We start from the raw sequence: 72,089 nt of genomic DNA, 5'->3' as shown, positions 1-72,089 counted from the left end.
TTCTCCACCGCAATCTCATACCCATGTTGAACTAGCTCTAGCATCTTCGGGTTGGGAAAACCCGATACACTGACGACATCTCCAAACATCCCCCAGGATGAATTTCTACCACATACATAAATCCTTGATCAAAATCAAACTGGAAATCCAAGATTCCATCCTTGCATTCCTTCCGAGCCTTTTAGCTCTACACCCACGGAAATTTCTTCCGTGACCTCAGCAAACATCCAACCCGGATGTGATTCCATACCACAGCCGCAAACACACTGCTCATCTGTAACGCCCGTGTTTCCAGGCTAGGCATTAATATTGACATAATGGTCTAGGTTAACCTTTGTAACTCGTTTAGAAGAAATGAAAAGGAGTTATGTGAATTATGTGTTTTATGCTTAATTATTAGGGTTTAATTAATTAAAAATAAAAATAAGCGTCAAAATTAAAGTGTGAGATAAGCCCGATATATTTACATAAAGTTGTAGTGGTCGAAACAAGGATTTTGGGGATATAAAGAATGCCGAAATCCGAGTTATAACGAAGAAGTTATGACCTGTCGAAGTTTTGCGACAAAACCGGCACGGTGCCGAATGTCGTAAAAAGTGAGTTTTCGATAAACTACTTTTTAGCCTTAGTGATCTAAACAAAAGTCGTAGTATTCGTTAAACCGAGAAGTTCGATAAAAAGAACGCCCAAAACTAACTTCGTATGAGGAAATTATGATTTTTCGAAGTTTCAGCTTAGCAGTAGACAGCTAAAAACTCGAATTTTAGATCGAGCAATTTTTAGCCGACACAACCTAAACGAGAATTGAAGGTCTCGTCATTAGGAGCACAACGGTAAAAAGTCTGATGAAAACGGGCGTCGTATGAAGAAGTTATGAATTTTTAACGGATTTCCTGTCCCGGTCTGTTAAAAATAATAATATAAAATGTGAAGTCAAAATTAGCCAACGAAGTCTAAACGGAAGTTGTAGAGCGTAATTTTAGCTACGCGTGCATATAAAGAACATAAAAAACAGAGCTCGTATGCGAAAGTTATGGATATTAGAAATTTTGGCGTGAAAATCGAGAAAATTCGCATAGTCACGAGTTGCCACGTCATCCTCGCTGAAAAAGTGCCACGTGTCCTGCTGAGTCACCGAAGCTGCTGAGTCATGCGAAGCCACATGTCGGATTCTGATTTGACCGAAGGGAGGTCCAATCCGAGGCTCGCATATGGACCGAACCTCGCACCTAGCTCCGAGCCTCGCACGTGTAATACGACTCCGCGGTCCAATCAGCGAGTGCCACCGAGACCTTCGCGCATGTTGACCACCTGCGCATCGGACACACGCCTCGGTCCACTTAGAAGCTGCCAGCGAGCCCTCGCATGCGCACACCATATGCGAGCCATGTGCGAGCCACCCCCCTGCGAAGCCTCTCAGCCGTCGGATCAGAAGACTCTCAGCCCTTGGATTAGAAGCTTCCCCCTATAAATAGAAGGTTGCGAGGCTTCTCGGATATTTTTAAGAAATTGCCATATGTAACCCCTAAACCCATATTTTCTTCATCTTAACATTCCGCGAAGCCCCGGTATCGATTGTAAAGCCCGGAATACTCCACGAAGTGCCCGAGAAGCCCGTAAAATTTATCTTTTCGGTTTCGATGCCCGCCTTTTGCAAAGCCCGGTTTCTCAATAAAACTCCCGGTTTTATTAGAAACGATCGTTTTAGGAAACAAATTGCTGCCCGATTATCATCAAATTAAGTGAGTGTATAGTCACTTTCATTTTACACATAGATATGAAGTATTTACCTTATAATACGTGTTATGTGTAAATATATTAATTGTTTATTTGAGGTGACTGTTGAGTTGACGTTTTATACAAGTTTTAAACTGTATAAGTATTTTTATCTACAAATATGTTGGGTAGAACATGGGTAGATAGTGATGTGTGATAAAATAAAATTTGAGGAGAGGCCTCGATGAGTTTTGAGATCAAGTCATCTAGCGGAGTTTGGATGACGACCACGGACGTTCTAGACGGTCCAGTGGGAAACATTAGTAGGTCCGCAACCTGTAGGTGTTAATGAACTTGGGTGTTCATTCGTTGTACTCCATCCCCCTCATGGTTGCCTTTAGGACATGTATGGCTGAGGAAACCCCTTAGCAGTAGTGTCCATCCCGATGATATTCTTTAGGCTAGGTCCCTTGTGAAAAGTGTTTAGGGACATAAAGTAAGGATAACGGGAACGGGTAATCAGGGTTATTGTTGATTGATGAACTTAGTAAGTTTATTATTATTGTGGGTTGAAAACCCTATATGCTCACCAGGCTCCCAAGCCTGACCCACTCAGCTTTTTATGTTACAGGAAGTGGACCCCGAGCATAGTCGGAGGACGACGAGAGATTTTTGGATTATAGGCCAGTAGTTGTAAATAACTATTGAAAGGCTTATAATGTCTTGTTTATGCTTTTGATCTGTATCAGAACATGACATCCCGAGGTTTTGATATGAAATGAAACTATACATTTCTTAAAGAAAGTTTTGATAAACTATTATCATGTTTTGTTTTGGGAACAAATTCCGCAACATCATTTAAAAATATTTCTCTGATTTTATTATAAAAAGCATAAATTAAATCGGTCTTTTTTGGCCGAGAAATTAGGGGATGTCACAGTTGGTATCAGAGCATTAGTTTAAGCGAACTAAGAAATTGTAGGATTTCTAGACTTAAACTTAGAATGCTAAGTGATGATTGTGAGATGAGTATCTACCATATTTTAGACATGAGCACTAGTTTATTTTAGGAAAGATGCCTAAAAATGCCCTTATGTGCCATTATTTGTTCGGATCTATGGTCTGTTGCCGACCGGATCTGGAAACCTTATGTGTGTAGGATTCTAACCGTACGATTACGAGATTAGAACTAACATGTAAATGTTTCGGAGGGATAAGGGAAATTAAATACCTATCGAGGGTAAAGACCTAAATTCGCCTTATTCGGTATATAGATTGTAATGGCAAGAACTCGTAGTGGAGTTGCAAATGCAAACGGAAACATGGATCAAGAGCCTCAACCTCAAGTAGTTGAGCAAGTACCCATTGTAGGAGCTGCACCTGAGCCAATGACGATGGTTGGGGTACAAGCAATGATCCAGATGATGTTATATCGCCAGATGGAGGAGACAAGGCGATTACGACAACAACATAGGGAAGAGACTATGATGCCTGTTGAGCAGCCCGTATTGAATGAAGGGCAATCAGTAGGAGGGAACTATAGTGGGACTTTTGGTCAAGCCAACCCACCGATAGTTAGACAGGACAACCAGGATGGAGGAATTGATGGACGCGGGTGCAAATACAAAGATTTCATGGCATCTAAGCCGCCGTGTCTATCTGGGAGTCCGACACCGGTGGAAGTCATGAATTGGATCTCCGAAATGGAGACGATGTTTGATAGTTGCGAGTGCAGCAACAAACAAAAGACCGCACTTGAAATTCCTCTATTAAGGTCCGGTGTGTTGAACTGGTGGAAGTTACTAGCTAATTCGATGCCCAAGGGAGAAGCTAGTAAGATGTCTTGGGAAGACTTTGTACTACAACTAAAACTACAATACTGCTCTGAGCAGGATCTTCTGGAAATTAATAATGAGTTCCAGAATTTAAAGAAGGGAAAGATGAGCGTTACTGAATACGCTGCTAGTTTTACTGAAGAGATGAAGCTTGTTCCTTACCTAGTTCCAACTGAACTCTCTAAGATCAACAAGTTCGCCCTCGGATTACCAGCGGACTTTGGTCCAATGGTTAAGCAAGCAACCACTTTGAAAGCCGCCATCTGGGTTGCTAAGAACGTTGAGGTTCAGATCAGAGAGAAGGGTCTGGAGAGGGCAGAAGTTGGTGAAAAGAGAAAATTTGAAGGAACTTCAGGTTCCAGCAAGAGAAGCAAATTTTCTAAGTTTAAGAAGTTTGGAGGAGGAGGAGGTGAAGTGAAGTGGTGTGAGAAGTGAAAGAAAAAGCACTCAGGGAAATGTAGTGAGGAGGTGACTTGCTTCAAATGTGGAAAGACTGGGCATTATGCCAACGTGTGTCCATCCGAAAAGAGGGTATGTTTTGAGTGCCATGAAGAAGGGCATGTTTTTAAAGACTGTCCGAAGAGGAAGGATGCTGCAAAGCCCAATCTACCACCAAAGTCGAAGGTGAGAGCCTTTCAGATGACACTTGAGGCTGCAAAAGAAGAAGATCAAGTTATAAAGTAGTAATGTGAATAGTAACAAGTGGTTAGGCCTATTAGAGGCATAGTATAGGGTAAACTTGAACCTTTGTGTAAGCGTTTCAAGGAAATAATATAAACCCTGGTTTTGTCATATGATGAATTGAATGACTATGTGAAATTCTTGTATGGCGATTTGGAAAACTGCGAGAAAATACTTGGGACGAGTATGAGTAGGTGCGAATGGTAGTAGAGGCCTATACTACCGGAAGCACATGACTCGTACTTGGATCAGGGAAAGTCACAAGGTTACCAAGGAGCTATTATTTGATTCCGTCTTGTTCTAGTCTTGTAACGCCCCGTCTTTGGTATGTTGCTTCCGTGGCATTTATTTAGAAGTTTTCAAGAGGGACTCGGCGAGTCTATAGCCCGACTCGTCGAGTAGGGGCGGGAATTCGAGCACGTGTTAGTCGGCGACTCGGCGAGTCCATATTCGGGACTCGGCGAGTCTGCCTTCCAGGAGGAAACCCTAAATCCCCGGGTTGCTCACTATTTAAGCAATGTTATGTGCCCCAAACTCGCCTCCTTCACCCTCAGAGAGCTGTGAGAAAACCCTAATCCATCCCTTGATTGTTTAAAGTGTTTTTGTGTGGATTTTGAAGGCTTGAAGAAGAAGAAGAAGAAGAAGAAAGGAACAAAGAGAAGAGGTGTAGAGCAAAGATCCAAGGGCAAAATCAGAGTTCATTGAGGTATTTCTCGGATTCCTTATGTTTTATGCTTTAGACCTCCATTAGAACACTTCTAGGGCTAGTTTGATGCATTTTCCAAACCTTATAGTTGTATGGATGCCTTAATAGGTCGAGATATCCCTAGATCTGTTCATTTAGGAGTTATAGAGCCCGGATCTATTGCCTTTTTGAAGATGCTTTGCATAAGAACCCTAGATCTAGCCTTTATTATGCTTTTTGAGCCTTATTATCTTCTTGGACGCTTATGGGCACGTAAAGATAGAATCTTTACGTGCTAATCGAACTAAGGAAGCCCAGATCTATAAGTTTTAGACGCTGGATTCAAGCAGAATCGAGTTTAGAGTAGCTGCATGGATGTGACTCAACGAGTCGGAAGAACGACTCGGCGAGTCAAGTCGCGAGTCCCGTTTTTCCCCTTTTTAGTGTTTTCGAGTGGGAGCCTGTGAGTAGTAGAGTGGACTCAGTGAGTTGGAGGGCAGACTCAGTAATGGAGGGACTCGACGAGTTGTTCATACAACTCGGCGAGTCCAAGGCAATCTTCTTAGCTCAAGAACAACTCGTCGAGTTGTTCATATGACTCGGCGAGTCGGATGCAGATTGTCTAAGTTCTTGGATCGAGAGGGTACTCGTCGAGTCGATGCCATACTCGACGAGTAGCCACGAGTAGGGTTGAGAAGTGAGACTAGAGACTCGGCGAGTTGGCGGCCCAACTCGGCGAGTCAGGTCAACTGTGGGTTGACTTTGACCGGGAGAGTTGACTTTGACCAAGGGTAAAAGAGTCATTTTACCCCAGTGCAGTGATTAGCATTTGATTGAGTGTGTTTATGGATTTGTAGCCGGGGAGATACCGGAGCAGCAGCAGTTAGCTTCCAGAGCCATACACGCAGCAGCCAGTTCACGAGGTGAGTTTCCTTCCAGTAGGAACGGGTCTACGGCCACAATGTCGGCCCGTTTAGTTAGCAGTAGTTCCGGACTTTAGTCCGATGCAGTAGTTAGAGTGCTTGATGTCTTTGTGATTCAAGCATGTTTGTGTTATGTGTTCCGAACTCTGTTCCGATGCAGTATGCAGTATATGTGTTTATATTAGTTGATATGTGTTATGCTATGCTATGATCAGCCAGTTCCGGACTTCGGTCTGATGCAGTCAGTTCCGGACTTCGGTCCGATGCAGCTAGTTCCGGACTTCGGTCCGATGCAGTCAGTTCCGGACTTCGGTCCGATGCAGCTAGTTCCGGACTTCGGTCCGATGCAGTCAGTTTCGGACTTCGGTCCGATGCAGTTAGTTCCGGACTTCGGTCCGATGCAGTCAGTTCCGGACTTCGGTCCGATGCAGCTAGTTCCGGACTTCGGTCTGATGCAGTGGGCAAGGCCCAGTATGTGCTTTATATGTATTGTATGGTATGTGGTAGTCTGGGGGAGCTCACTAAGCTTCGTGCTTACAGTTTCAGTTTTGGTTTCAGGTACTTCCGCAAGCAAAGGGAAGAGCTCGGGATGATGGCATCGCACACACCACAGCTTCAGTTTTTGTCCTGGGAGTTGATTCAGTTTCTTGATATGTTTTGGATACAGTTGTGATACAGTTTTCTTTCTCTCAGTATTTTATCATGGTTTTGAAACACGCAACGTATGATTTTGTTATGTGATACTTGGTTTCATGTTTTTGTTATGATAAAAATTGAAATTTTCGGGTCGTATTTTTGGGTCGTTTCAAGTCTGTTGTTACCATCATTTCGGTAATGACTAAGAAGATGATTGTTATTCCGACATGAGAGGTCATATTGAATCGAGTCCGACTAAGATGAGTATGTTACGTGGTTCAGAGAACCAAGTTCGATGTAGCATTTGACTTAAGCCAGAAGATTGAAGTAAAAAGATGATTAAAGCGATCAACAGAAGTATCGCACTCATTGTTAAAGAAGTTGATATTTAGGAATAATACATGTTGAGTTGTGATTGTATCACATTAGAACATGAAGGAAGGTGTAGTTTGTTCCGAAAATTGTCCCAAAGAGATCTGAGTCTAAGTAGTGCAATATACAATGAGAGATCATTAGAACATGACCCAGTGGTCTATTACAATAAACGAAGGAAAGTATTTATTCCAAGAAAAAGAAGGACTCCTCAATAAGAATTTATTCTGTAACTCGAAGGTTACGATTGAAAGTCCTATGGAGATCTGAAGCTTTTTAGGATTAGCTGGATATTATCACTGAATTATCCAAGGCTTTTCTTCGATCGCGACTCCATTGACAGCTTTGACCCACAAAGGAGTTGTCTATACTTGGAATGAGAAGCATAGGAAGCTTTGAGAAGTTAAAGAAGACGTCGTGTGAAGCACCTACTCTCTCGTCGCCTGACGGAGTTGATGACTTCACAGTTTAAAGTGATGCCTCTGGAGTTGGGTTAGGTTATGTTCTGACCAAAAGGGATAAAGTGATAGTGTGTGCATTGAGGCAATTGAAGGAGAATGAAAAGAACTACCCCACTCACGATTTGGAGTTGGCAGCGGTAGTATTTGCCTTAAAGATATGGAGGCATTATCTTTATGGTACTAAATGCAAACTTTTCACTGATCATAAGAGTCTCCAATATCTCTTTAATCAGAAGGAATTGAACATGAGGCAACGACACTGGCTAGAGTTACTCAAGGACTACGACTGTGAGATACTTTACCACCCTGGTAAAGCAAATGTTGTTGCTGATACTCTCAGTCGGAAGGTAAACCTTGAAAAGAAAAGGCCAAGAGCATTGAGAATTGAAGTTGTCTCGACAATTGTGGAAAGTATAAAGAAATCTCAAGAGGAAGCTTTGGAGAAAAATGACCGAAAGGAAGAACGTTTGGGCAAAACGTTAGTGTTCGGTACAAACAACCATGGGTTGAAGGTATTCCAAGATAGGATTTGGGTACCAAAGACGGACGGAGTAAGAGATCTTCTGATGGAAGAAGCTCACAAGACGATGTACTCGATTCATCCCGGTAGTACAAAAATGTATAGGGATTTAAAGCCCTATTATTGGTGGCCGACGATGAAGCTCGATGTTGCTAAGTATGTGGCCGAGTGTGTAACTTGTGCTAGGGTTAAGGAAAAACATCAGAAACCGTATGGGAGTTTAGAACCTTTACCCGTACCCATGGGTAAATGGGAAGACATCACCGTGGATTTTGTGACTAAACTGCCCAGAACAAGGAACGGTCACGACATGATTTGGGTGGTCATTGATCGCTTCACTAAGAGTGCGCATTTTATAGCAGCCAAAGAGAAATGGTCTATGGATAAACTTACGAATTCTTATGTGAAGGAAATTGTGAGGCTTCACGGTGTTCCGCTAACGATTGTATCCGATCGTGATAGCCGTTTTACCTCGAGATTTTGGAGGAGTCTACAAGAGGAATTGGGTACCAAGTTGTGTTTGAGTACAACTTACCATCCGCAAACCGATGGTCGGAGAAAATGAACGATTCAAACGTTGGAGGATATGCTGAGAGCATGTACCCTAGAATTTTAAGGTAACTGAGATGAACACTTACCTTTAGTAGAATTCTCCTATAATAATAGTTTCCACTCAAGCATCAAGATGGTACCTTATCACGCTTTGCATGGGAAAAAGTTTCGGATGCCATCATGTTGGCTGGAAGCTGAGGAAAAGCAGTTTATGGGACTTGAAATAGTCCATTAGATTGCTGAAAAGTTGTAAGTGATTAGGGAAAAAGTTGTTAGCTGCTCAAAAGAGCTATGCTGACAAGAAAAGACAATCGATATCATTCGAAGTTGGAGATTCGATTTCACTTAAAGTCTCGTCGTGTAAGGGACTTATAAGATTTGGTAGAAGGGGAAAGTTGAGTCCAAGGTTTACTGGACCATTTAAAGTTCTTCAGAGAATCCGGAATCGAGCTTACAAGCTAGAATTATCGGAAGAACTAGAGAGTGTTCATAACACCTTTCATGTGTGTTATTTGAGAAAGTTCACGGGAGGTGTGCCCAACATAATTCCCATTTCTGAATTAAGGTTGGGCGAGAACATGAGGTTAATTGGAGAACCTGAGGCAATCGTTAACCGTAAGACTAAGAAGTTGTAACGTAAGATAGTCGATTTAGTGCCTGTACGTTGGAAACATATAAATAGGCCAGATCCCACCTGGGAAACGGAGAGTGACATAGTAAGTCGCTACCCGTAGTTGTTTGTCGTTGTGTGATTCCGGGGACGGAATCATCCTAAGGGAGAGAGAGTTGTAACGCCCGTGTTTCCAGGCTAGGCATTAATATTGACATAATGTTCTAGGTTAACCTTTATAACTCATTTCGAAGAAATGAAAAGGAGTTATGTGAATTTTTTGTGAATTATGTGTTTTATGCTTAATTATTAGGGTTTAATTAATTAAAAATAAAAATAAGCGTCAAAATTAAAGTGTGAGATAAGCCCGATATATTTACATAAAGTTGTAGTGGTCGAAACAAGGATTTCGGGAATATAAAGAATGCCGAAATCCGAGTTATAACCAAGAAGTTATGACCTGTCGAAGTTTCGCGACAAAACCGGCACGGTGCCGAATGTCGTAAAAAGTGAGTTTTCGATAAACTACTTTTTAGCCTTAGTGATCTAAATGAAAGTCGTAGTATTCGTTAAACCGAGAAGTTCGATAAAAAAGAACGCCCAAAACTGACTTCGTATGAGGAAGTTATGATTTTTCGAAGTTTCAGCTTAACAGTAGACAACTAAAAACTCGAATTTTAGATCGAGCAATTTTTAGCCGACACAACCTAAACGAGAATTGAAGGTCTCGTCATTAGGAGCACAAAGGTAAAAAGTCTGACGAAAACGGACGTCGGATGAAGAAGTTATGAATTTTTAACGGATTTCCTGTCTCGGTCTGTTAAAAATAATAATATAAAATTTAAAATCAAAATTAGCCGACGAAGTCTAAACGGAAGTTGTAGAGCGTAATTTTAGCTACGCGTTCATATAAAGAACGTAAAAAACGGAGCTTGTATGCGAAAGTTGTGGATTTTAGAAGTTTTGGCGCGAAAATCAAGAAAATTCGCATAGTCACGAGTTGCCACGTCATCCTCGCTGAAAAAGTGCCACGTGTCCTGCTGAGTCACCAAGCTGCTGAGTTACCGAAGCTGCTGAGTCATGCGAAGCCACGTGTCGGATTCTGATTTGACCGAAGGGAGGTCCAATCCGAGGCTCGCATATGGACCCAACCCCGCACCTAGCTCCGAGCCTCGCACGTGTAATACGACTCCGCGGTCCAATCAGCGAGTGCCACCGAGACCTTCGCACATGCTGACCACCTGCGCATCGGACACACGCCTCGGTCCACTTAGAAGCTGCCAGCGAGCCCTCGCATGCGCAGACCATATGCGAGCCACCCCCTTGCAAAGCCTCTCAGCCGTCGGATCAGAAGACTCTCAGCCCTTGGATCAGAAGCTTCCCCCTATAAATAGAAGGCTGCGAGCCTTCTCGGATATTTTTAAGAAATTGTCATATTTAACCCCTAAACCCATATTTTCTTCATCTTAACATTCCGCGAAGCCCCGGTATCGATTGTAAAGCCCGGAATACTCCACGAAGTGCCCGAGAAGCCCGGAAAATTTATCTTTTCGGTTTCGAAGTCGGACTTTTGCAAAGCCCGGTTTCTCAATAAAACTCTCGGTTTTATTAGAAACGATCGTTTTAGGAAACGAATTGCTGCCCGATTATCATCAAATTAAGTGAGTGTATAGTCACTTTCATTTTACACATATATATGAAGTATTTACCTTATAATACGTGCTATGTGTAAATATATTAATTGTTTATTTGAGGTGACTGTTGAGTTGACATTTTATACAAGTTTTAAACTGTATAAGTATTTTTATCTACAAATATGTTGGGTAGAACATGGGTAGATAGTGATGTGTGATAAAATAAAATTTGAGGAGAGGCCTCGATGAGTTTTGAGATCAAGTCATCTAGCGGAGTTTGGATGACGACCACGGACGTTCTAGACAGTCCAGTGGGAAACATTAGCAGGTCCGCAACCTGTAGATGTTAATGAACTTGGGTGTTCATTCGTTGTACTCCATCCCCCTCATGGTTGCCTTTAGGACATGTATAGCTGAGGAAACCCCTTAGCAGTAGTGTCCATCCCGATGATATTCTTTAGGCTAGGTCCCTTGTGAAAAGTGTTTAGGGACATAAAGTAAGGATAACGGGAACGGGTAATCAGGGTTATTGTTGATTGATGAACTTAGTAAGTTTATTATTATTGTGGGTTGAAAACCCTATATGCTCACCAGGCTCCCAAGCCTGACCCACTCAGCTTTTTATGTTACAGGAAGTGGACCCCGAGCATAGTCGGAGGACGACGAGAGATTTTTGGATTATAGGCCAGTAGTTGTAAATAACTGTTGAAAGGCTTATAATGTCTTGTTTATGCTTTTGATCTGTATCGGAACATGACATCCCGAGGTTTTGATATGAAATGAAACTATACATTTCTTAAAGAAAGTTTTGATAAACTATTATCATGTTTTGTTTTGGGAACAAATTCCGCAACATCTTTTAAAAAGATTTCTCTGATTTTATTATAAAAAGCATAAATTAAATTGGTCTTTTCTGGCCGAGAAATTAAGGGATGTCACATCATCAACCATGATTGGAACACCCCAATCATAACTCTGCACTACTGCTTTCACTTCTGTGAACTTACACTCCCTCTCGGAGGTACATTACTTTCCCTTTCTTACCAAGGAAATCCACTTGGCCGCCTTGTCACTACAACAAGTGCCACGGTGCTCACCCCAATACTACACCATTCTCTTATAGCGTAACCGCTATCCCATGCACCACACATGCTCTGGATCCACTCACAAGGACTCTCAAGTTCATGCTCTACCTTCCACTCACCATGATTAATACCCGGGGCTAGACCTTCTGACGCTAACACGTCGCGACATACTCAATCCATTTCCTCGTACCGATCTATCAACACATGCACAGTCTTCAGCATGACTGGACCGCCTTACCAGGCCTTCAGCTAATCTGGTCCACTCTCAGAACCTTCAGCAGGTCTGGACCACCCTCCAGGGCCTTCAGCTTGACTGGACCGTTCTCTGAGCCTTCGGCCTGACTAGTACGCCCATCGGCCTTCAGTCTATCCGGGCCGCTCAACCAGCATCCAACATCCCGAATTATCCCTCTAGGAAAACTCTCCCATGCACATTGTTCTAGCCCTCTAGGGGTTCCGAAATCTATCTCCACCCTACATATTCGATCCCGGCCCGATCCCAGGCCTTCCACAATCAATCACCCTTGGTCTGTATCCCGCCCCGCATGCCTACCACTTACTCATACCAGCCTACACTCTTGGCTGACAGAACCACTGCAGAATCCCAAGCAGCTAAACAACCTCTCATGCTCATCGATCTTCCGGAGAATTTTCCAATTCTCCCCCACTTAGGGCACTGACTATCAACCACTGGTCGCCATCACTGACCTCCATTATCAACCCTACACAACACAATTCCTTACACGCGATCTGGTCCCCACTAGAACGAGCAACCTTCACAAAATCATATATCAACACCAATCATCTCGACTCGAAAGAAACCCGACCTTCAGCAACCACTCCTCAGACTGCAGATGATACCCGACATTCAGACCAGAAGCTAAATTCCCACTAATAACCCTCATGAATGATAACCAACGAAATTCCCAACACCAAACCCTTAACCATACCATAACCCTCAAGGAACAACGAATACAATACCAGAAACCACACAACGAGACTAGCAGATATACAATACTCCAAAATAATCACAAATTAACAAGACATCTAGGAAGAAACATACCCGCAGCTGCATCCGGCACTGCCCTGACCTCCTCTGCTGTAAGCTAAAAAGCACGACCCTGAGCCCTTGGGGGCTCCGCTCCACCCTGACCTCCACCTGTAATCCTCAAAGTGGCCGGTGCTGGAGCCTGCACCGGTCCTGCAGCAAGTTGTGGACAGTTGACCCTCAAGTGTCCAACCTGATGACAATGATAACAAATCCTCAAATCCCGACCCGAGGCTGCCTGCCGACAATCCCTCGCATAGTGCCCCTCCTTTCCGCACTTGCGGCATGCACCACCGGACCTACAAACCCCGGTGTGACCCTTCCAACACTTCCCACAAGTGTGGCTGCTCTGATCTCCCAATCTAGAATCAACGGTCTTGGACCGTTTCGGCGCCGGCTGCGACTGCACCGGAGCCTGCCTCTGCTCTCTCAACTGCAACTCAATCTCCAACTCACGCCGCCTGGCGGCCTCCTGCAACTCCAACAAGGTCTCGCACCTCTGCGTAGACACAAACTGCCTGATATCCCTCTTGAGCATACTCAGATATCGGGACATCTGAGCCTGCTCTGAAGCGAACTCCGGGAAAAACATTGCCCTCTCAGTGATCATCCTGGTGATCTCCGTCACCGACTCCGAATCCTGCTCAACTCCAGGAACTCCTGAGCCAACCTCTCTCTCTCTCAACCCGCGGCACATAACGAGTGCTAAACATCTCCCGGGACTGATCCCATGAAACCGCAGCCCTCTGCGCATCCGAATACGACCCCGTGGTCAATCTCCACCAATCCTTCGCTCCGAGCCTTAACAGGTTCAGAACACACCTCACCCTCTGATCAGTAGGGCATGAACACGTGAAGAAACACCCCTCCACGTCCGACAACCATCTCATAGCAACAATCGGGTCCTGAACCCCGTCGAAGGTAGGAGGCTTCGTATTATCGAAGTCTCGATACTGAAAACCCCGACCAGCTCCTCCCCCTGCCGCTGCTACAGCCGCTGTATCCATCGCGGCAGCCGTCTCTGCGAGAGCCGCATAGCGCTCATCAAAATACTCAACCATGGCGGTCTTGATCGACCCAAACAGTTCCGGCAACTCAGCCCAGAACAACGCAGCAACCTCATCATGCAGGATCTCACGAATCCTCGCATCCAACTCGCACGTGCTCATCTGACCAATAACCTCGGGCGATACTGACCCGCCCTGACCTCCCTCTCCTGCTCCCGATCCTGACCTGGATCCGCTCCCAACCTGCCTCGTAACCACCATACTGAAAAACACCACAAAATCTCAGATACTTCCCACAAACCCGGGAACCAACTCCCAACCCAACCCTTGAGGTCATGGTTTCTTTGATATGCGTATGGGTCCTGTGCTTTCAGTAGTACGGGCCCATACTACCTTCCACACCTACCCATATTTGTATCAATTATACCACAACACCCTAGTGAAGAACATACATAACAAGCACTCAACCCTCACTCCTAGAGGAACACTGGAAATCTCCCACAAAGGAAACCCTAGGATAACAGTCATCATAAATCAGGCAACATTATCATGAAATCCTGAAGATCCCTAGCCTAGTACTAGCATGTTGTTCTATCAAAGCTCAGAAACAAATATCATGTATGGTATTTTGGGGTTACTTACTGGCTCCGGCTGATCGTACCTCCGCGTCCTCCTTTACTCATTTTGAAAACCATTTTAAATTCTCTTTTGAAAACCCTCCTCGATTTGAGATTGGATTCACACGAATGTTCCTCCAATTCACTCAAACCAAGGCTCTGATACCAACTTGTAACGACCATAAAATTCCAACCAATTTAAACTTTTCAAAAACAACCCGATTTCATAAAATTATTACAAAAAGGTTTTCAATACAATTATTTCAGAGTCTTCCCAGAATCACATCACAAAACATAATCATGAGGAGCGGTACGATCACACCTTTGCCTTGCCACGGTCTCCTGAAGAACCTGAAAAACATTAAACCACAACTGTAAGCTCGAAAGCTTAGTGAGATATCCCCAAAATACCAACCACATATACCATACACGCATAACATGCCATAACATAACAGAACACAGAACAGCCATGCACTTCGGGTCTACTGGGTGACTGTTCCGCCGTACCGGCCTTCAGTCCACCTGGTCCACCCTCTGAGTCTAACCACATACATCGAGTCTACAGTGTGATTGGTCCGTCTGCACCGGGACTTCAATCCACCTGGTCTACTCCCTGAGTCTACAGTATGACTGGTCCGCCCGCACTAGGCCTTCAGTCGGCCTGTTCCACTCTCCGAGCCTCGGCACGTCTGGTCCGCCCTCTTGGGGCCTATAGCCTATCCAGACCGCTCGCAAGGCCTTCGGGATAACCGGTCCGCCCTGGGTATGTTTGCCTACAGCACAAAGCAGGTCCCGCCTCAACCCAACCTCAGTCCAACAACCATGTGCACATAAACATTCAAACATATAACAATTCGCATCCAATCAAACCGATCTAACAAATCACAACGCATAACATCATCCTAACCAGGATACCGACCTAACCGGTCACTAGCATAGCATCATCCTATATACCAGGATTCCGACCTTAACCAAGTCTCTAACATATACCATCCTAACTACCAGGATGTAACATAGCAAATCAATAACATAACAACGATACCCGGATCACAATCCGATAAAGGGTCGGCCTTGGTGTCGTAGACCCTGTCGATATAGTGAGGATAACTCACCTCGCAACTGTCGACTGAACAGATAACCCAAGCTGCTCCAACCACTGATACGATCTCCAACACTGGCCAACACCAAAACACTGAACTCAAAACAAAAGCCAACAATTACCAAAATGCCCTTGGAAATCAACTGGTCAACCCTTGGTCAAAGTCAAAGTCAACCCCTGACTGACTCTACTCGCCGAGTCAACCCGATGACTCGCCGAGTCCCCATGCACAGAACTTCCCCAATCCACGACTCAACTCGCCGAGTCACCCCGAGACTCGCCGAGTCCAACAACTCTGAGTCCTTTCACACTCGACTCACCGAGTCATTCCTTGACTCACCGATTCACAACTCAACCAGAAGAAAGGTTAGGACCTCACGACCAGACTCGCTGAGCCCAAGAACAGACTCGTCGAGTGCAAGGCAATCTGCAACCAACTCGCCGAGTTGTTCTTCCAACTCGTCGAGTTCCAGCCTATCTTCAAGCAACTCGCCGAGTACACCCTTGTGACTCGCCGAGTATCCCTAGATCTGAAACCATACAGGAGCTTTCCAAGCCATGCAGAAGCTCTAAACCATAGATCTAATCTTCCACAAGCCATCCATCATGTAAAGTGGCAAACTTTACGTGGATCCAAAGAGATCTAGGCATTTTACCCTCTCACACTTACACTTTTAGCCCTTCAACTCTACTCTTAAGCTTGGGGTGGGGCATTTTATTTTCCTTTTATATTTTTTTCCATGCATTTTTAATTAGGTAGCATAACATTTTAGATTTAAGCTAATTTTCATTCATTTTTTTTTAAAATCCAAAAAAAATTTATTTTTTCTTTTTCACCTTTTATATTTTTGCATAACATTTAGCTTAGGCATTAACATTCATGCATTTTTGTTGTCTGTTTATTCTCACCCCTGGATGCCATGGAATAGGTTCACAGTTATTGTATCATTATTGGTCCAGGATCTTGTTGTTATCTCACCCATCGAACCGGGACCATTAGCTGCAGTTTGGGATCTCATACTTGGGATCAGATGCTGGTAGCTTAAAGGGGTAAGTGATCATGGACAGGTAGTTTTCATGAAGAATTATGCATACAATACTAATGACTGTAGGATATACTATAGCAATGGATGTCTTAGCCTTTCGGTCACTACCGTCGAGAGGATCACACTTGATCATGTTTGAACCGTTAGGATGAAGCACTAGTGCTTGTCCCCGAGTAGAATCCATATCCGGTCTCTTTACATCACCATATCTTTTTGCGATTTTCTTAGGATTTTGGAGAAGTCTTTTAGTCTGCATGTGGACATTTTCATTATTTAACAAAAAAAAAAAAAAATTCACAAATTTGAAAAGGAGCTTACATTATATCTTTATGCTCCACACATGGTCATTTTCTCGCTTAGACCATTCAGATTATATTACTACTCTTTCGGTTCCACTTACACACTTTAGGAACCAAATTTTGAGTCAAAGGGTTGTTATTACATTACCTTCAAGTATGTGTTATCATATTGATACCTCCAAAAAAAAAACAAAAACAAAAAAATAATAGAAAAAAAATACAAAAAAATAAAAATAAAAATCCAAGCGGCGATTATCTTAGATGGGCGACCGGTTCAATTATTGAACAAATTTTCCAATATTTTGGTCACCCAACGTTTGATATTAATGTATTTAGGTATGTTTTATTGTATATAGATCGAGTTGTTTTTCGCAAATTGGTGATGTTAGGGAGACTGTCGAGTCAGATACTACGGGAGGTTTGGGCCAACACCAAGTGATCCGATTCCTACAACGGTGCCCGAGCGATTAAACCTAGTTACACATGAGAGAAACCGGCAAACGTGAGATCAGAGTGTACATTTAAAGAAGAGCTCCACCCGAGCCCATCCAGCTGCTTTCTCCCTACTACAGATATTCTTCATTGTATGCATGTTCCATTGAGGCTACGACTGCTCATCCCTCCTTACTCACCTAAAGGAGTTGTCCTGGCTATGGTTTATGGTACCATTGTCATCGGATGAAAAATTCCTGAGGTAATAGCAAGATCAATTCTAACCATGTTGACTAACGGTGATCAGGTTCTGCGGCTCTATCCATTCTTTTTATTTTCTCTAGGATAGTTCATCCCGAGTTCATTTTAGTCTTGTCTTACTTGAGGACAAGTAAGGTTTAAGCTTGGGGTGATTTGATAGTTAGTTTTGTTTACTTCTTTTTATAGTTTATTTTAGCATATTTCATTCATAATTTAGATAATTTCCATGCATATTTTCCCTTTTGTTATTTTATGACTATTTCAGGTATTTTCGAATCTTGTGAGCATAATTGCAGGTTTTCGGGTCTAGCGGAGCTGGAGTGTTCGGGACGTATGGGAAGCGATGAGATTTGGTAGACAAAAATGATGTTAGGCTTGGTGATTGTGGAGATGATGCATGGAGCGAGCTTGATGGTTATTTGAAGGCTTGGAGAGAAATAGACTTTAAATTTGCAAGATACGGGAGTTTATTCAAGCTTGCATAGATTGTTAATCGGGAGAGTGCACGAGCTTTGGAGGATTTGGAGAGGTCAAATTGGGCTTAAAATGAAGAAAAACTTGAAGAAAATGGGCTAGGAGGTGATTGGATTCGATCTGGGCTAAGTGGGCTAAGCTATGGAGGCCCAAAACCTCAAAGATGTTACATCCAGGGACCACCCGCGCAACCCACCCGCGCAACAGCACGCGGGTCGCGCAAGGCTCTGCAGGGGTAATTTCGGAAATCCATTTGGAAGGCTATTTGAGGAAGGTTGGTGCCCATCTTTTGGAGACTCTTGGACATCCGATTTTTGAAGATTCTCTCTGGAGTTTTGGAGACTTTTGAAGGCCAAGAACCCTTGAAGAACATCATATTTTTACCTCTTGATTCTTGCTTAATGTTTGGTACAAATTTCTCTAACTTTGTTTCTTTGGGTTTAGCCATGCTTGGCTAAACTAATCTTGGTTGACTTTTGGTTAATCCTTTGAACTTTTGTTGAATGTTGAAGAATCCATGAACATGTTCTTGAATCTTTATGGGAATGTTTTGTGTTTTAACATCTTATCATTACTTGTATGTTTTAGTTCATGAGTTTAAATGTGTTTGTGGTGATTAGTTGGCTAATTTCTTGATTAAGTAAAGGATCCTCAAATTAGCAAGCAACAAATGATTTTTGTGTTGTTTTTGCTTCACACAATCATAAAAACATTTCCTCCAACATGGTGGTGAAAGCATTTGACCCCTCTTGGATTTGGTGACTTTTTGGTTCTTAATGCTAGTTGACTTTCACTAATTACATGCTATTTGGAATTAGTGACTTTGACTAAGGAAATTGTTATGAGCTTCTCTAGCCATTTCAACAATTAAGAAAAGTCTAGGTAATCTCAAGCTCCTTGGATTACTATAGCCAAATTAAGGATTTAAATCAAAGTATTGCACCATTGGATTCTAATGATATGTTCATCAAAAGTCAAAGTGAGGAAACTTTAAGTCAACCATCTCTCCCTTATTGATTTTACATCAAACTCTAATTTTTGTTGGATTTGTCTATTTAAATCATAGTTAATTCTAGTTTGTTTCAAGTATTTCAAAACACCAAAACCCCCCATTTTATTTTTATTGTCATTTTACAAGTATTTTTACAAAAAGATTTTTCATAGAGTTATAAATTGAACCAATCTCCGTGGATTCGATCCCTTTACCACTATACACTATTTTAGTGTGTAATATTTAGGGTTATTATTTGTGTTGGCCTCGACAACCACCAATAATTTTGGTAAGCTACAACACCGACCGACATACAAGGCTATCATCGGACAGATGTGCTTTGGTAGGTGGGTCGATATTTTTGTGGGTGTGGAAGGGATCATTTTCTTTTATATATATATATATATATATATATATATATATATATATATATATATATATATATATATATATATATATATATTTGCAAAGAAGGTTTCACAACCCACTAAAACAAAATAGAGGAAATAATTTTTGAGATCGGAGACTACAAATAGACCGTTAGGAGGAAGGAATTTTATCTTGTAATCGGCTCCAGTTTGGTGAGTATTTCATGGCTTCTGATTTCGGTTACGATTTCCCATTACATATGTTTCCAATGGTTGTTCTGAGTGACCCAGTAAGTTTGGAAAAAATAAATAACGTTTTTAATAAATCTGTGTATGATTTATTGGACGAGGATGAAGTATGTGTGTGTTCGCTCTACTTGTTGGGGAATGGTTTTAATAGTTGGTTGTCTCATCAGCGTGTGAATGATAAGTCTTAGGCTTGGTATCCAACTTTGACGACTTCAACAAGTGTCATGTCATTTATCATTTGTAATTGTTTTGATGTAACTAATGGTTGTTTTTTTTTTTTTTTTTTTTGTGACACATAATTTTTTTAGGAAGGATAATTTGTGAGCAATTATCCAATCAGTTGAAGATAATATATACGAAAGTTTATGAACTTATTCATCTCGTCAAACTAAAGAAAAATAAACCTTACAAATTGACGTATAGCCTAAGCAGGTTATATACGTTTTCAAGATAATACTAAATATTTAATTTATATTTTTAATGTTTTCTCTTTGCTAATATTGTGATGCGTGAGTTTCATTGATCTGGATTTTTGAGACTTTTTCAATTAGCCATGTATTTGGTGATCCCTTGGACCATTCCATGATCAAAGCTTAAGCGATTATAGAAGACTAGCTCGAAGGTGGTCATTGACGTTGATTGAATATGATTATTTATTTAAAACTGCCATTTTTACTATATATGTTGTTAACAATTGATTTGAAATTGTAATAGGAGGATAATAACTCTATAGAGAGGTCAGAGCCAACATCGGATGAGTGGCATGTTGTGTAGTGGTTGATAGCTCCGTTTGGATTAATCGCAATGATTTACCTTCGTCAGCATGCTCCATCCCTTCACGAGCTTATACTTTGACCAGGCTTGACTCAACTTAAATATCAATTGGTCTTCACAAGTTAACTCGAATGAGGTTACATTGGATGGGGTCAGATTACTGAATATGTTTTGAATGTAAAAACAATGAAAACATGTTTACATGGTTATGTCATTGCTTGATAACATCTTATTTAGTCTAAAAATAAAATAACATAAAAAATTTCTTAGCTACTTAATTATTAAAACTTTCAACACGATTTGATCTTTTCAACCACGCACATTTATCGATACTACTAAGTCTACTACCATAAAAAAAAATTTATACAACATGCAAACATACACTACTCATTCGACACATGGCATTAAAATCAGAAAAAGAACACAAATAGGCTACTCTTTTATTCAAGCCATCAATGATTTTTTTTTTTTGTCTCGTTTAAACCATTGGTATTTTTTTCCCAAATAATTAACCTAATTCAATAGGTTTGCAACAAATGACGAGATGGATTATCATCTAACATATAAGGTCTTTCGGAATGGTCACCACCAACCACAAATGCGTTTGATGTACAAATATGTTGAATGTAAAGATCACCCATGATAAGGCTATCCGGAGTGGAGGGTTATTTCACGCGTGAGATCCTATGTGGCAAGCCAACCCACGCGTGAACACCGACCCAAGCTCCGGTGGGTTGGATGTGAAGTGGTTGCCAAGACGCATGAAGACACATAAGATGATTAGCTAATTGTTATGTCAGTTTCCATTTTATCTCCTTCTCTTTCATCATTTTTGCCCCTTCACTACCAACCCACTAGGTGAACACCATTTCCACAACCTAGTCGGTTGGTTGTGAAATGCTAAAATATCTACGTGGCGCTGAGTTAGCTGGTGGTTTGGGTGCGACCACTCTCCACAGCCTAATGTGGTAGACTGTCAAAGCACCACATTGTGGTGAAATGTGATCACCATCACAATTGAGCATCCAATCACAATTTTTTTTTCTCTCTACCTCTTTACATTTAATTAACTGAAATATATATTTAAAGTATTAAAAAATTAAAGTAATGAAAAAATATATATAATGAGAGGGATATAATGTAATAAAAAAAATATTTTAAAGTAATAAAAAAAATATATTTAAAGTAAAAATAAGAATAATATAATAATGTATAATCTAATATAGTTATGCAAGATGATGAGATGGCAATCACATGACATCAACCATATTTTTGGTTAAGACCATCTACATCAATGGCTTGCAATTGGTTTGCAAGGCTAGATGCGCCATTATTTCATGTCACATAAGAGTGTGTCTTTCAAAACTTAAAAGGCTTACAAAAATATTATATTAGTATTTTAATCAAATGGTATATCTAGATATTAAAAACAATTGAATTGATATATTATCTTTATAATAAATAAATAATATCTAATTCATGTGCCATGTGTCTTGCAAACACTATAGAGGTAGTGTCTTGCTCTAATGGTGACTGCTCCCTTTGTTGGATGATTCCAAAAGTTTGAAAATGGCTATTTGATCTCTTCTATATTGGAATTACACAACTTATAATTTTCAATAGCATATCCTACTATTATAAATTGTTAATCGTAGCATCATTTTTAAATTATAAACTGTTAACAGCATTCTCCTATTCTTAAAAAAAAAAAAAAAAAAGTTCATTAACTTGTTATGTTTGAAAGTTAAAGAGTTGATTTTCAAATTATTAATTAGGTACTGTACTTGTTAATTATAGCATCCTACTAAGGATTCTAAAATAGCATGTAGAAACTAGAAACTGTAAAAAATCATGTAAAAAAAACACTCTTTAATAGCATCCTACTATTCTTGAATGCTACTATAGTACTATTACTATCATTGAATGCTATACCTTTTAGCATCATGCTATCTTGAATGCTCAAAAAATCTAATTTTACAGATATAAGCATGCTACTTTATTGTTTAACCCATAACAGCAACTTATTACTTACTTTACTTTTTAACCCCATAATACCAACATACTTGCATTTTAATACAGTTAATAACAAAGTAATTTAGTTTTTACTTTTTATCCGTAGTAGCAATTTACTTGTATTTTTTACCCATATAAGCAATAATATGTTTTCTTTAATAAATGTTGCAATTATTGGTAAACAAGTGTAACTAACTATGTTGCTATTACTGATAACAAATTCTAAGTACGTTGTCATTATGTGTAAGTACATTGCTGATATGAGAATTCTGACTACTTCCCAATATGGACATTATACTTTTTTTTTTATTCCTCCCATAACAGCAACATAAAATACTTGTGTATTTCTACTGATTATTTTGTAGAACAAGTAGTTTTATAAACAAGGTTAGTCATCTTTTCAAGCTGAAATAATCAAAGAAAACAGTAAACAAACATAATAGTTTTCAAATACCGAAATCACAAAAGCCAAGTACAAGTTTAACATAAAAAGTACAAATCACAGTGCCATCATCATATGTCATAACACTTGATAAAGAGATCCATTAACCAAAAACACAAGAATTAAAATATAAAGCGAGTTTATGATCATGTCATTAATCCATACCTTACTCTCTCTCTCTCTATCGCCCCCTTTCAAACCCAATCCGACTCCTTCCAGAACCTTCATACCCTTCACGCATAGAAGCCCCACCACTTGCTTTCATGGTCCCACTGCTTCCAACTTTATCCATCGCCTTCTTCCCTCCTTTGACTTGGGTCAAAAACTGATCCAAACCAAATGGATCCGCTTCTTCAGCGACTTCCTTCTCAAACTCAACGGGTCTATCTCTGGGACCCGCTTTCTCGTTGGCACCTGTGAACCCTTTATCCGGTTTAAATCGATCCGTTTTCCTAATCTTCTCAATCTGCTCATCCGCCCCACCATACATCTCACCATCAGCATCCTTCTTAGGGCGGTATAAGGTGGAGAGAGTAGGCTGAGCTGTAAACAATCCTTTGTCATAAACATTGTATTGATCCTCTGTCCCAAACCCTGAATCCATCCCTTTCTCTTGATTAAACAACCGCTGATCGTACATCACTTCACCACCACGCGCCCCCCCTCCTGACGCCATTCCAAGCGCCACCTTCTCGCTGATGTCACGGTCTCTGTCCCGTGTTATCTTACTCTTTTTCCCCATTGCTGCATCTTTCGCTTCCAGTCGTCTCTCCCTCTCCCTCTCTCTCCTCCTCTCTTCGCGTATCTTCTCTCTCTGAATCCTCTCCTCTCTCTCCTCTCTTGTCTCTCTTGTTTCTCTTGGTTCTCTTGGTTCTCTCTCGTCAACATCCATCATGCTCTTCCCGGAGGGAGGCGGCGGTGGGGCGGCAGGAGGTGGTCCGGTTGCGGTCCCGGTTCTTTCGGATCTTGCTTTTTGAGCTAATGTGCGGAGTTCTTGTTCTTTTCTTTCTTTTTCTTTCATCATCATTTCCTTTTGGACTTTTGACCTCATGGAAACAGCTTCTCTTGCTTTTTGTTCAGCTACATACAAAGCTTCTGAAAGTTTGGCAAAATTATCGTTGATTTGTACCTCTTGAAGCCCTCTTCCATCAGCTGCTAAACGTTTATCAAGTGGAATTGTGTACCCTTTTGGATTCTTCCAATTTGAAATACATGGAGGGATTTTCCAATCTTGTTGGTCTTTTACTGTTACGGGTCTAGGAGGGGAATGCATGACAGGGACAGGTGGCGACCCGTTAGCTTTTGGGACTCTTTTGTGTTTGAACTTTGGTGGGTCTAATGGGTCAACTGGCATTTCCACCATTCTAATGATTCTCTCTTTTGCCCCTGAGTTGAACGCGGATGATTGTTGTGAGGGTTTGTATTTGATGAACTTTGAATCTTGAGATTGTGTGGTAACGTTTTTGGGTTGTGCTGCACTTAGTCTTACATTCACAATCTTTTCGAGAGCTGCTTTTGTTTGAAGGGTTGTTTCTTCAATCTTTTTCTGCTTCTCCACTTCCTCTTCATCTTCTTCATCTTCTTCATCCTTTAGAATCTTGGGTACAAGATCTTTGTGCTGTGAGTGAACAATCTTTGAGGCGTTTTCATTTTGCTTCACGATCGCATCAAATGTTAAGTTACCATGTTTATCGACTGTTACAGGTAGGGTTTTTGGTCCAGAAGATGAATCTTTTTTCCTACCAAGATCAAGGGGGAACTGTGCATAGTGTATCTCGGGGAAAGCTCCACCATCACCAAAGTCTTGTGGTTTTGAGGGCCGGTATTTGAAACGCTCAGGTGTGTTGTATAATGGGACAGGGTTCTTTTTGATGATTTCAGTATGTTCATCCTCTGTTGGGGCGCTGTATCTTTGCTTAAACCATGGGTCGCTTGAATGATCATAGAAGGTGGAAGAAGATGATTTTGCAGGTGGCAAAAGCTCCTTCAAAGCCGCCATGAATGAAAGAAACCAACCTATGAAGAAAATCAAAATAAACAAATTAAACATGTCTTCAGCAAAAGAAACTAAGAGAAAAGTATGAGATTGATCAGAGTCTTTTCTTTCGACAAATTCAACAATGATCTTGCTGATTCTCCACACAAAATTTATTTTGATTTTGTTAGGTTATGTTTTTGAGAAAAACAACATCAAAATGAAAAGATGAAGAAGTAATTAGAACCCAAATAGATCAGGAACGAACCGAGCAGATCACATCTTTATTACTTTTTTGCCCTAAATTCGAATTAACATCCATATACGAGTCAACCTCTAATTCGAATTATTAACCATACTTTTTACCCTAGATGATGAAGTAATTAGCAGACTTGATCCTTTGAAGGACATAGGTTTAAGCTAAACGGAAGTTTTCAAACAATTCAATCAAGTGATATATTGAACATTACCTGCTCGATGCGGAGGTTAATGGTGGTGGTGGTCGATGCGGAGGTTGACGGTGGTGGTGGTGGTGGTGGTGGTGGATGCGGCGGCGTGATCTGAAGAATATGGTAGGGATCGATAGCAGCAGTAGGCGATGAAATCCGTTTTGGGGGTCAATTGAGGACGAGTGGTGTGTTGAAATCGTCGGCCAATATTTAGGGTTATCTTTTATATAATTTTGTCCTTCACCGACTTTACGTACAAGTGCCCAAATGTAATACGTTGGTGACATGCTTTTTTTTTAATGAACAATTTATTCTATTTTTTTCCCCTTTATAGCTATTTAATTTTATTTACATCGTTTCTGATCAGAGTTTTTCTTTTTAAATCTTTAATATTAATAACGAATCTTAAAAAATATTATTATTTAAATAAGTTGTTTTTTAGATCAATAATCTTGGATAGTATTTTAGTTCATATGATTTGAGTTATATAATGGTTGTTCTTGGTTGAAATATGAGTTTGAAATTGAATGTTCTCGAAACGAATATATGTTATATCTAGCTGGTTTATAATTTAAGTCAAACCAGTTAGTCTCATTGTAATCCGATGCATACGCATAATAAATACGTTTACGAGGATCTTAAGTTGGTGAGGTATGATGTATGAGCAGGTGTTTGGTGGGGTATGGTGCATTTTTTACTCAATCGGGTGTTTATGTATATTTTTACTAACAACTAGATCAATTGTCGTTGTTGATAGTGAATAAAATCCCCCATAACATTTTTGCTAACAACTAGATCAATAATTGTCGTTGATGGTGAATAAAATCCCCCACAATTTTTGTCACATAAATTTGTTTTTCTTCTTTTGATTGTTTAGCGTAGCCTTTGAAACGATTGCATGTAATCCACATAATCAAATGTATCATATTCAGTTGTAACAAAAGCGTTGTTTAAATCAAACATTCACAAAATTGTCAATGGACCATAGTGGTATCGATTAGCCCACATATGAATAAATTGCAATTATGTGCGGACAAAGTAACCCACAACTACGTCAGACTTCACAACCACAATCGTCCTCGGTTATTTGTTGTGTGCCAGCCAATCCAACTCTTATCTGATTTTTTAAAAGTATTTGTGCCACACCCCCGAACCAGACGGCGGAAACGTCCGGGGGCTTGTGCGTGACTTCATCTTGAAATATCATTACAGTGAATATAATTGAAACGTAACATCATCATCATCACACATGTAATATTACAACATTCATTGTTTACATCGAGCATTGTATTTGAATATTACATGCCAAAATAGTAAGAGTATGATGAAACAAAATATAACACAATATCCATTAGTTTGTTTTGTTCATCCCGCTTCAACGATTTCCTGAGAATACAAGTTATTTTGAAAACGGTCAACATAAAAATGTTGGTGAGTTCATAAGCATGTTTGAGAAAATGATTTGTATAACTTTGAAAACCACCAGAAAATCCGATATTTTCTGAAAACTGTTTAGTGTGTTTGTGTTAGATCTTGTATTAATGCATGTATGTTATTGTTATTTGACTAAAAAGGTAAATAGAATGTAGAGAGAATGTAAGAGCATGTAACGAGAATGTTCCCAGACAACCCGATGTTGCCTAAATAGAAAGGTCTTCCGTAAACTTCATAAGGTTAATTCCTCTAAGCGAGCCGTCATAACCATACTGATTTATGACAATTTCACCTGTCTTGGCATCGTTGGACGCCGACGGAAAATAGAATAAAGTTTTTGTCACCCTAGACTGAGTTAGTCTAACTGTAGCGAACAACTCAGGTGTGGGGTGTCATCCCCGTATAGATCTATACACAAATCCCCACTCTCCCTTCAAGAGACTTTGGTTATAACTACAGGCTACGATCATACACTTAATAAGTGCCAACCGATAAAAACTCGCTAGATCCTTAATCGAATTTACGCGAAGAAAAATGTATAAACTCATTCTAGGTCCAATGATCCATGTAAGTGAACCACTAAGGCATCGCTAAACATGTAAATCATTTCAAGACCTAAAGGGAATGAAATTATATAACATGGGCCCAAAATATATGTGAAAGGACAACTAAGACCCATTTCACATGTAAGTATTTATAGACCCAAATAGCATGCAAATAGTATCCACTAAAATAGCATAAAAAGAATGACGCATATAAAACCCATTCCTAGGCCCAATAAACATGTAAGTGGACCACTAAGGCCCACTATACATGTCTATTATTTCCAGGCTCAAAAGGAATGTGAATGTCTATCCTAAGCTCAATATACATGTAAAAGGACACTAAGGCCCACTAAACAAATATATTATTTCCAGGCCCAATAAGGATATGAATACCTATCCCGAGCCCAATATACATGTAAAAGGACACTAAGGCCCACTAAACATGTGTATTATTTACAGGCCCAATAAGGATATGAATATCGTTTTTAACCCGTTTGTTATTGTTTTGTTTATTTTAGCTTGATTATTTACATAATTGATATCTAAAGCCCACTTTTTGTAAAAATGACGTTCTTGGCCCAATAAGCCAAAAATTTACAATTAAGGCCCAATTTTTGTAAGAACAACACTTTAATCTCCAATTTTGTTAAAAACTTGTGTTGATGACTACTTTGTGATAAAAATAGCATTTTAAACCCATTTTTGTCAAAATATCATTTTTGGCTTGGTTTTGTGAAAATACATATTTTTCTGGTTTTTGGCTTTTCCGAACTAGTTTTTAGAAAATTTGTAGAAAATTCATCGTAAGTCGAAATCTGGATCCGTAAATTTTTTAAGTTTGGAAATTTTGTCTACTTTGCTCATAATTTTTCTCATAATTTTTGATGGTTTCAAACTAGGGTGAAATTACTCATCTTCACAGGTTGGTCCGAAATTATTTCAAATATGATAGGCAGTTTTGTAAAATTCGCCAAAAATTGTAGAAAAATCGTATGAAAACGTGAGAGTAGTCATTTTAAAGGTATAAATCTGAACTTTATCCATATAAAACAGTTTTGAAAAATACTTCCATTTGGATGGTCAAAACAGTCCGAGATTGGACCAAAAGTTTTCTGTCAAGGGCTGTTTTGTGGGTTTAGTTTATAGATCTTTGAACACAGCACTTGTTTTTGCTATATCAAGTATACAAATCCCAGATCTACATGTTCACATGTAATACTTTTGATAAAACATACTTTTCTCAAGATTCATATGAAGATCCTAGTGATAAACTTCAAGTTTCTTAACATATTTTTAGATTAGTGAAGAAATCAACACATAATCACCAAATAATTCATGGAAAATACACATAGTCATGCATATACACATAGATCTACACAAAGCAACTTGTATTCTCCCCCAAATATCATATAAAAACAGAAAACAAGGGGTATGAACTCACTTTGATTTGTTGTTTCGGTTTTTGAAGAAGAAGTGGAAGAGATCTTTGGTCTTAGCACACCTTTGTTGTGGATCTCGAGTTTATGAAGCTTCTAAGGTATGATCATGGAATAAAACCATGTAAGAAGGAGTTTTTCATGTTAAGATGAAAGAAGATACTTGTGTTTGACAATAACTTACCAAAAATTGGAATGACTTGATGAAGATCCTTAAATCTCTAGCAAATTTTCGAGATCTTGAAGGAATGAGGAGAATGATGCTTGAGAGTGATTGAGGAAGTGTTTGAAAGAGTGTATGTGAGGGTGTTTTTGGTTCTTGGCCGAGATATCAAGAGGAGATGGGAGAGAGAGTTGGTGAGGTGACATGCTTGGAAGTATGGGGGTCCTTGCATGGATGTATGTTGAACATTATGGAGGTGGCACCTCCTAAGTCAACTCTTATTACATTTCCCTATTTTTTTTGTTTTATTTGTTCTTGGGCCGAGATTTTTGGGCCAAGGGGTGGGAATGGAATGGTTTGAGCCCATTAACATTTAGTTAGGATTTTTGGAACCTAAACATAAAAATTTCGGCCCATTGGGCCCTTAGGATGGTTCACAGTCCAATATGGTATAGATAAATGGGTTTATGGCCCATTAGGGTTAGTTAATTCATTTATGGCCCATCATGGTCCATTAGAGGTAGAATGAATCATTCTAGGCCCAAATGGCAAAAAATGTTATAGATTGATGAGTTGATGACTTATTGGTCCCTTAGGCCCAATAAAAGAATCCTAGTCCATAATGAATTTGAGTCGGGATTTCTAGGGTTTCCAACCCTTAGTTGAACATATGAGATGTATTTGAATGAGAATAGAGTTTAGTAAGTATAGCCTTTTACAATGTATGATGTTTACATGGGAATAGAATTTCCTAGCAAAATGCCAGTTGTGACAATTTGAAATGTGGTATATTGTATCGATGCTTTAAATTAATTTTGTTTTTTTTTTCAAAATATATTTTATCGTTTTGTGTCGCAATTCCATTAAACGTTCAATATGCTCAAGAAAATAATCTAAGTTACCATGTTGTAAGTGTGAGTATTTGTTTAACTTTGCATGTTGATTACTCACTCTTCAACGCCGATAGAATATCATTTTTTTTGGAGGGTGGGTGTTCTTTACCATATCTGCAACTTGGACCTATTTTATATATATATATATATATATATATATATATATATATATATATATATATATATATATATATATATATATATATATATATATATATATATATTCTTTGTTTTTTGAAATTGATTCATTCTTTGCTTTTTGAAATTGATTTATTCTTTGTTTCTCTTTTTCTTTTCTTTTTTTAATTGATTCGTTTTTTTGTATTTATAGTGTTTTAAAAATAATAATAATAATCAAAATCATCATTATGGTCGTTTGCCAATGGCCAAAAACCGTCATAAATTCGAATTTGAGGTTCGGTGAAATAATAACATGTGAGACACATACCACATTCTTTTTTTTTTTTTTTTTTTTGGGGGGGGGGGTCGGTGTGATGTTCACTACACACCACGATGCCACATCATATACTGCAGTGTGTGATATACTTCATACCAAGGGGTCTAAAGCTATCAAGCATACATCCAGGGGTGGTTCCACTATGGTGCCCATAGTGGCACCGGCAACCCTATTTTTTCAGACGCAATTTAAAAATTTTGAAATTTTCGTTTTTTTACTATTGTGCTGCTACATAAAAAAAATACCACCAGCAACACCTATTACGAAATTATGCGTCCGCCCATATATACATCCCCGAAAGCGTTTGGTAGTTGACGTGAAGCTTGAGCACACCACACCCTATATATCTTGGCCCGAAACCGGAGCAAATTAAACAGAGCGTCCTTTCTCTCTCTAATGAAGTTTGGGGTGCTTTGCATTTAGTGGTGCAAACGAGCCGAGCCGAGCTCGAGTATGGACAGGCTCGGTTCAGGCTCGTTTAATTTATATGAAGCTCGAGCTCGACTCGATTCGAGCTTTCTTGTATTGAGCTCGATTCGAGATCGTAAAGAATTATACAAACTCGGCTCGAGCTCGGGATTGACTCGTTTTTTATTTGATGTGCCTAAATAAGCTTAAGCTCGGCTCGAGCTCGTTAAGAAGCTCGTTTACCAATACCCTAAATCCATAATTCCCTAATATGTTTTTATTTTAATCTATATAATAATAAATCATATTATATAAAGGCTCGTTTAGGCTCGCGAGCCTAATCGAGCTTAATGACATAGGCTTGAGCTCGAGCTCGTTTAATAAACGAACTTAATATTAAGCTCGAGTTCGGCTCGGGCTCGTTTAAAATCAGTTTCGAGTCGAACTTTTAACGATCCGATCCCGAGTAGTTCGCAAGTAGCTTGTGTCGTTTGCACCTCTATCTGCATTCCATGCATCCTAAGTGTTTCATGATGTGCGGTGGTGAGTGTGAGCAGGTGGTCACGATGGTGTGGGTGTGGTGGCAAAGCATGTTGGATAGCCTAAGATGTAATGTCAGGGTAAAATAGTAAAATGAGCACAGTTTGCCACCGGATAGCCTAAGGGGCCGTTTGATAAACGTCTTTTCTGACCCATAAAGATCTTTCCAACTGAATGGGCCGGAAAGGCCGTTTGATTTGGACAAAAAACATCATCTTTCTCGGTAAGATGGGTCTTTCCCACAAAGCAATAAACCCAAGTTTGGATGGAAAAGAAAAGGCGTTGGACAATTATGCCCTAGCAAAAAAAAGAAGCATATTCCCTTTCCCTGCGTCGCCTCCATCCGTCATCATCGTCTTCCCTTCGTTGATTTTCATCACCCGTCTTCTCTGGCCAGCCTCCCCCCGCCAAGCAGCCTCCATCGCCACCGGCTCCGCCCTGCAGCTCCTCCCACAGGTAATTTCTTCCTTTTTTTCTGCCGATTTCTTGTCGATTTCTTCTGGGGATTGAAATCAGAAATTATGATTTCTTTTGATTGTATTTCGATTGTATGTGTCATTTGTGTTATGTTTTTTTTCTTCTGATTTTTATGCTTCATCTCTTTCAGTTGTATGTTAGAAATCTGATTTTTGTTCATCTTTTTGTATCAAAATCAAAATTTGTTTCATGTTTTTCATCTTGTTTTCTTTTCTCTTCTGATTTTCGTGCATAGGTGAAGAAAAATACGTGTTGATTCGGAAAGATGAACAAAAATGTTGAAACATGTTGTTTTTTGTTTTTTTTTTTGCCGATATATGATGTATTTTTTACATAGATGCTGAAAATTACATGCTGATTTGTGTATATACATGCTGATTTTTTTTTTGTTTTTTGCTTTTTGAAAATACTTGCTGATTTGTGTATATATATGCTGTTTTTTTTAATATACATGCTGAATTGTGTATATACATGCTGTTTTTTTGAATATATTTTTTTTTAATATATATGCTGAATTGTGTATATAAATGTTGTTTTTTTAATATATATATATATATATATATATATATATATATATATATATATGCTGAATTGTGTATATACATGTTTTTTTGAATATATACGCTGAAATTGCATAGTTATTGTTGTTTTTTATTATAGACATGTCACAAAGGAAATCTAGAATCATTTGGGACCAAAGTTTAGACAAAACTTTTCTTGATGCTTGTATCCAAGAAGTAACCACATATGGTCGTGAGGGTAGTGCCCTAAAACCAAATTCATGGAAAACTGTAGCCGAAAAATTATTAAAGGAACACGGTTTAGTCGTTGACCAAAAACAGATGAGAAACCACTACGACTACTACAAAGGAAAGTATCAAGCTTGGGTGAAACTTAAAAGCAAAACCGGAAATATATATGATCCTCAGACAAATAAATTTAATTTGACTGACGAACAATGGGAGACGGAGACGAAGGTAATATATATTCGTCTAATTATAAAACAAAATAGTAGAAATATGATTATTTTCTTTTAATGGTTTGATAATTTCAAAATGTTAAACAGTTGAATAAGATTGTAGGAGCTTTGAAAACTGTGCCCCTCCTTTTCCCTGATCTGTGCACACAATTATTTGAAGGTTCAACCTCTACCAGCTTTGATAGTTGGGGGCCATCTTCTACACTCCCCCGTCCTACTCCTGAATACACTGAGCATGACTTTGATGAGGTTCAATGCACCCAAACGGAAACTCCCGACTCAACCCAACACGTAACTGCAAGTGAAGAATCCTCTGGACATTCGAAAAATAGGAGAGTGGGTGGAAACAAAAGAGCTGGTGGAAACAAGAGAAACGCAAGGGCACTAGAAGTTGAGGAGGAAATCATCAAGTTTGCAAGGACGCTTGTGGAACAAAACCAAAGAAGTGAACAAAATCAAAGAAGTGAAATGGATAAGGACATAGATGCATGTATGGAGAAATTGGCAAAAATGGGATGGGGAGAAGAAGATGAAAGACACAAGACCGCTCTTTTGTTATTTGCTGAAAGTGCCGATATTAGGAAAGTTTGGTTACGACTTACGCCTACTACTTGTGAGTCGTGGGTGAGGAGTGAAGGAATGAAGTTTGGTTACCTTAGATGACTTTTTAGATGTTACATTTGATTACTTTTACTATTTCTTTGTTGCATGACTTTTGGATGTTAGGTTTGATGACTTTTTCTATGACTTTTGTTATGTTACGTTTGATGAATTTTATATGCATGAGTTTTTTTATTGGATAATTTTTGGTGCATCACTTTTGTGTTATTAGATAAATATTTTTTTGTTATTTACTTTATACTTGTCATGTTATAAATATTTTGGTTGTTTATTTTATATTTAACATGTTATATGTAATTGTATTTTACAGGTCAAGTATGATTTCTAATGGTAAAGCTTTAGCTTTTCTTTTACTTGTCTTGTATTGGTTGAGGTTAAATCGGCCAAGGCTAAAAAAAATTCATAGAATAAGAGATAACGATTCAAGCGGTTATGCGTATACGCAAGATTTGATACACGAGGATCCTATCGACTGTTACGATATGATGCGTCTTACACAAGAGGCATTTGTATTATTATGCAATCATTTTACGCAAAGAAGTTGGTTGCAAGCTAGTAGAACGATAAACATTGAAGAGAAGATGACTATGTTTTTACATGTTATAGGACATTAATGAACGTTTTCGAGCGGTTAAAGGAAGATTTCATCACTCCACACAAACCATTCATTAATGTTTTCATGAGGTCTTAAATGCAATGATGTGTTTTGCAAAAGAAATTATAGTACCAACAAATCTTAATCCAACAAGACATGCCTCAGAACGACAAAGACGATTAAAAGCTATATTTTCTGGAGCAATAGATGCACTAGATGGAACTCTTGTACATGCAGTTGTGCCCGTTGATCAACAAACGAGGTATAAGGGAAGAGGAAAAGGTGAATGTTATCAAAATGTATTAGGAATTTGTGATTTTGATATGATATTCACCTTTGTATGGGCTGGATGGGAATGCATAGCACATGATTCAAGAGTTTTGAAAGAAGTTGCATTCAATCCGTCTTCCGGATTTCCATTCCCTCCACCAGGTTTCTAATATTTATATAAGTTTATTTATATTCTTTATATAAGTTTTATTATCTATATTCTTTATATAATAAATGTCAGTCGCCTACAGATAAATATTATATTTGTGATGCCGCATATACCAACACTCGTGGGTTCATGGCTCCGTACCGTGGCACTAGGTATTGGTTAGCCGATTTTCGAGGACGTCGACCTTTAACTAAAGAAGAAAGGTTCAATCTTGCTCATGCACAACTTAGAAATGTTATTGAGCGTGCTTATGGTGTATTGAAGGCGAGATTCCCAATCTTAAAACAAATGGCTCCTTATCCTTTTCCGATACAAAGAGACATCGTCATTGCTTGTGTCGCGGTCCATAATTTTATAAGGAAATACAATATCCAAGATGAATTATTTGAAAATTTTGAAGAGAACGTTATGGTTAATCTTGATGTGTACGGTGGAGGAATTGAAGGCGAAAACACACAAGGCGTAGAATGGGGTTCAGAAGCCGTTGAATACATGGCTACTTTGCGTGAGCAGATTGCTAATCAACTACTTTCACCCGGTTTACTTTAGAGATGTATGCAAATTAGTATGTTATTTTCAATTTCAGTATGTTTCTATTTGGATTTTGATTGATTTATGTTTAATTACTTTGTAAGACAATTTGTACTCGAATTTTTAAATGATTATTGTGTAATTTTGATTTTGTATGATAATTTATATGTTTTTATAATCATTCATCAACTCCATCCATCATAGAATAGAACAACAGGGTAATATGGTCATTTTTCATCATTCAGCTCAGTCAGTCATATGTACAATCAAACAACATTGTTTCTTTCCCGGTCAGAAAACTTTCCCAAACAACACTTTCGCATACAGCACTTTCCTAAACAGCAACTATCAAACGACGCTAAGATGTAATGCCAAGGGTAAAATGGTAAAATGGGAAAAACGAACACATGGGGAGCTAGAAGCAAGTCTTCTCTTTGTCGTGTCTAGTTGACTCGACCGAAATCGCTATAAACCCGAACGAAAACACACACACATCAAAGCAATTACGCCCGTTAATGGCGGCCTCTACAGATACAACGGCAGCGCCGTCGACGACTCTCCGGCACGCCTCTGGAAATATTCTCGCATTCTTCATCCTCCTGTTAATTGGCGTACTCGCATTCTCGATCCGTCTTTTTTCGGTGAGTTCATTGGATCTAACGCCCTGCTCAGTATTAGACTTATGGATCAGATTTTGAATGTTTGGTGACATGAATTCCTTTTTTTGGTACATTTGTCTTCCAGGTTATTAAATATGAAAGTGTTATTCACGAGTTCGATCCTTATTTCAATTACAGAGTTACTCAGGTTTGATTTATAACATTTTGTTTCTATTACTTCAGTTTTTTGTTTATGCGATGGTAGTTTGATAGAATTCAAGTTTTTTGAGTATTACATCACCTTGGTTTAACATCCAGGATATCTGTAAAGATTTTTTCCCGTTCATTTTTAGATAAAAAAAAGTTATTTGTGATTTCCATAATTGAATCGTATGCATTTTCAGAAACCAAGCTACCGTACTAACCTAATTTTATCCGGGAATATTTAGAAATCTCCTTTATATCATATGTTTCCTTTCTCCCGTCCCCTTCCCCAAAAGTTACACCAGTCATGAACTTTTTAGAACCTGCAAAATTTCTTTTTCAGTCCCATTATACTTATGTTACTAATGTATACCTCTATACCTTCTTTATGTCTCCATTTTTAAAGACATTGCCTATGACAAGATATCTTTGGCTTGCAGTTTCTCACAAAGAATGGGATATATGATTTCTGGAATTGGTTTGATGATCGAACCTGGTAAATTTAGATCCTTTATTTTTTCTCATTTGTTTAGTCTATTGATGAACAAAACTAACATGAAACCCTATTCCTTGTCTTAAGGTATCCTCTTGGACGAGTCATTGGTGGAACGGTTTACCCTGGATTGACTCTAACAGCTGGGACAATATGGAAGTGCGTTTTTTTTAAATGATTTCTGTTTGTTATGACCCAATCATTTAACCTTCAAGCTTGAATTTAGTATCTCATATATAACAGGTCTCTTTACTTGATAACCAAAGAATACAAGAACAAAGGCTTTTACCCCAAACTAGTTGGAATACACTATAAGCTTATATTAGAAACAATAGTGTATTGCATGCTCTGTTGTTGCTGTTTTTATTTTCTTTATCCTCTGCATATACTTTTCCACCACATTTCCATTGTAAGTTAGAGTTTCATATGCAGGAGTTCAAGTATGGAATCTAGGCCCTTACCCCATTTGTATGGGATTTTGGGCTTTCTTGTTGTTGATTACTGTTTATGATTGCAGGGTACTTCAGTCCTTGAATATTCCCCTATCTGTGGAAACTGTTTGTGTATTCACTGCTCCTGTATTCTCAGCCTTTGCTGCATGGGCAACATATCTCTTGACAAAGGTTTGTTTTTTCCATCTCCACATTCTGGTCTTTAGATTGTTCTAAATCCATAACACACATAAACTTGTATAGAAATCTCTCATTCTTGTTTTCCTTCCTTTATATAGGAAGTTAAAGGAGCAGGTGCTGGACTAACAGCTGCAGTTCTTCTGGCCATGGTATGCAGATCATTCATTGGGTATTTTCTGATGTTTCAGTTTTCTTTTAGATGAAGATAGATGCATGTTGTAAAATGGAATAAGCCCAGATTCTGCTCTGTATCATGATCTCCTAGTGGATTTACCTGTTTATGTTAAATATTCTACAGGTTCCATCTTACATATCTAGATCAGTGGCTGGGAGCTATGACAATGAAGCTGTAGCCATCTTTGCTTTGATCTTCACCTTCTATCTCTACATTAAGGTTAAAAAAAGAATAATACTGTTAACAAATTCATTGTTGAATGATGAAACTATTTTCTGATATTGATTTTTTACTGGATATGCAGACATTGAACACAGGATCCCTTTTCTATGCTACTTTAAACTCCATTGCATACTTCTACATGGTAGGCATGCTATAGATCTTTTATATCTTGTTATATCTCTCATTTTTTGTGTTGTCTCCTTAAATTCTTGTATCTTTCAGGTATGCTCTTGGGGAGGATACACCTTTATTATCAACCTGATACCAATGCATGTGCTTCTTTGCATTGTGACTGGTCGCTATTCATCTCGGCTCTACATTGCATATGCTCCACTTGTAAGTGTTTGATTGGTCCAGTTTTATATTAATATAAAATTAAAATACTAAAAAGGAGACATGCAATTGCTTTTGGTTTATACTTTATAACCATTGTTTGCTATTCTATGCAGGTTGTCTTGGGAACATTACTGGCAGCATTAGTGCCTGTTGTTGGTTTTAATGCAGTCATGACATCAGAACATTTTGCATCATTTTTGGTGAGTTACAAGTTGTACCTTTTCAGGGAAAATTTTTTAAGCATGTTTTATTTTCCTAATAAATTTCAACAGCTTCTTGGGATATTTAGCATTTAAATGCTTTTAGATTCAACAATCAAAAACCAGTTAAAAGTAATTAAGTTCTGAGTGGTCTCATTGACATAAAATTCATTTCCCTCACAAACAAAAAAATATAATAAAGATACATAGAGCATGTTGCATTAGATGAGTATTGAACTTATAAAAAAAGTCCTCATGCTACCTTTATACAATTTCTTTTGATTTACTTTTTGATGTTTGAACCTAGATTCTTATGATTATTGTGTAGTTTTAGGCTTGCTTTCAGATATTTCTTTTTCCTGATGATGTTGGAAATTCTTGCTCATAGTTTTTCTTTTTGGTTTTTGTAACTTTATTGATATCAGTAACTCTTTGTTTTTGTAACATTATTACAGGTTTTCATTATCATCCATTTGGTCGCTCTTGCATATTACATTAAAGGAATCCTCTCACCAAAGATGTTTAAAGTAGCAGCCACTCTCGTTATATCAGTTGGCATGTAAGCCCATCTTTTATTTTGGTTTAAATTTTCAAGAATTCAATAAACTGTTTCTTGAAAGCTTTTTTTAAATGACTGAAAACCTATATTAGTATTTAGCAGAGAACATATAAAACTAAATTTCAATAACTATAGATTATATTATCACATGTTTTTGTTGTCCCACCTTACAAATCTGAAATTATAAAAACGGTTACATAATTAATAAATTATTTATTGATTCATTCAGGGTGGTATGCTGTGGTGTAGTAGCTGTACTTGTAGCAGTGGTTGCATCTAGTCCAACAAAGGGATGGAGTGGAAGAAGTTTAAGTCTTCTTGATCCGTGAGTTTCATGTCTCTTGTTTAACAACTATTTTAATATAGGGTTAAATGATATTAATAATATGCTCTATATATTTTCAGAAACTTTCTATATGTGATATGTGACATGTGACATTCCTTTTTGTATTGTGTTAGAACATATGCAAGCAAATACATTCCAATTATTGCAAGTGTCAGTGAACATCAACCACCTACTTGGCCATCTTACTTTATGGATCTAAATGTACTAGCATTCTTGGTTCCTGCTGGAATTATTGTAAGTTCATCTCAATTCCTTTTAGTCTCTCTTACCTATTCCAATTTTACCCCTTGTTATTTGTGACAATGTTGCAGGCATGTTTTTCACCTCTATCTGATGCAAGTTCCTTTGTGATCCTTTACATAGTAATGTCGGTATATTTTTCCAGTGTCATGGTAAGGACTCTAGTCATTTTACGTTTTTACCCTTGTTTTCAAATACTTAATTTCATGTCATGTTAAAATTTGATCTTTAATGACATGACAGGTACGATTAATGCTTGTGCTTGCTCCAGCTGCATGCATATTATCTGGAATTGCTCTTTCTGAAGCCTTTGATGTTTTCACAAGATCAATTAAATTCTATGTATCTGACCTATCTGAAAATCTCCAGACTGAAGTAAGTATCTCCAATATGAAATTCTTTAGTGCTTGAAATTGTTTTGTTGACTTTGACCACTAAGGCAGGGGATGGAGCATCTGCTAGTAATGTGTCCATGGAAAATAATGACAAAAAAGAAGAGTTGTTGAAGGAAAGAGGTTCCAAGAAAAACAAGAAGAAAGAGAAGGTGGTTGTGGAAGAGAGTTCTAAGAAGAAGAAGACTGAAAAGAGGCCTTTAGTTTTGCCTGTTGACACATCGATTTTTGCGCTTTTCTTAATTGTGTTGTTGGGTGCCTTCTATGTGGTAACTATACTTTTCTTTTTTGCACCTAATGAACCATCTGCATGACAAAGTAAATGACGATTTTACCCTTTGTGTAGGTCCATAGTGTATGGGCTGCAGCAGAGGCTTATTCAGCTCCTTCAATTGTGCTGACTTCTCATTCACCCGAAGGGCTTCATGTTTTTGATGATTTCAGAGAGGCTTACGCATGGTTAAGCCATAACACTGAAGTAGATGATAAAGTAAGTAGCTCAGTGTATTCAATGAGCATATATATAAGGTCTTAACCATGGTTTGGATTTCAGGTGGCATCATGGTGGGACTATGGTTACCAAACAACAGCAATGGCTAACCGTACAGTTATAGTTGATAACAACACATGGAACAACACACATATTGCTACTGTTGGCACTGCCATGTCATCACCCGAAAAAGCTGCTTGGGAAATTTTCAACTCCTTGGATGTCAAATATGTCCTTGTTGTTTTTGGAGGTTGGTTTTCCTTTTTTCTTCTTTGGAAAATTGAAAATAAGAAATTAATTATTTGAAGTTTTCATTCATGCTCATGTGTGTGACAGGTGTTGTGGGATACTCTAGTGATGATATAAATAAGTTCCTATGGATGGTTCGTATAGGAGGAGGTGTCTTCCCACATATCAAGGAGCCTGATTATCTTGTAAGTTTACTTATTTGATTTTTATTTATCTCTTCTGAATTCTAATAATATCATCCATCATATACACAGAGAGATGGGCAATACCGAATTGATTCACAGGCGACTCCAACCATGCTAAACTGCCTTATGTATAAACTATCATATTTCAGGTAATTAGTAAAAAATCTACTACTTTTTGACTTTTTGTTCAACGACATTTTATGTATAACTGATTTTTTATTTCTTTTGATAGGTTTGTGGAGACGGATGGTGGTAGAGGATATGATAGAGTTAGGAGGACTGAAATAGGGAAAAAACATTTCAAGTTGACTCATTTTGAAGAGGTGTTCACAACTCATCATTGGATGGTTCGGATATATAAACTAAAACCTCAAAAGAACAGGATTCGTGGCAAGACAGCAAAGAAATCTAGATCGGTATAATACACTAACTACACTTTTATTGGGCTGTTATATGTTATTACAGTAAAGAATTGATAAGTGAGGTCTCAGAGTTGTCGATAATTTACCTTTTTTCATGTTGGCTGTAACTACACTAACAATTGACATCTACTTTATTTTGCAGAAAAGTAGCTCGACCACCACAACACCAACTAGAACATTAACGAAAAGGAATCCTTGGCACTAGGAATGTTTTTTTGTTTTATTTTTTACATTTTTCGGGCCTTAACTTTATGAGAGGTAGCTTAAATGTAATACATACAGAGAAGAAAACAATCCTTTGACCAATAAACGCGGAATTCCTATTAGTATTACTATCAACAACAATTATGCAATCATGGACACTTGGACACTAACTTATTAGTTTTTTTTTTTTTTTTTTTTTTTTTTTTTTTTTTTTTGCCTTTTTATCTTTATAAATAAATTTAGCTGCTTAATCAAAAATTTATTTTAATTTATATTACATAATATTCATATAGATCCAGATATATCACTGAGACCATCTCATTTTTATCTGAATAATGATGCAATATATATATATATATATATATATATATATATATATATATTTTACTCTTTTGTTTTTGTTTATATTAATATATCGCCGTTTCAAAAAAAAAAAAAAAAATCATAAATGATGTTTTCGGTAAATCACACATGCTAAAGTACGAAATTCACGGACATCGGAACCCACATGAGTTTAATAAATTCTATGTCATTTTTTTTATTCAACCTGGTACATTAAATATCATCAAATTTTGAAACCAATTGCACCATTATAACCGCATAAATTATTAAGCCAAAGATATATTTTTTTTTTCGTAATTTATCTCAATACAAAATATAACCAAAATATATAAATCAATTGATTTCCTATACATCTATATAAAATACTAAATGAGTTTACATAAAATAATATCATACCTACAGGCTCCATTCATTGGTTTAATAAAATTAATGACTTAAAAGTACGTTGCCATTTTCCATATAATGCATTCCAGGCTCCCGTGACATAGGAAGGCATACAACCTTGGTTGTATACAGTTCTAACTAATTCAACAATCTACGTTTGTTTTAAAAATATAAATAAATAAACTTCAATTAAAATACAATACTGATACGTCTATGTTGACTTAGAAGACCAATTCATATGTTCCTTTTTTCCATGATGCATGCAATTAGGTAGTAAAAGCTCACGTTCTTTAGTTTCCTGTCAAAATTAGTTGCCCATGATTTCCATTTTCCCACTACTCCTTAGTTTATGCTCAAGTTACGCATTTATGTTCCTGTAATTTCATTTTGTGAGTTTTATGAATGAAGTAAGAAAATGGTTTCATTTGTGTTTCTCTAATATCTCTCCTATCTATATTTCTAAAGGGGACTAGCCATCCATAATTGGCTTCTATCAAATACATACAAACATAGTTGATTTTTTTTTTTTTTTTTTCGAACATGATATATAAATTCAACATATCTTTGTTATTATTTAAGAATATCTTAGCAATTCATGATTACACATTAATAGTGACTTTAAATCACTACAATGAAGAAATATACATTTAAAATTTGAAACCATAAACATTCAATGCATCTCAAAAACTTCTCATAACCCATATACAATAAATATCTCTGGGTTTCATCCCACATCACTATAAAACACAAACCAAAAATACATTATCGATCAACTGGCGTCTCTCGTATTATCTACAACCCCAAAGCTATAATCACAAAAACCATCAAAGCTTTTTCGGGAAATTATAATTCTTCTTCAAGAACACGGTAGCCTCCTTATCATTCCGATAACACAACACTCTCAAAACCGTGTTCGCTTCACCCGGGCCCCACGCCTCGGTTGTTGGAGGCAAAGGAAGTCTTGATTTTGTTGATGAAACATGACCATCATTATCAACAACTAAAGATTTAAATTTCTCAATAAGAAGACTTGTATCAATACCTAAAAGAGGTAAAACCCCTTTCACTACAACCGAATGTTTCCCGATTAAATCACTCGGTAATCCATCACCATTTGACCAAAACAAATCCATAAGAAACTTAAAATCCTCTTGTATCATCGAAGAATCTTCGAGTGTGAAATTACGAGAAGGCCCTCCCGCAAGCAAAATCAACAAAAACCCCTCAAACGAAGCTCTCATTATGTTCGTGATTAGACGCGTTCGAATCGTGTTTTCTTGTACAGTTTCCGCTATGATTTCAAGATTTTGTTCGAGTTCTTGTAAAAACGGTTCGATTCTTGATGATGATGAAACTTCGGTTGTGTATAATCCGTTATAGAACACATGATCTAATTCATGAAATATGACTTTATATGCGGTTGCCTCGCATACTTGTTGGATTGCTTCTACACACGCGGATAAAGATAACTCAAAGTGTTTTTTGATGAAATTACCCTCACGGATTCCGTTGCTTTTTAAATGCGCGATTGCTCTTTTTTCCAAGACTTCTAGATCTTTCCTAATGTAGTGAAAAGTATTGACCCGAACACATAAATGTTGGATACTATGGGAAGAATCGTTACCATTTGTTGTAGTATTTGGTAAAAGTTTCCTCCTTTGACTTATTTGTAACCGATCTTTTTTCTTAAAGACACCATTGAGTTTTGACCCACCTTTGCATCGAGTCAATGGGGGCAAAATTGGAAGAAAAGATCGTCGAGATCCTATAACAAGAAAATAAATAGTCATCTTCTGAAAAAGGTAATTCTTTCAGTAACCCTTGAGCTGGCCAGTTAGTTGGCCCACACTGCAGTGTGGGCCAACTCAACTCAGGAGGGTTAGGGTTGTTACTGTAAGGACAACCCTTTTTGCAGAAAGAATATAAAATAAAGTAATACTTACCAGAACCGGATTTTGCCTTTAAAATGTAATCTTGAAGGCATCTATCAAGACCACTCATCAACTCGGGTAGTAAATCGGGATGCATAGGAATTGGTAATAAAAAGAAAGCTTCCAAAGTTTCATCAATAGTTCTTAAAACTTCAACCGCAGAAGGAGCAAAACGTTCTCTATTTGCTCGTGGGTCCCACTCCTATAAACGAAAAAGAAAATTAAAAACTTGAGTGACCAAAGCGGAACAAATGTAAAACTTGGTTACTAAAAGAAGTATAAAAGTTACCTCTTGTTGCAAAGTTCTATCAACCCATTCTTCAAGTCTATCAACTCGAGTTTTTATCCAAGATTTAACCAAATCCACAATCACACCTTCGGCTTCATAAGGACTCATTTCTTGAATTATTGACTTTCCACCATCATCACTGTTGACCGAATCTTCAACTGCCATTTGTACTAAATCTTTTTCCAACTTATCAGCTGCTATTAGCACTTGAATAACACCTGGAGTCAACTCACTGATTCCTGAAACAAATTTCTTGATTTCTTGTCCAAAACATGAATGGAGAGTGGCTACTGCCACCCCAACTGCAAGAGGATGCCATTTTTGTAAAATTGGGCTGTAAATCTCCTTTTCAGTAAAAGCAAGGTCAGTCACATCTTGGGCAAGTATGCAGAGTGATGGAAGACTGTTTAGTTGACTTTTTGTTGACTTTCGACTTACACGCACTTTCTCAATTTCCTAAATAGAAGAAACACAAGAAAGATTAGTTCTACAAAAGGGTTTGTCTTCTAGATGCTAAGTATGTAGAGCTATTTCTAGCTAATTAATGCAAAAGATCAAAACTTGCCTGATTAAAAGCTTTGCGCATGGATGATCTGATGTAGATATCAACTTTGGCATTTGCAACATCAATGACTTTCATTCCGCCATTTTCACGAGGATTTTCTTCAGCCAATATGGTGGCAGCAGATAACGCTAGTGATAGAATACTTTGCATTAAGTCGATATTACCCCTGTAAAACGACTCATGGTACCCTAAAAGCCCCCTTTCTGCCCACTCCAACATCGAGTTCAATGTGGAACACAAAGTCTTGGTATAAACAGAATCCAAAGTTGACTTTGCATCTTTCTTGATTTCAAGCAATAAATTATCAGCAGCAAAAAGGAAATCGTTCTCAACTTGACCTGTGGATACATAATGGTTGAATAAAACCCACGAAAAACAAAGATTATGGAGTTTTTCATCAATTCCCAAGATTCCCCATGTCTTTTTTACGAGTTCTAACACCTCATCGACCTCTTCAATCATGGATGTTGGCTCTTCGACATCAAAAAGAGCTTCAAGAAGAATTTGGTAGAGACGAAGATTCAATGGGGATCCATCTGCCCAATGGCATGTGTCAGGGGTATAATCGTCAGATGACCGAGAAGCAAGCTCCATTGTGATTGTTCGTAGGGTTTGAAACGCTTCACTGTATTTTCCGGTCTCAATTGGTCGGTCGTGAGCCGCCCTTATGATCTGTCGGAGTTTTTGAGCCGATGGGTCTTTCCGATCAAGAGGTAGTTTAGGGTGGAGCAACAGTCCGGCCTCGAGTACCTTCAATTTTCTCTTTTGCCATACTTCATATTCTCGTTGATTTGGGAAATCGGATGATTTAAATTGCTGTAAAAGCTCTATGGGTAGAACTATTGATTCGATGCGCCTACCAAGCTGCAAAAAGTTTGTAATTTTAGAGTGATCGCAGACGAAACAAGTTTAAAGGGACTGTAATTCTCTAAATTATTAGCATGATTACCTGTCCAGCGGCGATTCTTAATAATGCACGTCGAACCCTAGAATCAATTTGCTCCGAGATCCTCATCTGAACCCTCATCAGCTCACCTATTGTCGCCGGCCGATTCTCCGTCGAAGAAGCATTCGATTCGGAACTGTTGTTTTTCTTTTTATGCTTGATACCCAACGCCTTCTTCACCTTACTGGCTGCCGTCAACGTCAATGACCTCTGCAGCGACGGCAACGATGATGCCTTGTCAGATGACCTCCCAGACGACTGAGACACATAAGTCAACGGCCTACCTCCACCGGAGCTCCGACAAGCCCCGACGAAGATCTCATACGCGGTTTCCCGAAGCTCAGAGTCAGATAGATCCAAACCTAGTTGGCCAAAGGGATATGAGAGGTCATTTGATGGCAACACAGGGATCATATAGCCAGCGGTGTTCTCAATTGGCATGACGCCGGTACCGCTTATGGTGAACTGGTGGTGGGCTTCTCCGATTGTCTGTCAACTGAACAAATCGAAGACCTGTGGGTATCTGAAAAGCTGAAAGAGTGGTTATAAATCGAATTCTGTATAAATTTCAGAAAACGTGAAAGAGAAAAGGGGTAAGTAAAGATGAATTGGGTTGGGAAATTGGGAAATTGGGAATAATTCTTGCTTGGGTTTGAAGAATGAAATGATGGAGAAGTTTAGGTCTCTTTTTTATGAGAGCTGAGGTGGAAAGAGTAAACAGAACGCGGTGGTGCAAACGGCTCCTCCTCTGGTTTTCCTTTTGATTAATGTTTCGATGCGTGTTATGTCCACGCGTCTCTTTGTGGGTTTCAACGCCGGGACCCACCGGCAACCGCCACCAATATTGATGCTCCTCCCAAGTTGAAAATGCCCAAAAATATATGGAAAACTGCTCCTACCAATAAAATTAAGAGTAAATTGCACATATGTTCAAAAGCATACATTTACTTTTAATATTGGATTTTTTAACATGGCTGGTTTTTGTAGTTTACAATTGTGTTGTGGTACTAAGTCTAATTTCATCTAAATAGCTTCGTTAAATGCCTAGAGAGGGACTCTTATACACTTCCTATTGTTTTTATGTTATTAAATGGTTCGCGAGCCTTACAGAAAAACGTTGATTCCCTTTCTCTCTTGTGGCTTCAAGGTTGTCTGACATGATAGTGTCGTGTCATTCATTGGTGGTTCCGGTGGTGAACCATGCCCAAGGTTCATCATTAAAGAACCAAGCCCCCTTCCCTCTATAGAGGTGTAACTATATGGGTGTAAGAGTGTACCTTAGCCCACCCTATATACAAATTTGAAGTGCAATATATTATATATATAAGTTTTATATTTTTTTTTGAATAAAAAATGTTAAGACTGTGAATTATAAGATGATCCATTCCTTAAATTCATAATGAAGAAAATAACTTATATGTTGAGACATGTGGATTAAAGAATTAAGGCAACAAATTTTTTTTAATAGATCAAATGACATTTCAATCTCCACAATGAAATCCTGGTTTATTAGGTTTGTATTTTAATATATTTTTATTATCTTAATTAATCAGTTACTTCTAATTTAAACGAACAATTTAATTTAAAATCATATATTGTTAGGGTTGTTCACTATTTGGATAAAACCGAATTGTCCAATTGGACAATTTGGATTGAACAATTTGGTTCGGATATTCAGATTTTTGGATTGGTTTTCAACAAAACCGAATTATTATTTTTGTTTTTGGATTGATTTTGGTTTATAAAATAAGAACCGAATATTCCAAAAAACCAAATAAACATTTATTATTTATTTATTTATAATATATATCTATAGTTATTTATTAATTTTGTAATTTATTTTTTTCAAATAGGTTCAAAAGTTTCACCCGATCAAAAAACATTAATATGCATTTTCTCACAAAAGTTTTCTATCTATAAAATATTTAACTATAATATATCTTCTTAGTAATTGTTTATAAATTTCAAATCACAACTAAATAATTTGTTTTCGTTTTTTTGTAAAGCTGGGTAATATTATAATTATATGTCGTTTTAAAATGTTTCGGTTTTTGAAAACCGAATTATAAAAACCGATCCAACCGAATTGTAATTGGATTGGATTGGATCAGATTTGAATTTAGTTTGGACTATTCGGATCCATGTTTTAAAAACCGAAATCAATTTGGATTCACTTGATTGGATCGGATCAAACCGATCCATCCAAACGAACACCTCTATATATTATTACATTTTGTTACCATTTTTAGTATTTTGCTAATTGTTCATATTTTGTAAATTATTTGGCATGCCCTAAAACAAAATCTTGGCTTCGCCACTGTCCCTCTGTGTAACACTAGTCAAAATAGGTCAATAGACAATCACATGTGATTATGCCAATCATGTAATGTGATTATGTTAACCTAGTAATGTGGTAAGAATGTTATGTAGTTCATGATAAATTCTAATAAAAATATGAACTTTCTTTATGATACAACTCAAAGTATACGTCCATACGATTCCAAAAATATAGAGAACGTCTGAATCTGACTTCGCATGAAGAAGTTATGATAACCGAACACTATAAATCTCTATAATAAGATAAATTTAAAATATACTTAGAATTAGCTATTTAAGTCTAAAAGAGAGTTGTAGTACTCGTAAATACCTATGCGTGCATATAAAGAACGTCAAAAACGGAGTTCGTATGTAAAAGTTATGGCCTTCCGAAGATTTAGTTTTTTAAAAACCCTAAACTAGCTAATTCACGACGTGAGTTTTATGACACTCACGACGTGAGGAGTCATTCTGTCATAATTCGGAATCTAGAAGCTGCGAGAGGATAAGATCTAAAATTCACGACGTGAGTTTTATGACACTCACGACGTGAGGAGTCACATGGCCACCTTCCGAAGCTAGGGACGCAAATGGCAAGTCTACAGAGTGAATCAGGCAGACACACGACGTGAGTGTCATAAAATCTTACTATAAATAGCAAGATCGACCCCAACCATTCTTACACCTGATCACCTTTCTCCTCTCTCATTTGCTGAAGCCCTCTTGCATCCCGAGAGCCGACGATCTCGCACGCTGACCGTTTCTGCTTAGATTACATAAAATCACGTTACTAAGGTGAGTTTCACGGCCCCACTTTCTAATATTTCGGGGGAAAACGCATGCTAGTCATTGTATATATGTTATTATTATGTCTATATGATAGTAAATTAGTATCAACATAGATAGTTATAATAACCGAGATATAGTTATTTGTATCTGAAAATATACAAATATCGTAACATTGTTAACATGTTATTGTTATAGTAGTATATTAATGTAGATCTTGAGTTATACTTAGGATTCTATATATATTTTGTGTGCAATATAGTTTCGAAGTTATATTCGGAAGTTTTATATGTTAAGTTATATAGTATGTTGCAATTAATAGTTTTATGTCAAGATAAAACTAGATATGTTATATGTTGTTATTATTGATTTTATGTCAAGATAAAACTAGATATGTTATATGTTGTTATTATTAGTTTTATGTCAAGATAAAATTGGATATGTTGTTATTGTTATTTTTATGTCAAGATAAAACTAGAAACGTTATATGTTGTTATTATTGGTTTTAGGTCAAGATAAAACCTGGTTTTTACTTCAAGATATAGTTGTTATACTGCCTAAATATTATGAAGTTAGGAGTAATGTTTAAAAGCAAAGTCTAGTAACTTAAGGTTTTAGACATGAAGATGCTTTTGTTGTTAGCGCTATAGGAAGCCGTCAAAGTCTACATGAGTAATTGTATTCATCAACTAAGATTGGGGATCTTAGCGGAAAACCTCTGAACTGTAACTGTTAATCCCGTGTGAGCGAGGAAGTCGTGTATAATTAGTATACGGGCTGACCACCCCACTTGTGACTGTTAGCTACAGTCAACCAAAACACAAGTGATGAACTATCCTTTTATTTGCTATTGTTCCGGCGTCGATGAAGCGTACGGTGTTGTTTCTCATGTTAAATCATGAGTGTATTTGTTCTCATGGTAAATCATGAGTGTATTGTTCTATCAGAGGTATTATGTTATAACAGCTGTTACAGGCTCATGGTAGCAAATTGTTAGAAACATTATACCTTGTCGTATACAAGTATTAATGTTAAGTATAAGTTTTCCCCTACTTATACCTTAAGATTAAGAAATGTTTAGGTATAACACTTAATTGATAAGTATACAATTATACCTAATGTTGGAGAGTCAAAATGATACTTTCAAAACTATACTTTTGAATGTGTAAAAATGTATTATTTTATGGAGTCAAAACATATGGACTCACCAACTTTATGTTGACGTATTTTAAAACGCATGTGTTTTCAGGAACTTGAAAAGCGGGTATGTATTCGAACAGGAGAAGTTTTACTAGTATCTTTCTGTTCTTTAAGAAGTATGTCATAGTCGGATATTATGTAATAAATACTAGGAAAAACAATAATGTAACTTTCAATCATCAATAAAGGTATGTATTTTCTTTAAGTATTGTTTAATGTATGTTATATAACTGTGATACGAAAAATGACGTTGCACTACCCGGTGTTTCCGCTGACGGCCGGGGTGTGACACTCTGGATCGATAACAACCTCCCTCCCCTCTTTTTATCATTCTTTTATGAATTAAATCTACCCCTTCCTTTCCCCCTCTGTACCGATCCCTAAATACACATCTATAAAACTAAGACCTACCCCAATCAATGCTCTAGTTGTGCTAGTTGTGCTTTTGTTGATGTGGTTCTCGATGAATAACCATGGGTCAATCAAGGAGGGAAATCGATGAACTGAGGATATTGGGTATTTAACTCCTTGATACGTGTTTATGCTTTCATCCTACACCTTATAAGTGATTGGTAAGAGTAGCATGGGTTATTTTATTTGAAATCTAATTTTATAGATGGGTGTGAGCATGCATGTTCTGTGAAAGAGCAGGAACCATAAATAAATTCACCCACCTCCCTCTTCTTGTTATGTAAAATTGATGTCATGGGTGTCGGTAAGGTGGTGATGGTGGTGGTGATAGTGGTTTTTGTGGTGATTGTATTGGTGGTAATTGGTGGGGTGATAGTGATTATATTGGTGGTGATGGTACTTGTAGTGATTGGTGATTCTTTTATTGAATTGGTCCCTCATATTTAGAAAATGGCAAAAAAAAAGTAAAAATAAAAGGAAAAATTTTCATATAATAAAAAGTAACAACTTTAATGTTAGTTCTAACCTCTAAGAGCCGTATTATGTTGATGGATTAGGTGTCTAAGCTCATAATTATAATTGGTATAAACTTGAATTGATAGTAGCACAATCATTTTGGGTTGCCCTCAAACCTAGCAATTGGACATGATGATTTTTTGAAAGAGATGTTGATTTATTATTAGATTAATAAATTTAAATAAATAATTTATTAATATATTATGAGCATAATATATTAATTAGAAATAGTAATATTTAATTAATAGTAAATCAGAAATTAATTGGAATTAATTTTGGGATTAATAGAATTAATTATAAGTGTAGGGACTACACTGTAATTGTTCAATAGTTAAACAAGAGGCATTCTAGAACCTACCTAGAGCCTTCGATGGTTTTAGGAGGGTTTTAGGGTTTCTAGAATTATCATTGGAGGATAATTAGGAAGCTAGATAATTACCAATTCACGATAATATTATTATATTGGTTTTGGGCTTATCTAGGTTTCCTTGCTATAATATATAAAGGCCCATATGGCTTTGATTTTTGACACTCATACTTCCCCAAGGGTTGGCCAAAATTCTTACCTCTTCCCTCCTCTCTCCTCAATATACTTTTTTGCTTATGTTAGGTGTGAGCCACTAGAGTCACGAAGCTTGTGATGCTTGCTTCCAAAAGATCAACAAAAGAATTCTTGGTTGTTTACTTCAACAATCAACGAGGTATGTATTCATACTTATGAATTCAGATTTTTAATAGGAAAATTTTGTAGTTTGATAGTTCATAATATGTTGCCTTTATATGAAAGACATAGATCCTTCTTAGGTTGCATGTATCCTAGTCATTTAATTGTTAAATGTTTTTCCACTTAGAGCAATGTTTTTTGTAACTTACGTTTTCCATCATTGGTATCAGAGCCTATGATTATCTTTCATGTGATTGCACATTGGTGAATCGATCAAAACTAAATTTTTCGAATTTGTTGCATCTCACGACGTGAGAATTGATGCTCATGGCGTGAGATCTGAACATATCCAATTTTTTCGAGATTATCAACCTAATTTGTTTTATTTGGTAATTATCTGCTTTAAATTACTTCCAAATCCGAATTTGCTGAATATTTGATGATAAAATAAAATCCTAAAAGTTAGGAAATAAATCTTTGACTTGATTAATTATTTTATTGATTAATATGATTAATATTTAAGTGTGTAAATAATTGATTTAGATATTAATTAATCCTAATAATTAATGTCAAATATTATTTGGTTTATATTAAGTTTAAATTATATAAATTTTCGAAATTTATTATAAACCTACTATTTTGAAAAGGTTTTAAAATACACTTTATACTATATGTAAGATTATAAGTTTAATAATTACTATATGTATAAGAATAAGTGAGACGAACGCTGGTACACCTCATTCACGAAGCCATACTATAAGAGGAGTTTAAGGAAGCGACCTATAAAATAACCGTCATTGGGTATCCATTCTTACCCGCCACTATCTTGTATGGTGGAGGTCGTTAGTCGAACGAGTTTGATAAGATAATTAATTCTCATTAATAAGTATAATGCGATTAAAAGTAACTAAAATTCTTTTATTAAAAATCACAATATTAGTTACTTTAGGAAAAATGTGAATTTGTATGCTAACCCATGAAATTACACATTATACTTTATAGTAGTTAGTGGAGCGTGTGTGGTTAACCGACACACTAATAGTGACTATAAAAAGTAATAATGGGCATCTCGAGAATTATCATTGATTAATGGAGCACATGTGGTTAACCAACATATTAAAATGAGATGATAAATGACATCGAGAGTGACAAGCTAATTTACATGGTTATTCACATCTTGTTTGTGATCCCCGGTATCCCAGTCACAAATGGAATTACATAATCTGAGATTAAACATGTCATTGATAGTTTCAATGAGCCTTAAAAGATCTAGGAATTTTACTTAACTTAATTTCTTTCAAATTTCGTTTTCTAATGGTGGAATTGGTAAATTGTCATTTACCTTCCTTTATAAAATTTACAATTAGATTACGACATCCATTTTCTAAGTTGTGAATTATATAGTTGGATCCTAGCCTTAATATTTCATTTTGGGTTGCTATATTAAGGATTATTCTTATCTAACTAAAACTACCTTCTTTTTACAGATGTCTACTTCAAATGATGGTTCTGGTTCCTCCTCCTCCTCCAATCAAAACTTCTCGTTGTTGAACATTTGCTCAAGGGTGACATTGGATGGCACCAACTACAATGACTGGATGCAAAACATCAAAATGGCCCTTCGTTTCAAGGACAAGGAGTATGTCCTTGAGAAATAACTGAATGAATTTGATGAAGAGAAGGCCACTCCTGAAGAACTAGCCGCTTACAAGAAGCACTAAAATGATGCAACAAAAGTTTCTTGCATCATGGTAGCCACCATGACTCCTGAGCTGCAAATATTCTATGAGGATTAATGGCCGTACGAGATGAACAATGACCTTATGGAAAAGTACCATAAGCGAGCTTTTTAAGATAAGTACGAGGTGGTAAAGTCCCTCATAACAAGCAAAATGAAAGAGGGAGAGTCTGTTAGCAGCCACGTGCAAAGGATGCAACGATACTGTAACGACCCAAATTTTACAAAGAAAATTTTCATTTTTAATTAGTCAACCATTTTTCATAAAACATAAAGATCCCAATAATTGTTTTCAAAACCATCAACATTACAACATTATTATTTTCAAAACATCATCGAAAAAGAGAGATAGAGTGCACGCCGCATCATCATGCCTTGCCTTTGCCCTTGGACTCCGAAGTACCTGAAACAAATCCACAGACGCTAAGCTGAAAACTTAGTGAGTCCCCCAGAGCATACCCCACACAAACTACATATCACATTAGCTATAAAGCTACCTCTACCACATATCACATGTCAATTAGCCATTAAGCTATCTCTACCGTTAGCCACAAAGGCTATCTCTACCATCAGCCATAAAGGCTGTCTCTACTATTAGCCCTAAGGCCATCTCTACCATTAGCCATAAGGCTATCTCTACCGTTAGCCACAAAGGCTATCTCTACCACATATCATGTACACATACAATACATATCACACCTCTACGTAACAAGTAAACCAACTATCACAAGATGGGTCGGCCTTGGTGGCTTAGACCCATTGGTATGGTGAGAAAACTCACCTTTCAAAGGCTGAACTGGAAAACTAGATTCCGGTATGTCTTGTGCTGCTCTTCCCAAACTGCTTATAATTAATGAGTAAATATCTCAGCATAGTCCCATAAATACCCCCAGGGTCAACTCTGGCCAAAGTCAAAGTCTATAGTCAGGGTCAACAGTCCATATTGACCTTGACTCGCCAAGTACAATCATTCACTCGTCGGGTTCCCTGCTTAACTCGTCGACTCTTCGAGTCGCCCGAGTGACTCGTCGAGTTCCTTGGTGTTTATGGTCGTAAACCACCAACAGTACACCTTTGACCGTAAACCCTTGGCTGTAAAACCTTGGCCGTAAACGAGAAAACCCTCTCGACTCGCCGAGTCACTTGCACGACTCGTCGAGTCCCCCAAAGTTCATCATGATTACGGTCCTTTTGCAGTGGGACTTAAGGCCCCAAACTTTAGATCCATCATCTCCTATTGTATATTTCACGTAAAGTTACAAACTTTACGTGCATGCAGGGCCTTTAATAATCGTAAACACCAAAACTAATCCTCCAACAAGGTTTTCATACATAGAGAGGGAATAAGCTTATAAAGCATGCAACTTTATGATATTTGGGACCTAGTGAGGTTCAGATTTGGAACCATACCCTTATGATAGGTCTAGATCTAGGCTTGCTTCCATTTCCTCAAAGTTTGGTCATGAACTCCCAAATAGAATATAGGCTTAAGGTAAAAGATTCATACCTCAACTTGATGTCCAAGATGAACTGGATGCTATATCCAGTGTTTTCCCCTTGATTCTTCTTCTCCAAACTTGGATTCCTTCCCAAATTCCTAAAGCCAAGCTCTTAAATGCACACACTTCACACACTAGGGAGTTTGCGGTCGTACACAGTCTCTTATGATGTTAAGGGAGGCTACAAGAGCGTTTAATGAGGTTTATAGAGGGGCAAACCCCAGAATTAGGGTTTTCATTAAACAATGTTGACTCGTCGAGTCAGCCTTCTGACTCACCGAGTCACTTCCGATTTGTGCCCCTGAAATACGACCCTACTTGACGAGTTGAGCTCCCAACTCGCCGAGTCCATGCATGAAACTTCTCCATTGGCAAGTTTCTAACCAATGCTCAAAACAGGTGTTACAGATACGTGGATCATGTTGTTAGGCTAATTGTGAATTTTGATGAGGAGTTGGCTATTGATATAGTTTTAAACTCCTTGCCTAGTTGTTATGATCAATTCATATTGACTTATCATCTGAATAACAATGAGACCACTTTGAAGCAGGGTTGAAGGAAAAAAGTATTGCCTCCATTCCTACTAGTGCTCCTATTTTGGCCATTGGTCAAGAGAAAGGAAAAAAAGAGGAAAGGTCCTCCAAAATAGCACTGGAAGGGAAAGTCTCAAGTTGGGTCGTCAAGCAATGGGCACATAGGTAAGTCCAATTTTGATGCTCCTCATGTCTCTAATCCTAAAGAGGCCACTTGTTTTTATTACAACAAAAAAGGGCATTGGAAACGAAGTTGCCCAAAGTATCTGCAAGACATTAAAGATGGCAAGGTGAAGCCAACTTCTACAGGTATATACATTATCTTATCTAATAACTCACCATATTCTTATTCGGGGGTCCTTGATACAGGATGTAAATTTCACATTTGTTCTGATTTGCAGGGGATGATGAGTTGAAAACTCTTTTAAGATCATTAAGATTCTTAACAAATAAAACAGAAAGTAAACCAAAAACAAACACACAGTGAATCAAAAGGATGTAGAATGATTAAAACAGCAACACCTCAGAAGAGCTCGATGAAGAACTTCTACTGTAGAGGTGTGCTAGGGTTACAGTGTTATTTAAGAAAATATAATAGAAGACCCATTAATGTGATGCATGCATGAACTATAAATACTAAACCCTAAAAACAAATACACGGTTGGACAGGCCCAAACCGTGAATACATTGGACTAAACTAATGAAGCCCAATGGCGCAACCCATAGACTCAACAATCTCCCCCTTTGCGCCAATTGAGGCGAGAGATCACTTCAGTTGAGTAACGGTGGTTTTCTTCATTGTCTTGAACAGCTTCGGTATGATGTCAAGAAGAGTTTGACGAAAGTTAATATACCACCAAAGCATATCTGAAAACATATTTTTATCAGTTTCAATGTTCTGATTGCACCTGTATATGATATTGAGAATATGCTCCAAGCAAGAAGCGGAGAACAGGTGTTTTTCAACAAGAACAAACATGCATTTTTGACCTTCGCCTCTGGTGAACATGACTGTATGAAACCGTGGGTCGATTTTTCCCTTCATCATCACGTTGATGTCGCTTGCCTTCCCAATTAGCTTGATAGTGGGCTTCTTCTTTAAGGTAGAGGCGAACTCCTGATCCATCTTCGTGACTTCAAGAATATAACACACCAACATTCGCTTGATGTGATCGATGATAGGCTCATACTCTTGTTGATTAGTGAACAAAATATTGTTCAGGAGAATCCAATCATGAGGATTTAAATTTGGCAGATAAGCTAAGGAGATCATATGAACCGAACTGTCTGAGCCTCGGGTCACTTTGAATTTGACAATGATAAACTTCCCTGTCGAAGTGGGTTTCAACACCTTGACTGTTGTGACCTTCTGTTTACTGCAAGTTAGGTATCGCGATTGAGAGAACGCAAGATAGTATTCGATCAGGTCTCGATCAACCTCTGGGTCAGGAGATGGGATGGAAACTGTTGACTCGAAACAATGAAAGATGAACGCCTTTTGTAATGCCCCGATTCTCAGGTATGGATTTAAATGAAAGGTTCTTTGGTTTTAAGTCCTACTCGACGAGTTGGTTGCCCTACTCGTCAAGTAGCAGCTGGGTGGGATCGTGTGTTTAGTGACCTACTCGCCGAGTCCAGGGAGGGACTCGACGAGTAGGAGCTGGCAGAGGAAACCCTAAATCTTGGGGTTTTGCACCCTATTTAAGGAGGCCTAAGCCTCCTTGGGCCTCTTTACAATCTTTGAGAGCTCAGTGAAACCCTAATTCGTGTGTTACTCTTTTGGTGTGTTTTAAGCCTTGGAAAGAAGGTTGGCTAGGAGGGAAAAGCTTGAAGAGATAAGAAGTTGAAGCAAGGAAGGGTTGGGAATCAGAACTTACCTCAGCTAGCATCTTTTGGAGGTATCAAGTTTCAATCTTTACTCCCCTTTTCTTCTATATCTCATTGTGGTTGAGTTTTAGGGTTTTATGGATTCTTGGAGTCAAAATTGGTGAGCTATGGGCTAGATCTGAAATTGTAACTTCAGATCTGGACCCTTCTCAAGTTCTAGAATCATAAAGTTTCTGTTTTGGTCGTGGATGAAGCCCTCCTTGTGCATGAAACCCCGTTAAGTGCTTATTTTTGGCATTAAGAGCCTTTTTAGTCATGCATGCACGTAAAGTCTACAACTTTACGTGAAAAGCATGCCCTAGAAGCTTGGATCTGTAATTTGGAGCCATTGCATGGCTTAAGGACTAAAGGAACTCGGCGAGTCGCAAGGTTGACTCAGCGAGTCATATGAAGATGGCCATGAACTCGACGAGTTGGATGAACGACTCAGCGAGTCCGATGAAGATTGCCATAGACTCGACGAGTTATATGAACAACTCGGCGAGTCGGATGAGTTTTCCCCAAGTTATGAATGCGTGTGTATCCGTCGTGTTGCAAGAAGGAAACTCGGCGGGTGGCCTTAGGGTTTCGATCGAAAATCATAGGAAATCGACGAGTCACCCCGGTGACTCGGCGAGTTAAGGTCAACATGAACTGTTGACCTTGACTGAGGACTTTGACTTTGACCAGGGGTTGACTAGTTGGTTTATGGAGTACCTTGTGAGGTTGAGGACTTATGAGTATATTCGTACTATGGTAATAGGTGGTGGAGTCTTTGCCCAGTGATCCGAGAGTTGGGATTTATCTACCGAGTCGGCATCTGCGAGGTGAGTTATCCTCACTATATCAATAGGGTTTAAGGCACCAAGGCCGACCCTTTAGTTGTTATCATTATGATATATATATATATATGGTTACGATCTGATAGATCGGAATCAGGATAGACAATATGTAATGATTCTATGATCCTTAGGGATCGGTATGTTAGTGGCCTGCTAGGTCGATGCTTTAGTTATGAGAGATTGCTATGATTTATGATCATGAGATAGATAGGTTTGATGCTTATGTATGCCAGTAAATGTTAATTATGTGCACATGATTAGTTGCTTGTTGTTTGGGTTGAGGCGGTCCTGCTTTGTGCTGAAGGCCAACATACCCTATGAGCGGTCCGGGGAGACTGTAGGCCCATGTGGCGGTCCCATCATGCCGAAGGATCGTTATAGATTCAGTTAGATTGTAGGCCTTGTAGGGCGGTCCAGTCAGGACGTTGGCCCAGTATGCATGTTGTTGATTGATTGTTACCATTTTGGTATTTCAGTGTGATATTGGTATTTTAGGGGTAGCTCACTAAGCCCTTGGGCTTACAGTTTTTAGTTATTGTTCCAGGTACTTCAGGAAATCGTGGGAAGGCGAAGGTGTGACCGTACCGATCCTCATCCTTATGATTTGTTTTTGGGACACTCTGATGAATAATGATTTGAAAACAATTTGTAAACAAACACTATGTGGGTTTTAATTATAATTGGAAAAGTTTAAATTTGGCATAAAATTTATGGATGTTACACCTTTCAGGTGATTCGCATATCAAATTGAGAATCCTTGGAATTCTCAAGATCGAATGAAAGGACCGGTTAGAGCCAATGTGTGCTTGGAGATTCAATTACCTCCTTCAGAAGTTTTTCCGTCGTCCACAAAGGGAACATAGATTTGCTTTGTTCTAAAGCATCGCTTGCTTCTTTTTGTTTCCTCTCCCTTTCAGCTTCTTCATTTTCTTTACGAATCTTTTCCTCAAGCTCTCGATCATTTCACTTGATTTTGAGGTCTTCGATTTTGGAAGCTTTTTCTTCTGTTTCAACCACATCTTCGATTTCAACCTCATCATCATCACCAATTTTCTTCTTTCTTTTGTCCTTCCCACTGCTCGAAGCTTCATTACCCTTTAGTTCAACAGTGACTTTTGGTTGGGTGATGGGTTTGCTTTTTGGAGGTTGTTGTGGTTGACCCTGGCTAACATATTCTCCCCCTTGTTTCAAAGGGACAACGGTCTCCGGAACACCTTCAATCCTGCTTAGAATGTATAGATCAGGTCTCAACTTCTCAGCCAAGAGGCGTCGAACCGAGATAGTAAGGACCGAGTCATGTGCGTCCAAAATATGTAAAATAATGGAATGCAAATCACCAACACAAATTTTTATGACTGCTCGCTTAGACTTACGTTCATCAATTTCCTTGGTCGCCATCTTGAGCTTCAAGTTCTGAGTTTTAAGCTGAGTAGTTCAACGATCCAGCTCATCCATTATCTTGTTTTCCACGGCTAGTTCGGCTTCGAGTTGAGTAAGATGGGAATCAACTGATGTCTGAAGGTCGGTGTTGGCAGACTTGATAGCTTGGCGTGCCTCCTCAAAGTGCTTCTTTTCAGCTTGAAGCGAGCAGGTAAGATCATCAACAGAAGCATTTATCGTTTGAGCATTCTTATGAGCTGCAGCCTGAAGAGAATCAAGAAAAACTTAAGCATCAAAAATTAGTTGTTTGACTTTTGTGGTCGCTTGCTTGCAATCTTTGGTGGATTCTTCAATTGCAATAGAAGCTTGTTGGCATGAGGAAGTGGAGGCATCTATAGCTTTGACAACATTAGAAATGGAAGTGTCATGCTCCTTGACAAAGGTTGTCAACAGAGCCTTGATTGGGGCTTCAGAGTATGCCCCACTTGGAATAGAAGAAGAAGAAAGCAATTGGTCAAGATTGTCATTCAAATCCTTTAAATGCCTCTTCGTGTTAGGAGTGTCATCATCATCATCATCACTTTGAACGCTGTATGGGCTGAAATAACATGAATCAAACTCCATTTCTGCTCCGCCAAGAACAGTGTCATATTCGTGTGAGGGAGGTGGGGATAGAGGTTTTGAGGTAATTTGGGGTTCAGATTCGAAAGTAGGTGTCCCCATATCAGATACGTTGACACGAACTTGAGGTTCGGTTGTAGTAGTAGTGGTTGTGGTAACTTCGGTAAATAAAGGGGTGGGAATTGGTATTGAAATTGTAGTTGAAGATGAAATGGGAGGTGGGCACAGAGCAATTGTGATAGGCACTGACTGAGTAGGAGAGGGAGGAGGTGAGTTTCGGTTACCTTCATGAGCTGGTGAGGGTGGAGGTGAATTACCTCGGAGCGAACTCTCGTGTTGAGAAACGTCGTCATCACTTGACTCTGGTTCAGCATGTGGGTCATATGGAATGTAGTCAGAATCACTTGAAGACGGAACCTTCGGCTTGTGTGCCTTCTTCTTAAGCTTTCATTTCTTTGGAACCGTAGGAGCTGCTTGTTCAGACTTTTGCTTCTTAGGTGTAGAAACTTTAGATGATTGACCATCCTTCTCCCCTTTTCTTTCAGGCTTCTTCCCTTGTTTTGCTGGTTTGTCTGCTGTGTCCAGTGAGCTTTGCATTTCGGGTGTAAGTTGCCTTGGTTCTGAAAAAAGGAAGCTTCTTGTATTCACTGATCAGCTTACTTTCACCAGAAACACACCTATACATGGATTCAGGAACCGAACCGATGAACATGAATTTGGTAGGACCAGTAACAATGATTTTTGTCGTGTGGAATGTAGCGATTGATGACATCTACGAATCCGCCATTGTTGGAATTTGGAATTTATCCATAGCCCATTGTGTAACAAGGGCCCAAAACTTGGCACAAGAAATTTTTGAATAACGAGAAGATGAGTTGAGGCTTTGTATAGGTTGAGCCGATAGAATAGTTCCATAGCCCATGTTGAGACCATGGTACAGACCATAAAGAAGAGTCATGAATGACTTGCTCGCCCCATCGGACCCTATGATTTTCTCAGATAAACCCTTGAAGAGAAGAGTGAATAGACCATTCCATTGTGGAGGAAGGCATGACTTTTTGAACTTTGTCACCGTGGTAAGAATTTCTGTGTACCCCATATCATAGAACATGGTGAATAGCTGAGTTGTGGAGATCGAATCTGGGTTGATCATGGAATCATTGAGGATCAGCCTCAGCAGGAAGCAAAACCTACCCTTTGAAATCGAAGCTTTCTGATTGAAGATCTCAAATAAAATCCTCTCATTAGCTTTATCGTACACCGTCGTTGTATAGACTTGAGAAAGAAGTGACATCGGTATGGATTCCACTTTAGTTAGGGCTACCACAAGTGATGAATATTTGAGACATTCCACCACCTGAAGCATGTAAGGATAATATTGGAAGGGTGAGAGTTCAATGACCAGGTTCTGATTCGGCCTAATGGTGAGAAGTGAGGACTGTCCGGTTTGTTTATGAACTGACGATGATTCTGCCATTGATGAAGCTTGAAGTGCGGAAGATGAATAATAGAGAGAAATTGCCATTTAATGCTTGAGAGGATTTTTGGAAGTGGTAATGGTGTAAAATTAAGGTAAGAGATCTCTTTATATGGTTACTATGAGAGAGAAAAATACGGAGTCATGATTATACGATCCACTGACGTATCGCCTGAAAAAGCACGATTTGACAACTGTTACCCCGATAAGTGTGTCAAGCGTGTAAGGCGGTATGAGAAAGGAAACGATTCAAATTCATGCTCCTTTAAAATCTTATCCTTTCATATTCTCTTGAATTTTGAAACCATCCAAATTCCCGTTGAAATGTTGAGTCATCCTTTCACTTCATAAGAAATTACCCTTCGCTCCCAACATAGTGTACCACTACAGCCTATTGAACCGAACGCTATATCTGAGAAATAGAAATTAGTACCACGATCAAGATTTGTGGAAAATCATAAATATATTCGTGTAAGAGTGTGCCAAAGAAAAAGAAATAAAGCAAATAATTTGTGGGATTTAAGTGATGTCAATTAAGATACGAAACAGTGGATCCCGGGCACGAATCTCTTCCTTCAAAGTCAAGAGAGACTTAGAAGTTTCTGTGTGGTTTCCCGTTGAAATACGATCAAATGCTTATTGAGAAACATTGAAAGACATCTTTTAATTGTATGGCTATTAGGGTGGCTTTCGCTTCAATCAAACTACGAAACTTGATATAAGACCGAAAGTTGGATGAACTACTTGTGAGACCGGTGTAGTCTATAAAACAAGTAGGTTTGAACATTTTTTGTGACTTGGTGAGTTTTGTAGAAATATCAAAAACAAAAATAAACTGGATCTTATGGGATGAAATGCCTTGGTTTCAGACAATTTCATAAAGATCGCACAAAAATTAAAAAGAGATTTCTAGATACCTTCCACTAAAGTGGTTTCATTAATACTTGGGTGAAAACTAGAACGCTTGATTGTTCACCGTCAATTCGTTATAGGTATTGGATTTTGGGTTTCACTTAGCACGTGGTGAAATGAAACTAAGATCATTAACACAGATGTTGTGTAACCATAAACCTCAGTGGTAAATTCTGAAAGTCTCAAGGTTTACAATTATGAACCAAAGTGTAATGGAGAAAAGTGATAAGGAGGTTAAAGAACCGAAAGTACCTCTGCTATATAGTAAGGACCAAGCAGAAAACTCTTAACTCAATGTGAGACGACTAAGGTAGCTCATGACATAAGTGATTTTATCAGCCCGATTGGGAAGAATTGATTTGTGTATATCAAATCAATAAGGCTTCACTTGAAGTCTTTGAGGCTTTAGTCAACATACAACAACATGCTTCTAGGGACACTTAGCTAGTACAAAGATAGAGAGATTTATACCTGTCCCAACTCCATCATTTGAATGATCCATGACACCTTTCAGTGTGATATTTTTGGTATTTTGATTTTATTTTGACAAAAACAATAAAACAGAAAAGAAAAATATTTTTGGATTTTATGAATTTTCTGAAAGAGAGATAAAAACATAATAGAAAAATAATTCTGGATTTTATAGATTTTCTGAAATAGAGATAAAAACAGAAAAGAAAAATATTTTTGGATTTTATAGAAGAAATGAATTGAGAAAAAATATACAGAATATACAAAGTGTACAACCGAAACTTCACCTTGAAATAGTGAAGCAAAATAGACCGAGCATTCGGTTCATTTCGGTTCTCGACAATTCTAGAGCCGAAATAGACCGAGCGTTCGGTTCATTTCGGTTTCCGAAAAATCGGGAGCCAAAATAGACCGAGCGTTCTCTCTATTTCGCTTGTTCAATTTTAATGAGGCGAAAGTAGTTTTGGTACAGATTCAACTTCCATCATTCCTAAGCCTTGGAGTATTTTGTTCAAACTTACTTCGGTAAGGCTTTTGTGAAGATGTGAGCAAGTTGATCAGCAGATCGAACAAAGTGGATTTCCACGTTACCATCTTTAATGTGATCTTTGATGAAGTGGTATCTCAGAGCTATATGTTTCATTTTGGAGTGTTGCACTGGGTTGTGACATATCCGAATAGCGCTTTTCGAGTCACAATAAAGGGGAATCTTCTTCATGTTTAGGCCATATTCTTTAAGTTGACTTTGTATCCATATGACCTGTGAAGTGTAAGACATTGCAACTCTGTATTCAGCTTCGGCTGTAGAAAGAGACACGCATGTTTGCTTCTTGGATTGCCAGCTAACAAGTTTTCCATCAAGGAATTAACATCCACCATTTGTGCTCTTTCGGTCTAAACCACATCCTCCAAGATCAGCATCAGATAACGCTTGAACAAAAAACCAGATTTTGCCGGGTACCAAAGACCGAGAGATGAGGTTCGCTTCAAATACCGGAAGATATTTTTCACAACCACCATATGAGGTTCTCGTGGATTAGCTTGGAACCTGGCACAATAGCAGACAGAAAACATAATATCTGGTCTACTAGCTGTTAGATACATAAGGGACCCAATCATTTGACGATAGAGGGTCATATCAGCAGCTGGTTTCTCCAGAGAGGGTGTTAGCTTCGTTCCGAATGTCATTGGAACATTCACTTTAGAATCTCCCATCATACCAAACTTCACCAGTAAGGTCTTTGTATAAGCCTCTTGATTAATGAATATGCTTTCGGGTCCTTGTCTTATGTTTAGTCCAAGGAAAAAGTTAATTGGACCCATTGAGCTCATCTCAAATTTAGTCTCCATCAACTTCCGGAATTCAGCCGTTAAGCTAGGATTCATGGAACTGAAGATGATGTCATCGACATAAATTTGGACAATCATTAGGTGTTCACCCTCTTTCTTGCGAAATAAGGTTGGGTCAACCGAACATTCTTTGAATTTAGACAATTTCAGAAAACGAGTTAGAGTTTCATACCAGGCTCTCGTGGCTTGTTTCAGACCATAAACTGCCTCGTCCAGAATGTAGCAATGATTGGGATACTTCTCGTTCACAAAAACAGGTGGTTGCTCAACATACACTGTCTCTTCAAGTTCTCCATTCAAGAACGCACATTTGACGTCCATTTAAAAAACTTCAAAATTTTTGTGAGCAGCGTATGCCAGAAAGATCCGAACGGATTCTAATCTTGCTACAGGAGGGAAGGTTTCTTCGTAATCTATACCTTCTTCCTGACAATATCCCTTAACTAGCAGCCATGCCTTGTTGCGTATTATGTTCCCTTCTTTGTCCATCTTGTTTTGGAACACCCATTTTAATCCAACTACAGATGCATCCTTTGGTGTGGGAATCAGTCTCCAGACTCGATTTCGCTCAAACTCATTTAGTTCGTTTTGGCTCAATCTTGGAAACAAAGGAATTAAATATGCAGAATTCTACTTGAGAGAATAAAGCAGTTTGCTTCGCTTTCAGTTGAGAACGTGTGAGAAATCCCTCAGATGATTCACCGATTACTTGAGTTTTTGGATGATCACATGTCGATTTTACGAGTAGAGGATAATCTGGATCATAAGCAGGATCCAATCCAACATTTATTTCTTCTTCAAATTCTGATTGAGAATCTTCGTCATTTGTATTGTTATTCTCCCCCTCGAATGACGAAACAACCTCAACATCCGATTCAGAATTCCCCCCTCGATTGGACTTTCATGGGTCATTGTTGGAGATGGGTTCTCCCCCTGGAATGGCAAGTCAGGTCGCCTTGGTGTAGATGAACTCTCCCATGGAATGTAGAACATCTATGAGTAGGATCGCCCGAGCTTTGAGGTTCGCCTTGATCTTGAGGTTCGCTTGAGCTTTGAGGTTCGATTTCCATGTCTTGTGCCGCTTTTTTTATTATCTCCTTCAGGTTGTCAACTTTATTAGGGGTTGTTAATGAGTCAGAGTCAAACTCAAAGGTGATAGAAAGTGAAAAGGTGGAAAAAGATGGGAAATTTGGAGTGGATCGAGCTCCTGTGAGTTATATATTGGCTACCTAAGTGTCGATTTATCTGTTAACTGTCTGTTGTGACAAAAAACAACATAAATCATAATTATACTGAAAAAAACAAATATTTAATCGGGTTTGTAATCAAGAGTGTACATGTATATATTATTATTTTAACATTTGTACAGTTTGATATAATCGGGTTTGTAATCAAGAGTGTACATTTATATATTATTATTTTAATTCTACTGATAATTGTTTATATGTAGTAAACTATTTGTGCAAAAGAATTAATTGTCTCTACAATTTAATTTTTGAATAAAATATCCGCACCCGGCGCTTGGCGCGGGTAAACGGCTAGTGTGTGTGTGTGTATATATATATATATATATATATATATATATATATATATATATATATATATATATATATATATATTAGTGGGGTACCTGCGCGATGCAGCGGCACGATATAGTTTCTTATGGCGGATAGTTTCCATGCAACAACTGTTTTTCTTTTTGTGTTAGATAGTTTCTTTCGGTCTTTTGGCAAACTCTTTTGTGTCAAACAATTAATTTTGGGGAACAATTTCTAGCTAGGTGTGTAATCGCAATTGTCAAATAGTTTCATTTTCGGTGTCTTTTAATGCCTTGGTTTTTACTTTGTGATTATTTGATAGAGTTGTGCAAAAAGCGAGAGTAAAATAATAAAGATTGATTAGTTTTCTTTCAACAACCGGTGAATAGTGTCCTTAGGAAGCTTAATTACCAAAAGGTTTTTTTTTTTTTCAATTATTACTTAATAAGTGGTATTTAATAACTATAATTATGAAAATGAAATTTAAGATTTTGTTGATAAGCATGTTACAAAGTTCATAATATTTTAAAAGTAACCAAAAAAAGCCTACTAACCATAAATGAAAATAATATTTTTTTCTATTTTTTATGTAATTTCTATAAGTAGAGAATTTAATTCTCAATCAATAATATTGTTAAATACAAATATTTCAAGACTTGGTCTAGTCTAGCATCCATGAAAGTTTGTTCAATATTCTTAATGTTTTAATATGTTATTATTTAATGTGATATTTAAAAACCATCTCGAAACTATTTGTTACTAAAAAAAATTAAAATAGTTTAGCCATAATCTCATTTATAAATCTAAAAACTCCACTTGACATGGTTTACAATCAAATTTTATCAAGAAGATACTATTAGTTAGAATCATAACATTTATATAAAGAAAAGTAAACTCAATTTGATGTAAAAAAACATGCATACATAAGATAGTGGTTGCTATTTGCAGAAGAATTCATTATTTCCGTTAATATACTTATACATGTAACTTAATGCTTTCAGATTAAAATAGTTCGTGATTCTATCCATAACAACACCACTAATTAAAAAAAAAATAGCATTTCCATGATTTCTGCCCCATATTTGTAAATTGAGTACTTCGTTAGAAGTTGTTCCATTACTTGCAAAAAGATTAATGAGATTTTTTTTTTCAGTAAATGTAATCTATCAACAAATTAATCAAAACTTGGAAGGGTTAATGAACAAGCACATAAAACAACAAGAATCACAACATAAACAGTCATTTTTATTAATGACAAGTCTCTTTTCAAGTTACAACCAATCCTCAGTACATATAACTCTACTCTCTCTTATATCTACTCAAAGAATCTGAATGAATCCAATCATGAGAAGGAACTAATAGGAGAAACTAATCGGAGGATCAGATATATTATACACACAATTTTCCGATATAACACAAATTCATCATCTTTTATTACACAACACAGGTTAAATTATACTTAAGGATCAGTACCAAGAAGGAACACCAAATTACCTAAACATTGTTGCAATATACTACCATTAAGAGCATATTGCTAACCAGAAACAACTGCAAATAACCCAGAATTTTTAATTAGTTGCCTCAGCTTTAAAACATAAAAAACAGTCTCCCCAACTTTGCAGTTAAACATAAACTCTCCGGTTGAGCAAGTTTTGGTTGACATTTTCAGAAAATGAATTTTAATTTCATACCCCATGTTTAAAATGAAATATATTTAATCAATCCTCAACAACACAACTTTGAAGGTTAAATTTTAAGTAATGATATACCAAAAAAAGTACAATATTGTAAAATAAGAAAAAGAAAGTATGTTTCTATAAAAAAGCAAAACAAATGTTTTTGGTATATGATAATGGTGATTTTACATTTTATTGGACCTTCCAAACAGAAGTACCCCAATGCCAATACTCCATACTTAACACATTAACAAAACTCGTATCCTTGGTAAGTTACATATGACCATATCCATTTATCATATTCTATGTTTCCTATCAAATTAGATCTGATAATCCATTTACAACGGTGTGTATATATAAAAAAATCACTTTAACCTTAGGTCGATATGGAATGCTTTGAGAATTGTACTCCATTTTTCTGGCCCATACTTAGCTACGTACTCAATCTTTAAAGATATCTTCCTCTTATGAGTTCCACTTATTCTAGGAACACCAACTTATGCAGTTTCAAAATGTTTCCTGCAACAAGTTAAAAAGAAAACATACGTTATCTTATCGAAATTATGCACAACAATATACATTAGATTGATCATATATTCAATTTTAAGACAAAAACCTCGGGTTTTTTTTTTCCTGTAATAGAACAGGTGTTATGGTTGGGGACTTTTCTGATGGTGAAGAATAGGCTATGGAGGTGGTGAGTGATGGTAAAAAATGTAAAGAGGGAATAGTAACGGTGGGAGAGAAATCAAAATTTTAAAGAATTTATGGTGGTGGTAACCAGGGAGACGTGCGTGGTGGTGTCAAGTGCGGTGGCAGTGACGATTGTAGGAAGAGGATGTAGTTTGAGGTAGGGGAGATTGAGAGATTGGGGTGACTTTTATAACAGTAGCATGAGTGTATTATGATGTATGGAGATGATCCCGACGAAGGACACAACCAAAATCCAGAAAGTACGAAAACCAGAAGAAGAGAGATGTAGTATAGGATAAGCAGAAGCCTCCCGTCGTTGACGGCGGCGGACAAAATTCCGGTGGTTGACGGCGACGGACATGATCGCGGCTCAATCGGTGGTTGAAGGGGACGTCGGCAATGGAGAATCTTGGAGGTCGAACCGGGTAATGTGAAAATGTTTGAGAACTGACTGTATGTTTTAGACCATTGGAGGATGAAAGGTTATCTGGGATAAAGAAAAAGCCCGTATAACTAAGAGTGACATCTGAGATAGATACAACTACAGCTGGAATAGAGGTCATTTAGGAATTATGATCCATGTAATCCACAAAGAGGTATTATCGGATAAAAACTGAGATGCAAAAACTGTGATGCAACAATGTGTTATTTTATTCAAAGTAATTATTGTGTTATTGTATGTATAAATATAGACCAATTATTTTTGGTAAATTAAGAAAGTGATCATTGTGGTTAAAGAAATTAAAAAAGAAAAAGAAAAAGCTTTCCATTTAATAAATAGGTAACATTCACTTTCTTAATTTACCAAAAATTTACTAATTATGAAACACAATTTTCATTAATAAAAAGTTTTGAATTTTCAAAGATATTTGATTTTCTTAATTTTGAATTTTGATTTTTTTAACTAATTAGATTATAATCGTAAGATAATTCTGTTATAATGATATTCTATGAGAATGTCAGATTATCTACTCTGACAAAATAAATGTTTTGAATGAATGAATATTTTGAAGACAAACAATACTTTTGAACTATCAGTTTAAAAATAACATGATTCTTATATATATTTGTAGACATTGAATGTAACTATAGATTCATAGATATTCTTATAAAGTAATAGTCTTGTATATTTTAATACAATTATATATATTCTAACAGAATGTCATAATAAATAAATAAATATTTTAAAAAACATAGAATTCTTAAATATAGAATTCTTGAACGAATGCACTTGGTCATTTTATTATGGACTATTCTGCCAGAATATAATGATAAATAATGCTTGCTTTTGTGAAGACCATTGAACATTATTCATCTCCATCTCACACGCCATCATCCAATGTTCACGCCCTTGATCAGCATGTCTCCTTCACGCATTTTATGAGAATAACTGCTATGAAATTGAGCATTTTATAAGAATAACTACCTTGAAATCGTATGACAATCCTTAAAACCAAATTCACGAATTACAAGCAAAAACTTCCATAATGATGAATATATTTGTTTTAAATAATAAAATAGCAACGTATCTAATTTGACAATTAGGCCTTATGAAGAATGCTTATTAGTTATCATTATAGTTGCAAATCAAAACTCATAATCTATTTTGAAAATGCAAAATCCCGAATACACCTTATTGTAAATTAAATGAATATTTTATGTTTGTAAAACAAGTGAAGATAATAGGGCTTGAATAACTGTCATGAAATTGAATTATGTAAGAATAAAACTATGTGAGAATGCTTACGAAAAAAAAATAAAACAAATTTTAGTAATTCTTAGAGAACTCACACTACATGTTAAAATCAAGTAACACAAATAACGAACTCATAAATTATTTTTGTGTTCTTCAAGAATGTGAACATTAAGTTCTCTTTCAGACATTTCTACAAACACATGGTGTACAATATTCTCATAGAATTATTTTTGTGTTCTTTAAGATTTCTTAACCAAATCATTCTTTTTTACTTCCTCAACAAATAAAACCGCACAAATTGTCTTTGTTCTTTCAGCATTCCAGCAAATATACACGAGATACAGAAAGCATAAGAATGAAATCGAGGAAGTGAATTAGAGGACTTACACAATGGCATCTTCCCTCCCACGAAGTTTGACGGAAGTTCCAGATCGGGGAGACATGAGAGGAGAAGCAGAGAGCTCATCGGGGCCCAGGATCTTACCCGGCTACCACGACCCATTCCGCCTCCGAACCCAAACGATGGTCCTAACACCGCTGAGGAGGAGAGAAGGCAGCTTCCGGTGTTGAGAGGGCAGCGATGTGTTACCAGATTTGGGTGGGATGGGGTGTGAAGCAGGAGCAGCGATGAGGAGAATATGGTCAAATGGAGATGCAAGAATGGTCGGCAGATGGTGTGCGACACCGGCGTAGGAGCGACAGCAACTTCCAGTGGTACGACGGTGGTGCTAAGTCGTCGGTTGGATGGACAGGTGAGTGAAGCAGGAGCCTTCAAAGGATTTTAGGGTCTGCGAATTGAATGAATTTGAAGGGATTTATAGGAAAGCAATCCAATATTTTAGGGATTAATTAAATTTTTATTTAGTTAACAAAATTAATTAATAGGTAAGATTACATATCCTTATTTAAGTTTTTAAAATGATTGGCCCACATTAATGCTTACAACAACACAATAATTACTTTTAATACCTGAACCTAGCTTTGGTATTTATAGTGTAAATGTTTGGTGCTAATTGGCTTAAACTTATTCACATGGATCACCAATATCATCTTTTAATCTAAACCATTTAAATGAAATCCAATGATCAATAATTCTTATCCTTATTTTTAAGACTTTGGTCTTAAAAATTATGGGGTCCATTATTATGTATGTATTGTAAAGTAGTAAGATATATATATATATATATATATATATATACACACACACACACACACACACACACATTAATTTAATGATTAACATTGAACTCATCAAACCGCATAAACTTCACGCACCAAACTGCACTACATAATGCAAATTAGAGCTTTTGCGGTGCGGTTTGCAGTTTCCAAAAAAATCAAACTGCATATGCGGTGCGGTTTTGACTCTAAACCGCACCGCACACATCCCTAGTGGTGAATGGAAGGGATTTATTTAATTATAACTAGAGGGAGGCCCATGCTTCTCATGGGTCGGAACTTTTCAATAAAATTTAAATTTGATTGCTTGTCTAAAATATAACAATATTAAACGAAAACAAACAATTTCTTTTTCATTCCAATGGAATGAATCATTCTACTCCTTCCTCTGATTCTATCATACACCAAACACTACCCAAGTAATTGCAACATAAGATGTCATTTAACCACAAATGATAATCTCATGTGTTGGAATTTCGTAATCGAAACTCGCAGGCTGTTATTTGATGTTAACTTGTACGTCCTCTTGCCCCTCTTCTTGCATTCTCGCATTTGCTTCATCTATAGCTATAGATTTTGTATGAGGATTATGGTCATCGGAATTGGAATCGGAATTCAATTCCAAATCTGAACCTGACACGTTAACTGTAAACAAATAAAGCCAACCGAAAAAATAAACTAAGAACAATGAGATGGATATATAACCTATATGATTTGAACAATGGAACATAACATATTAAAGTGGAAGATTGTTTTTTTAGAAAATTGAAGAAGTTCCTTAATATTCATATTATCAACAAGATTAATACACACACTACACACATACAAATTAGCTTGAATGATAATGATATCTTCTTGAAAATAGTACTTGTCCCAGATCCTTCAAACCCAAAAATCATAAGCTTGCGGACTCTTCTTGAATTGTGGGTAATAAATGTACTTAAGAATCAACTTCCTCTATTTTTCCATCTTTTGGTAGCCCATCCATTAGCAAACAATATGGAAACTATAAATGAAATTACAATGTAAAGGTAAACAATATTGCAAGTTATATAACTATGTTCACTGAAAAAATCTTCTAATTGAGACTAATAGACTATTTTACCCTTAAATTCCAAAAAAATCATAATATCAATCAATTTTAATAAAAAGTGTCTAACCTTTTCTTGTTAGACATTTGAAATGGTTCATGTCTTTTTTTTAGTATCCTTTGTTTTCTCTTTTCTAACTTTCTTTGAATATGCTACCCTTCGTCAGTCTATACAAATGCACAAACGATCCAAATTATGCAGCAGAAATGGAAGCTTATTTTGACAAATGTAATTTCACTAAAACACATATGAAGATCACACTTTCTACTACAACTATTTCGTGAGTGATACAACAGTTCCAAACGATATAAAGGGAAAACATTCATATATGAGGTTAGTGTATATAACAATAAAGGAAAACAACCCTCACCCTATTATGTTCGCTATTCTTCTTCTATATGTTTCACCATCTTCATTCCTCAAGAAACTGATCAAAACAATTTGTTGGATCCTTAGG

General features: G+C 37.5%; 3 protein-coding genes and 1 long non-coding RNA gene across 4 annotated transcripts; 1 reads left to right on the top strand and 3 right to left on the bottom strand.

Moving 5' to 3' along the window:
- Window positions 1-22,815: 22,815 nt before the first annotated feature.
- Window positions 22,816-25,493, bottom strand: LOC145065541 (SNW/SKI-interacting protein A-like). The gene is made up of 2 exons (XM_079012558.1): window positions 25,276-25,493; window positions 22,816-24,846 (listed from the first exon to the last, which is right to left on the bottom strand). Exon 2 carries the CDS (start codon window positions 24,827-24,829, stop codon window positions 23,012-23,014), a length of 1,818 nt encoding a protein of 605 aa, XP_078868684.1. The 5' UTR covers window positions 24,830-24,846; window positions 25,276-25,493; the 3' UTR covers window positions 22,816-23,011.
- Window positions 25,494-35,226: 9,733 nt separating this feature from the next.
- LOC145066120 (dolichyl-diphosphooligosaccharide--protein glycosyltransferase subunit STT3A-like) lies at window positions 35,227-40,890 on the top strand. Its single transcript, XM_079013303.1, has 22 exons — window positions 35,227-35,413; window positions 35,517-35,579; window positions 36,016-36,071; window positions 36,156-36,227; window positions 36,586-36,691; window positions 36,799-36,849; window positions 36,999-37,094; window positions 37,180-37,239; window positions 37,320-37,433; window positions 37,547-37,633; window positions 38,089-38,192; window positions 38,422-38,517; window positions 38,652-38,772; window positions 38,850-38,930; window positions 39,022-39,153; window positions 39,218-39,439; window positions 39,517-39,660; window positions 39,724-39,910; window positions 39,997-40,094; window positions 40,164-40,243; window positions 40,327-40,510; window positions 40,659-40,890. The coding sequence occupies exons 1-22, from the start codon at window positions 35,288-35,290 to the stop codon at window positions 40,719-40,721; spliced, it is 2,343 nt and encodes a 780-aa protein (XP_078869429.1). The 5' UTR covers window positions 35,227-35,287; the 3' UTR covers window positions 40,722-40,890.
- A 1,155-nt stretch (window positions 40,891-42,045) lies between these two features.
- LOC145070802 (protein unc-13 homolog) lies at window positions 42,046-45,926 on the bottom strand. Its single transcript, XM_079017756.1, has 5 exons — window positions 45,181-45,926; window positions 44,232-45,095; window positions 43,667-44,122; window positions 43,390-43,579; window positions 42,046-43,211 (listed from the first exon to the last, which is right to left on the bottom strand). The coding sequence occupies exons 1-5, from the start codon at window positions 45,616-45,618 to the stop codon at window positions 42,271-42,273; spliced, it is 2,889 nt and encodes a 962-aa protein (XP_078873882.1). The 5' UTR covers window positions 45,619-45,926; the 3' UTR covers window positions 42,046-42,270.
- A 21,156-nt stretch (window positions 45,927-67,082) lies between these two features.
- On the bottom strand, window positions 67,083-68,221 carry LOC145065426 (uncharacterized). The gene is made up of 2 exons (XR_013688418.1): window positions 67,590-68,221; window positions 67,083-67,492 (listed from the first exon to the last, which is right to left on the bottom strand). It is a non-coding gene; the product is annotated as an uncharacterized LOC145065426 (long non-coding RNA).
- Between the last annotated feature and the right edge of the window lie 3,868 nt (window positions 68,222-72,089).

This window comes from Lactuca serriola, chromosome 8 (assembly GCF_051521515.1).
Source record: "Lactuca serriola cultivar US96UC23 chromosome 8, Lser_US96UC23_V15, whole genome shotgun sequence".
Lineage (NCBI taxonomy): Eukaryota > Viridiplantae > Streptophyta > Magnoliopsida > Asterales > Asteraceae > Lactuca > Lactuca serriola.
Note: the sequence above shows the minus strand (reverse complement) of the source record. Positions and strands in the feature narration are given on the sequence as shown.

Excerpts from the sequence above, each read along its gene's own strand:
- LOC145066120 (XM_079013303.1), top strand. The coding sequence starts at position 35,288 with ATGGCGGCCTCTACAGATACAACGGCAGCGCCGTCGACGACTCTCCGG. Across the intron at positions 39,661-39,723 it reads ACACTGAAGTAGATGATAAA|GTGGCATCATGGTGGGACTA; the intron begins GTAAGTAGCTCA and ends TTTGGATTTCAG. Across the intron at positions 40,095-40,163 it reads TCAAGGAGCCTGATTATCTT|AGAGATGGGCAATACCGAAT; the intron begins GTAAGTTTACTT and ends TCATATACACAG.
- LOC145070802 (XM_079017756.1), bottom strand. The coding sequence starts at position 45,618 with ATGCCAATTGAGAACACCGCTGGCTATATGATCCCTGTGTTGCCATCA. Across the intron at positions 44,123-44,231 it reads TGCGCAAAGCTTTTAATCAG|GAAATTGAGAAAGTGCGTGT; the intron begins GCAAGTTTTGAT and ends TCTTCTATTTAG. Across the intron at positions 43,580-43,666 it reads ATAGAACTTTGCAACAAGAG|GAGTGGGACCCACGAGCAAA; the intron begins GTAACTTTTATA and ends TTTCGTTTATAG.
- LOC145065541 (XM_079012558.1), bottom strand. The coding sequence starts at position 24,829 with ATGGCGGCTTTGAAGGAGCTTTTGCCACCTGCAAAATCATCTTCTTCC.